Source organism: Eschrichtius robustus, chromosome 18 (assembly GCF_028021215.1).
Source record: "Eschrichtius robustus isolate mEscRob2 chromosome 18, mEscRob2.pri, whole genome shotgun sequence".
NCBI classification, from domain to species: Eukaryota; Metazoa; Chordata; class Mammalia; order Artiodactyla; family Eschrichtiidae; genus Eschrichtius; species Eschrichtius robustus.
The window spans coordinates 17,367,130-17,422,905 of NC_090841.1; the positions used below are offsets into that span (position 1 = coordinate 17,367,130).

At 44.3% G+C, this 55,776-nt stretch overlaps 1 protein-coding gene across 1 annotated transcript; it reads left to right on the top strand.

Moving 5' to 3' along the window:
• The first annotated feature begins 21,284 nt into the window (after positions 1–21,284).
• LOC137751831 (guanylate cyclase soluble subunit beta-2-like) lies at positions 21,285–47,468 on the top strand. Its single transcript, XM_068526510.1, is given in 15 exon segments — positions 21,285–21,386; positions 24,929–25,028; positions 27,720–27,913; positions 28,920–28,965; positions 28,968–29,027; positions 30,226–30,329; positions 32,141–32,279; positions 32,282–32,316; positions 34,836–34,926; positions 35,865–36,013; positions 36,563–36,709; positions 42,311–42,465; positions 45,020–45,193; positions 45,326–45,382; positions 46,874–47,468. Coding segments are annotated over 15 exon segments (2,148 nt in total).
• The last annotated feature ends 8,308 nt before the right edge of the window (positions 47,469–55,776 follow it).

The window sequence follows — 55,776 nt, forward strand, 5'->3', positions numbered from 1 at the left end:
CCCATCAATTCCTACAGAAATTTTAAGAAGAAACGATTAGGTAAAATAAAGTATGTCTCCAGACTTTACAACATAACTTTTATTTTATATGAAATAATCAGAAACAGATGTTTCTCCTCCTTTATCTGCATTGTTTATTTCCCTCTCATATGCCCTAGATTTATAGATTTCTAATTATGAACCACTCTTTTATAACCTCCTGGCTAAAACCTTTATCAAGACTTACCGGTGAGAAGCAACTAATAGATTAAGTATAGTAAGACCCCTGGAATCAGATAAACATTTACTTTTTGCCTGGGTCATTTACTAGCTGTTTGACTTGGGCAAGTTTATTTACTCAAGTATTTATTTAGCTCCTAGTATATGCCAACCAGAATTCCTGGCCCTGGGAATAGTGATGGAGGAAACAGATGAGGGCTCTGTTCTCTGAGAATGTGTATTCCGTGGTGGGATGGCAGACTATAAACAAGTAAATAAAGAATAAATAAAAGAAAATCTTTCAGATTGGGCTAAGTGCTATAAAATGTATAAGGTACTTGATAGTGACCAGGGAAAGAAGATGCCAGTTTCCCTGAAGTGATCAGAAAAGACCTCTCTGCAAAGGTAATATCTGAGCTGAAACGCAGGAAGGAGCCAGCTTTGAGACAGGGAGGTCCATGTGTTCCAGGTGAAGAGAACAGCAAGTGCAAAGGTCCTGAGGTCGGACTGAGTTTGGTGAATTTGAGACCCAGTAGAAAATTCAATGTGACTGAAGTGAGAGTCTGGTAGAGGATGAAAGTGGAGAAGTCGCTAAGGATCAGAATATAGGTGAGTCGGAGACAGAAAGCAGTTGAAATTTTATTCTAATTGCAGTGGGTTACTGAGGTCCCTGAGCCTCCGTGTCCTCACTTGTGAATGGGGATAAGAATGGGACTCATGCGCTTGTGAGGATTGGGATGGCTAACATAGGTGAAGTGTCTGGCACTTTGGTTGCAGAAGTTAGTCCAGGATTTTGCTTTCAAGGATCAGTGATTCACTATGTGAACTGAAGTTTAAAGGAGTTAGTTGAAGGATTCAGGAGACTCACACAGTTCCATTGCAGGAAGTACAGAGAGACCTCAGAGGAAATGGAAGATCAGAAGGACTTACTCCATTTCTGTGTCTCTCTTCATATTTACTCTCTTCTCCTGGCTCTCTCTGCAAGTCTCTTAATTTCTGTTTCTTTCAAACTTTTCTATATGTCCTTTTGATTCAAGAGATTACCATCATCTGATTGACTCAGTTTCTCAGTGTCTCAACTCCAGATGCTCCGAGGCAGGATTTGATGGGCCAGCTTTGGTCAGGTGCCCACACCAAGCCCAATCAGGTGTACTTTGGAAGGGAGGGTCCCTAAGAAGAGTTATGTGTAGAGCCACCGTGATTGGCGTATCTTCTCCACTGCGTAAACAATGCGTGGAGAAGGGATGATTTATGTATGTGTGAAGGGGAGGTAAATTAATGAATGGTAGGTGGGTGGTGACTACCAAGCCCAAACCAATCCATTTAGGGAGAGGTGGGTGGAATTACATGGCTTCTCTCAGGGTCAGGACTTCTTAACTGGAGGTTTTTGAATGGGCTTGGGAGGGTCTGAGAACCTCTGAAATCATCTATGAAAATGTGTACATGTGTCTACATGTATTTTCTGGGGAGAAGGTCCATAGTATCCTTCAGAATCTCCAAGAGCTCTCTGACCTAAAGTCAAGGATCCCTGCCTATACATTCTTGGATTTTTGTTCTTACTGAATGAGAAATGCTCCTAACCTTTTGACATCTTGAAAAGCATCCCTTCAAATCTACTGAAAAACTATTTGAGTAAGAAACAATCAGGATGGTTCCCATTTGTGCTCCTTCTCCTTTACCTCCTCTGTTCCCATTGACTCACCAAGCCTCTCATGCCTTCCTTAGAGGCCGAGAGCACTCACTCCCTCCAAGTTCCCTACTTTTTCAGTAAATAAAGTCTAGTTTAAAAGTAGTTGAAAGCCAAGAGTTTCTATTTTTTAACTTCTATCAAGGAATGCTGCCTGTCGTATAACTCATCCTCCATTTCTGGCCATGAATGTGTTTGCTGCTTTGTCTGGCTGCCTGAAATCATAGGTCATCAGAACTAGAAGGGCCCTGAGAAATCGGTTTGGTTAGCATATCGCAAATGGGGGACTTATTCCCCAAAGAGCATATCAGAATATTCAAGGGCTTCGAAAATGTTTAAATACGTATTTAATATTATATTATTATATATATAATAGAAATTGTTTTTCTAGTAAAGACCACTGAAAGTAAAACTTGAAAAATATTTTTGTTCAGTGGGAAGATATAGAAGATAAATTTAGCAGGGGTAAAAACAGATATTATAAGTCTTGAAGCTTCTATAATCTGGAGAGCCTCCTTTAAAAAAGAATATAAAATTACAAATAAAAATTTAGTTACAAAAGTGAGCACTTATTTAGAATGAGAAAAAAATTAAAAGCTGACAGATAACAAAATATCAAAGGCCCCAAAGGTAAAGTTTATTTATTATTACCATCATTAATTAACTATTGATCCACTTTTATAACATTTTTACTCACATCTTTGGCTGCTTTTGGTTTGCCCATTCATATGACAATGATTTAATAAGATCATTTTCCATAAAGAGAATAGAATGAATATTCCTCTGACATGGCTGGCTGAAAATTATTTTTATTGTGTTTTATTTTTATTGATAGCTTAGACAAATTTCTCTCTGTACATCTATAACTTTCTCAGCAGTTTCTTACAAAGGCATGCTTCTTTCCTGGTAGCAAGTCCCAGGAGAAGGCCAGCCCTTCATCTCTACCTGTCTCCCCCCTTCTTCCCCTGCCTTCTATCAAGTTCTCTGGGATGAGGTGGTCCCCAGTTAAGGGACTGTGGCCTTTCCTTTGGATGCCTTTTTTGGGGGTCACATTAAGGTCTGGATGCTTGTTGAGTCTTCCAGGGGAAGGTGGCCCTTGGGGGCTGGGTGGCCAGAAGTCCCTCCCACAGGCACCCAGGACCACCATCAGGGCACACAGGGATCCCCCCTCCATGCTGGGGATGGCTCCAAGGTAGAGGGGGCTGGGCAGGGTTGATTCCTCCCCAGCAACTTCAGCCTTGTTGGCTTCAAAAGTAAATCTGATTCACTCTGGGTGTAAACGAGAAATTCTCAAACATTTTTGCCTCAGGTAGCCTTTTTACGCTTAAAAATTATTAAAAACCCCAAGGACTTTTGTTCATTTATTGGCATTTACTATATTAGAAATTTAAACTGAGAAACTTTAAAAAATAGTCATTATTAATTGATCTAAAAATAACAATAATAAACCTATTACATGTCAGCATAAATATTATGTTTATGAAAAATAACTGCATTATCCAAATAAAAAAATTAGGGAGAAAAGTGAAATGTCACTCTTTTCAGATTTTCACAAATCACTTTAACATTTGAATTGCTAAAAGATAGTTGGATATTCTCTTCCATACCCTGTTTGCTGTGATCTGTGGTTTTGGTTGAACTATATGAAGAAAATATAGGACGAAGTGTTTTAATGCTCTTTTTAGATAATTGTGGTGATTCGTTTAAACCCCACCAAAGCTCCACAAGTGGTTGTTTCTCAAAGATCTGTTACAATATTGAGTGTGAAACCACACCAATGGCCTTTTTTGTACTCTGTTATGTGCAAGCCCCATGGCCTGTGTTACCCTTTGAAATAAATCTTTTATCATCGTTTTGAGCTGTCATGCATTTGTCATTTGGAAAATACTAGCTCCTTGAGTTATGCAGATCTTATGAATGTTGACATGATACAGTACATTATACAATACCAAAATCACATTTGTCAATATCACCACAATCTCACCAAAGCCTCTTAGAATTGGGGAGCTAATGAGCTCACAGTAGCAGATGCAAGTTTTCCAAAATTCCAATTTTCACTTGAAAGCTTGAGTTTGATCATTGGCAACAAATTCTGTCAGTTACTTTCCTTGAAATGACAAGCTAACTTTGTTCTTTTTTTAAGAAAATGTCTGCCAAATATCCTAGTCTGAGTAACCGTTATTTGTCTATCAGTGGTTCTTTCAAGTAGAAATGATGTTTCATGAAAAAAGTGGCTAATTCAGCTCACAAAAACAATTGCAGAAGTGCTTTTCCTTGAGGTGACCCTCTACACTTCTGTATACAGCAAAGTGCTTTCTGTGTACACATGCTTCCCACTTTGTCATGCAGAATGGTCAGAAGATGTGTACTCAAGGCCAAGATTTAATAAAACTGATATTTTTTACCGTGTCGTAAAGGATGATCTGAAGTGAAGCTGACCTTTCCTCTTTTTTCTTTTTTAAACCATGAATTGTGGCAGTGAAGAAAATACAATGACTACTTAGTACAGATTAATGCCACTGTTATTCATGCTAAGGCACCAATAGTTTACCCACCAATGCTTTTGTACCATTAGCACAAATATCAACCAGTGAAAAGGGCAAATAATGTCTTGATTTTATTATGAAAGTGGTTTTGACCTCATGGACCCCTAAAAGCATCTTAGGGACCCACAGGGGTTCCATGGAACACAGTTTGAGAACTGCTGGTTGAAGCATCAGAGTCTTTCTCAGTGAATCATGTCATGTGTTGGCTGGGGAGAGTGAAGGGCACGAGAGGGGAGGGATGGACATCAAAATCTCCATGGAAACATTGACCTAACCCAATACTATCATTATAAAGATGAAGAAATGGAGGCACAGCGAGATTTGTTCCGAGTTATCCAGCTGCATTATGGCAGAACCAGGATTAGCTCCCAGGTCTCCTGACTCACATGCAGTGAATGTGTGAGCCTCTGTCAAGGTAGGTGTCTCTCATCTGCTAAATTCTCTTATAAATATCCATCAGGCCCTATTGTGTGCCAGGTACAATGGTAGGTGTTGAAGATATGAAGTCAAATGACATTTCCCTGCCCTTTGGGACTCTGTAGTCTAGGGAGCGTTTGGACAGGTAAATCCAAGCCTCCACTTGCAGCCAGTGTTAAAGCAGGTAAACACGGGGAGGCTCTGGGCTCTGAGGAGGGACGCCTGCATCTGACTGTTGCTCAGAACAACCAGGGGCAGTGATTCTTAGGCTGAGCTGGGAAGGAGGAACAAGAGTTAGCCAGATAAGAGGGAGTGAGGGCCCTCCCCGTGGAGGGAGAGTCTGTGGGAAGGGAGGGAGGAAGAATTGGCATGGCTGGAATTCTGAGTAGCTGGAGGAACGGCTAGAGGAGAGTCTGGAGGAGAGAAGGGGGGGTGGTCCAGGTGTTAGGTCACAGAGGACTGTCTGCATCAACCCAAGAAGTCTGGATTTGTCATGAAAGCCTGGGGAGCTGTGGATACCAGCCAGACGACTGGCTGGGTGACAGGCTGGTGCGTCTTCCAAATAGCAGATGGCCACGGCACTAGGACAACACCCCTCCTCCCCAACCAATTCTCAGCGCCTCCCCTTCCCCAGCTATACCTTGGGTCACGCGGTGACACTCAGATTTGTTATATGAATTCCCCACCTGCCATAAGGGAACTCATGAAGGAACAATTTCCCATGCTTTAGAATCAATCCCATTGTCTTGGCCTGAAACTGGCTACAGAGTGCTATTTATTTTTCCTGTGGGCTTTACGGCTCACTCCGGACTCTTAGAAACCATTACATCAGTTTAGTCATGTCGAACAATGTAAGATCTATAATTTGTAATCCTTTGCCTTGCCAGATTGAATCCTAGAAAGTGTTTCTGAGCAGTGGTGTCCAAGCCTGGGGAGTCATCAGAGACAAGTGGTTAAAAAAATATGAATTTCCAGACACCACCTCTAGGGCCCAGGAATCAGTACGTTTATTTTGCTCCCCAAGTTATCCTGGAACAGGCAGCCTGGCCGTGGTTTCCTGCCCAGATATTTTGGGTATCATTAGCTGGAACCAACTAAAGAAGAACATACATTTAATGGCTGACTGTTTTAGTTAAATACTGACTCGCAGCATCTCCTGAATATGTGTCTATGTGACCACCTGCGTGGTTGGCACTTTTCATGTTACATGAAATACTCTGCTCTTTTTTGAGCTGGAAACATTGACCTCTTACTTCGTTTCCCGCATTCACTGATTTTCCAATCCCCAGTCTCTTTTAACATGTTTTCTGATGGCCATTTTTCTCTCCTTCTCTTCTTACCCGAGGCTTTGCCATCTTATTAGAAAGATATCAATTGGCTTATTTATTTTTTTAATTCTTGGTAAACATACTGTTTCACTAAAGCGATTCAAGTGACTCTATATGTAAGCATGCACTGACTCTGTGAGAAGTGTTAGATGCAAGATCCTGGGATCAGTAAACAAGGCTGACAATCTCTGTGTAATCATAACAGTCTGGGCATGTCTGGCATTCCAGAAATGTGCAACATATACACACTTTGACACTAAAGTGCTATGAGCTCAGCCTACAGGAAAGAAGAGGCTGCCAGACCCAGACAGGTATGAATGGGTGGTCCCACCAAAGGCCTGGGGGTGCCACAGAGTTTGTTCCATTTCCAAGGGTCCTGGAGATGACATAATCTTTCTGGGGCCTTCAGAACAAACCATGGCACCATGTCAAGTTTAAATATGGGTCTTGCCCATTATGTTTTTCTTTTGCTCATAGACACAGAAGCAGGGCACGTGTTTTCACAAAGGCCCACGGGCCCTGGGGAGCAGGAGGGGGGTGATGGCCACACGGCAGAGAACACCCCACTTAAGGGAGAGGTGGTGGTTTAGATCCTCCCTCTGCCCCGGGCCCCACCAGTTTCTCTGAAGAGCTGCATCTGCTGATGCTTAGGGACCACTGTACAGACATGCACACGAGCAGGAAGCCTTACACACAGAGGGAAGCTCAGGGAGCTTCTAGTTCAATCGTGCGACCGCAGGGTCAGGGCCCCTGGGGCTGTCTGAGAATCCCCAGTGAGTATGTGTATGAAGAGGAGGAACATGGATTGAAAAAATGGTTGAGGAACACTGAATTCACCAACCATCTCCTTTATTTTACAGATAAGGAAATTGAGGCCTAAAGAGAGGGAGGGATTTTTCCCTCAGAGCTCATCTGTGTCAGGATGGGCCTGGGACAGTCTCCTGCCTCCCAGCCCGAGTCACTCCCCAGTTTTCCAGGCCACCTCCGTGTCCTCAGTACTGTTGAAGCTCCTCCTGGCACATGAGATGGTGCTTCTCATTTTCCCCAAGCTCTCTCCCTTTGGTCATCCTATTTTATCCTCATCCATACTCCTGTCAGAAATGTGGGACAGTTATCATTACCGTATTTTGCGGTGAAGAAGATGAATTCCAGAAAGATAAAGGAGAAAAATGTAAAGATTTAGGAGTGAGTAAGGATCTTCAAATACAGAGGGCTAGGTATCTGGAGGTGGGACCAGCCCAGTTTGCCTTTCCCCTAAGGGCAGAACTAAGGCCAGTAGCAGCAGCAAAATGCAGGATGTATGTGGTCTTCAGAGACCCTTCATTTGTCCACTGGCTGATGCTGACGAGACACTAACCTCTCTGAGCGTCAGTTTCCTCAACAGTAAAAGGTGTGATTAGAAATCATCTGTCATCTGTGGCCAAAAGCAGATGCTGAACAAATAGAAGGTATTAATAGGGCTCAGAAGTAGGTTTCTTAGCTCAACTTAAGAAAGAAACTTCTTTCAGAGAGAGTAGTCTGTGAATAGAATGTACTGCCTTGCAGGGAAGTGAGATTCTTGCTAGGAAGAAACTGAGTTATAAGGTGGGAAATTGGACAATTAGGAAATTTCTCGCCTCTCCCAATTCCAAGATTCTATGGTGTGTTCTGGGATAAATTCAAATGTTCTGTACTCTTCGCTGTTCTGCAAATGTGCTCTCTGCTGCCTCGAAGCATATTCTCTGTGTCCAGAATGCTCCTCTTGGCCTACCCATTCCTCAGTTCCAATGAAACCTCCCTTTCTCAGGGAAGCATCCCCTGACCTGCCTCCTTCCCCCTAAGTTGACTGAATTGCTAACTACACTTTAGTGATTCACACAAGAGCCAAGCCAAGAGTGCAAATTTTCTGACTCCCTGGTTAAGCCTCTCTTCACCAGGTCTGGTTAGCTGTTGCAAGACCAAAGTCCAGCAGCAACTCCTACAACCCAGCCAAGCACAGTGTAAAACCGTGAGCTACTCTACCTGCTTCAGTGAAGGAGGCTCCGTGACCACAGAGCTCCAAGTTCACTACCATGTATTAGGTTCTTAACACATGCCAAGCACAGTGCCATCTGCAGGGGCTTCAAAGATGTCACAATAAAAGTCACAATCAAGGAACCCAGTCTAGAGGGTAAGACCAATAATCTGGATAGAAGTTGGGGAAACTCATAGCCTGCTGTGGGTACTCAAGAAGGGAGTTCTTGATCCAAACTGGGCTCCAGGGAAGGCTTCTTTGAAGAGCTGACACCCAAACACTCTAATGCTTCCCATCCCTTATGCTCGGGAGTGTTCTTGCTATATCTTGCTGGGTCGGTGGGTATATTCCTGGGGCAAAGCTCCAGTTGCTGGATTTCCATTGCACCTCTATTTATCTTTCAGAGCTTCTGCAGAAGTGCAAGATGCCTTCATGACTTACACAGTGTATGACTTACACAGTGTATGATGATGTCATCACCATTAAGCTCATCCAAGAGGCCTGCAAGGTTCTTGGTAAGTCTGAATAGGGCTTTTTTTGGCTTCCTGGGGCTGCTGTAGCAAAGTACGATCAATTCTCATTATTTGCGGTAGTTCTGGTCTATAAAGTTTGCAAACACTGAATTAGCAAATTATTGAGCCATTGTTCCTATAGGAAAGATAGGGTTAGGTTCCTGAGAGCCTCTGGCCACAACCATTTTCATTTGCATAACTCATAAATACATAATCTTATTTTGTGTGTGTGTCTGTTTAAAGACACCTTTTTCCATATGTATTGTTGATTCATTAACATTGAACTCACGGCCAACAGCACTGCAACCCGTGCCTGAATGAAGCTTATCTAAGGCATGTATTTTCTCTGTAAGGCACATCACAGCCTTCCTGTGCTTAGGACGCTGGACAGCACTTCAGCACCATGCTTTGGAGCATTTTGAACAGCAGAACCAACAAAAAGAACAAAAATGCAAAAACGTAGTTCTACATAGGTTGCCGAGAGGACACTTGTTTATAGTCTGAGAACCGAGTCCAGAACGCAGAGCATTGCCTCCTGTGACCTTAGCCAGAAACATGCATGTTGGGTGGCTCACCTTTTTCCCTGCTCTGTACACATCCACGAATGACCACAAAAGCTCTGATGAGTATTGAGTTGGGGGTTTCAAGTACACTTTGGGGAGTAGGTAAATTTGCAGATACGGATCTACAAATAATGAGGATCAACTGTACTACTAACCGGGTGGCTTAAACAACAGAAATTTATTCTGTCACAGCTCAAGGCCCAGAAGTGAGAAATCAAGTTGCCAGCAGGGCCACGCTCCCTCTGAAGGTTCTAGGGAAGAATCCTTCCTCTTCCAGGTCCTGGTGAGCCCAAGTGTTCCTTGTGACAGCATACTTCCGGTCTCTGCTTCCGTCTTCATATGGCCACCCTTCCCCTGTGTGTCTATGTCTCTATGTCCAAATTTCCCTCTTCCCATAAGGACTGCAGTCGTATTGGATTTCAGACCCACCCTAACCTGGTAACTCATCCTTTCCATTTGAGTAACTTTATGCGTCTTATGGACAAAAATTGTGAGCAACACTGAGTTTCATCATCTGCAACACCACTATCATATTTAGCCTCGATGTTGTCTCTGACAGATGTTGTTATATCTTTGAAATAGATCGTCACAATGACTTCTGGCTGTCAGGAGGAACAGCACTGAGAATCCCGTTGTGTTTCTCTGGAAATGGACATGGTGTGCTTTGTGGGGTGCTGAGGGCCATTCTCCCTCATCTGCTCTGCCATGGGACATCTTCCCATCTGCCCAGACATTAAAATGCCATTGACAGGGTCATAATTGGGGGGACAATGTGTGGATGGTCCCATTTACAATGCACATGTACTGCCAGAATGGATATATCAGCAAGGGATGGTTTATTATATTGACTTGCTCACTCCCCAGGCACTAAGGGGCAGAGCTACAGGACAAAGAGAGAAGTTAGCTCTATCGCTTTCTAGTTTAAGGACTGAGGACAACTAACTTATTCGGCCATAGTTTTCTCACTGTTCAAATGAGAATTATTATAAGATCTACCCTTCAGAGTTGTTTTGAGGATTGAATGAGATAATGTACGTGGAATATACCAAATGTGGTACCTGGTGTATAATAAGTTCTCAAAAAAAATTTCCTCCCTTCCTTCCCTCTGTATTAATTTCCTAGGGCTGCCGTAACAAAGTACCACAAATTGGGTGGCTTCAAACAACAGAAATTTATTCTCCCATAGTTGTGGAGGCCAGAAGTCCAAAATCAAGGTGTCAGCAGGGTTAATTCCTTCTGGAGGCTCTGAGGGAGATCCAGTCCCATGCCTCTCTCCTAGCTTCTGTTGGTTGCTAGCAGTTCTTGGCTTGTAGCTGCATCACTCCAATCTCTGCCTCAATCTTCACGTGGCCTTCTTCCCTGTGTGTCTTCACACAGCCTTCTTATAAGGATATGTCACTGGATTTGGGGCCCACCCAGCAGTATGGCCTCATCTTCATTTAACTAGTTCTAGCTGCAAAGACCCCACTTCCAAAGAAGGTGACATTCGGAGGTTCCAGGTGGACAGAGATTTTAGGGGGACACTATTCAACCCAGTCCTCCCTCCTTTGCTTGTCCTTCCTTCTCACCAGCACTGAGCACACAGTGAACTGGGCCCTGGTCTGGAAGGAGGGGCAGGTGGCCTCCCCTGCCGCAGGTTCTAGGGGCTGCATGCAGGAAGCAGAGGAAGGCTCCCGGCACTTCCAGGTTCTTTGATAACATCCCTCTTTCAGTCCCAGTTAAATTTCCCCTGCCCATTCCTCAACAGGCAGTGTGGCTTTGGGTCATGCTAAGAGGGCATTTAGGAATTATCGCAGGTGGTCACTGGATCAGCCTCCTCACCTGGCATCAGAGACCCTGGGGCAGAATTGTTGGAAATGTGGGTGAGTCCTGGAAGCTCAGGGCCTTCCAGCTGGTTCCTGTGCAGCCCCAGAGGATCAGGAGGCAGGGGGGCGGTTTCTAGCTGCTTTCACGGTGCCTCTGAGGGCCCAGACAACTGGCCTGCTGTCCTCGGGACCTCTTGCTGAGGCGGTTACAGGTTAAAGCCAGCCCGACCAGGCACCGCAGAACCAGCCCAGCAAGTGTGCTGGAGAACACACCTGGGCAGCCAGCCAAGCTTCAGCCCACAGGGACGGGGGCTCCTCCAGAATGTGGTAGTGATGTGTAACGTGCCTGTGTCAGGTGAGGCATTGTGTTTATTTCCTCTTCCTTTGAATCTCAGAAGAATTCTCTGATTAAAAAATAAATATGCCAGCCTTAACCTCATGCACCTGGATCCAATAGAAAAGAGAGCTTTTCCCTGGATTTTCACATGGCGATTTGACCGACATCTGTGTCTTCTCCTGTCCCCGGTCATCTCCTGGATGCAGAAGACCTTCTGGGCATCTGCATCTGGGAGAAGCTGGGAGTGTCTGCAAAGCCTTGAGGGGGGTCGTTGAGGCTTAAGGGGTAGACGTGTGTGATGAGCAGACCCTTCCCAGCCAGGGGCGGTCACCTGCTGTCCCCAGCATTCTGGGCTACCTGCTGCCCCTGGCTCATCAAGCTGTCTGAGCCAAGCAGGGGCCAGCGGTGCCAACGAGGGCTGGCAGGATGATGGAGATTGGAGCGAGGAGGAATCTGGAGCATCAATGGGTCCAGTCAGAGGTTTGTCAGCTCCTAGTGACTTGTCACCTGCACCTCCTAACAGAACTCGATAAGGTTGTCTCTGAGATTGGAAATGAGGTGCAGGGAGTGAAATGTTCATTCGATCGTTCAGCTCCTTGAATCTGGGATCCAAGAGCAACAACATCTCCGGACACTTTCCAAAGCCAGTGCCCAACCTCCCTTGGCAGTGACCCTTTGAAAGAGGACACAGGCGGTTGGCAGGCAGGGCTCATGTGGCCGCCCAGCAGTCATAGCTGGGCATCCCCCCGTCGACCCCCCTCTCCAAAGGGGCTCACAGGGAGAGCTTCTGGAGAAAAAGTAGGCCAGTGCCACCTGCGAACCCCACTCCTACTCTGTCCTGCCTGTTTGGGGGGCTCCCAGACCCCTTTGTCATCCCTGTAGCTGATGCTGGGGGAGGTTTGTGTGGGGCTTGGGCTGTCCAAAGGCAGGTGGCGTGAGATTTCCTGCAGGAGTCTGACCCCAGAGCGTGTGCTCTGTATAGCACTGCGCCACCCCTGGGCTGGGAGCGCAGAGCCCCGGCTTCCAGACTCAGCTCCGCTCCTAAGTAGCAGCCTTCCTGGCCAAGGTGCATCAGCACGCCTGCCCCGGGGGCTACCTCTCCATCTTCTGGTTTAACACACATGCCGAAGAGATTTGGGGGTTCATTTTCTTAAACATTGCTTTTTAGTATTTTTAAATATGCGGTTATGGTGTTACATATGTTTTCTCAAAGCACGCACTCTTTATTCTAACATGCACTACTCCACAGTCCACATGACCTTCAAAGCTGGAAACGTTTACTATTTGCCCTTTACAGGAAAAGTATACTCATCTCATGATCTGGAGAACGGATCTGTAAGAAACAGACATTTTTCAAGATTTTTAAAATCTCTTTTTATTGAAGAACTATTGTGGACTGAATTGTGCCCCCTCCCAAATTGATACGTTGAAGCCCTAACCCCTAGTGTGATGGTATTTGCAGGTGGGGCCTTTGGGGAGATAATTAGGTTTACATGAGGTTATGAGGATGGGACTCATGATGGCATTAGTGCCCTTATAGGAAGAGACACTAGAGAGAGCTCGTTCTCTGTGTCTCTGTCTGTCTCTCCCTCCACACCCACCCCCCCACCCCACCCCGCACCACACACACACAATGTGAGGACAGAGGGAGAAGACAGAAGGAGAGCTCTCACCAGAATCCGGCCATACTGGCACCTTAGTCTTGAACTTCTAGCCTCCAGAATTGTGAAAAAATAAATCTCTGTTATTTAGGCCGCCCTCCAGTCTACAGCATGTAGTAAGGCAGCCCTGGCAGACCAGTACAGGAATCTAATAAGTTTTTATATATCCAGAAAGAAATGCTACGTATGTCTAATATCACGCCCAGGCTGTTTCTGTAACTATGTATGATTGTGGACACCATGTGGTGTAGCAGTACCTTTAGCAGAGAGATCCCGTCACACACCTGCCCCAGAGCATTCACAGTTCCAAACCAACTAATACGTTCAGGGGCAGCAACAAGTTTATAGACCAATGTGTGGTCTGACTCACATTGCCTTTCTACCAAAGGCCAAAGTCTACCGCTGTGATTTCTATCTGCCCAGCTTTGAAAATCAGAAGGGTGTTTTCTTCTTGTTTATCTCAACGACATCTGTTGGCCTATCCCTGAAAGGGTATATAAGTACGGTGAATGCATTTTTCAAATCAAAAGTTGAGATTCAAATCTGAGTAAACACATGCTTGAGACTTGGAATCAGGATGGCCCTGGGAAGCGTAGGCTGTGTGGTTTCTCTCCACATCTATCTATTGATAGAAATAGATACAGATATAGATACAGATATAGATATATAGACTGCCTACGTCTCTAGCAAAGGCTTTGGAATCAGATAGACCTGGGTGAGTGCCCTGGCTATACATCTACCTGCCTATCTAACTATCTATCTATCTTTCTATCTATCTATCATGTCTAACATCTATCTCCCATGAATCAGAGAGAGCAAGTCCCTGCCGAAGGAAAGAATTCTGCAGGAAGGGCATTTCACTGTTTAATAAAAGACACTTGTCAATTGAGACAAACTCTTCCCTTAGACAAAGAAAAAAGTATGCTCCATTACCACTCGCTAGTGCTTTGCCTTCCAAGTGGGCTCCAGAATGCCGTTTCTCTACCTTTAAGCAATTGTTGGGACTTTTCCAGACCACTCTGCCACTGCATAGCTCTGTGCTTTCTAATTAGCATAATTCAGGATGGAACCAGATGGCAGGTTGAGCCTTGCATAAGAATTGTTCTGTATATGAATAAGTGCCTACTTAGTCTGTAAGTGGGTTATTAGTGATCTGAAGTGACAAAATTCAGAACAACACACAATAGCCATTGGACACAGTTGTGCCCGTCTAGACTTTGCTCACTAAGAAACCAGTAGTGAAACGCATTTCAACAGTTAACCATCGGCAAATGCCAGCAAGCCTTCTCTGCACCTACCTCTGTAAAAAGAAGAGTAACAACATAAAATTTTACAAAGTCCTAAAATCAGGCCTATCATATTTGATCTTTACTGTGACCCTCTGAGGTAGGATAAGCAACCCAAACCCTGCAACCAACCAGAAATGGAGCTGGAACTCAGGTGTCCTGACTCCAAGGCCATCGCTGCAGCCTGCGGGCGGGAGGAGCGTTTGGCTGGGTGGGCATGAGATCTCTGGGGAGGGCTTTGGAATCAGCGAGCCCTGGGTGAGTGCCCTGGCTGTATCGTCTCCTAATAGGGTAACCTGGGGCAAATTCCCCATCGGTAAACGTCGCTGGTACCTACAGCACCTACCTTGGATGGTTATCCTAAAGATGAAGTCCAGTAATGTAAGCAAAGTGTCTACCACAGAGTGGGTACTCGGCAAAGCAGGCCCCTCTCTCTCAGTGGACCAGCAAAGCAGGTCCACTGAGACCACCCAGTGGACCCCTAGTTGGGCCAACGTCTCTGTTTCAAAGCTCACCAGGAAGCTGGCAGCTTATAACAGGCATGAGTGAGACTGCGCCCTGGCTGCAAAGGGTCTCCCACCTGAGCTGCCTGCATCCATTTCCCAGCTCCCTTTTCTCTATTGCCTCATCAACTTATTGCTGCACCTGGAACCCAGCCCTCCCAATTTAGAGTCTGTTTCCTTCTTGCAACCTATGGTACCAACATGGGCAGCTGTTCCTCTCCTTTTCTTCTTCTTCTTTTTTCTTTTGGCCACGCCGTGTGGCATGCAGGATCTTAGTTCCCCGACCAGGAATCGAACCCGTGCCCCCCGCAATGGAAGCGTGGAGTCTTAACCACTGGACCACCAGGGAAGTCCCCTTCTCCGTTTCTTAAAGGCCTCTATCTCCTCACAGAAGATTTCCCCGCTGGTTATCTCGTGCCTGGCTGAAGCCATATATTATTTGAGAAGGAGGGTACTCTAGATGAATAGTTCTTTCCCGATACCTAAAACTTATTCTTTTGGAAACCAAAGCTTTGGGGAAAAATATACACATTTTCAATAGAAAACTCTCAAAAATGTGTGGCGATCACTTCCCTGTCTTGTGGAAGAGCACATGCTTTTCTGGGTGCCTCAGGTGGGTCACCATGAGGATGGTCACAATGAGGGTCTTGTTGCCTGTTTCTGGGTGACGGGAAGCAGGCAAGGGTCGTGGGCAGTCCAGCCCCGAGCAGCCCTTTGCCCAGAAGGCCCAGCGTGGGCGGCGGTGGCTCTGGGGCCCCCACTGAGCCTTAGCAGGTGTCCCCTCCCGCTGCCCTGTACAGCCTACCTCTGCTCTTTCCGGTCCCTTGAGCTGTCGCCCAGCAATTAGTAAACATTTCTTGGTGACGCCAAAGAGCCAAGCTTGTTAAGTCAGAAAGTTTGAGTTTATACATCATTCCAATTGAAAAACTCCCCAGAAGGCTCTACAGCTCTCCTGGGAAGCCAAGCACAGACACTTTGTGACACTTATTTCCCTGCCATTGAAGAAGTCTTCTATTTAAAAAAAAAAAAAAACACCAACTTTTTAATAGAATTTTCACACATACACTAAATTCGAGAGAATTATACACTGAAGACCACATACCCGTCACCCAGCTTCAATCATTATTCCTATTTCACCAATATCTCGTTTCATCTCTCTGGTTCCTCTACCCTTTTTTCTGGTTTTGCTCTTGCTGGAAAGTCTTAAAGCGAATCTCAGGTTTCCCATAATTGTACCTGTAAATATTTCAGTATGAGTCTCTAACAACATAAAGACATTTTAAAGCATAATCATAATGCCCTGATTATACCTAGCAAAATTCAAAATTCAGAATATTACAGAGGCCCAGGACCCAGCCGTATCTCAGCTGGCCGTGGATAGCTGTGGTCTTCTTATATTAATTTCCTAAGGTCTTTTCAGGACAATCGGAAAAACCTTTTTACTTTGACATAATTTCAAACTCACAGAAGGTTTGTAAGAATAGTACAAAGGATTGCCATTTACTCTTCATCTATATTCCCCAAATGTTAACATTTTACCATGTTGGCTCTATCCTTCTCTCTATATCTATATCTATATCTATATATTTTTCCTGAATCGTTGGTATGTTAAGAAAATGATGTCTCTTTATGCCTAAAAGTTCTCTTAAGTAACTACAGTACAACTATCAAACTCAGGAAGTGAACATTGATATGGTGCTGTTATCTCATCTACAGATTTCACTGAGATTTTTCCAGCTTTCCCAGTAATGACCTGTAGGACAAAAGAAAACCCTTGATCATGTCAGTTGTCACATTTCTTTGGCTTTCTGCAGTCTGGAACAGTCCCCAAATCTTTCTTTGGGTCTTATAACATTGACATCTTTGGAAAGTTCTGGTCAGCTATTTTGTAGCATGCCCCTCAACTCAGGATTATCTGATATCTTCTCATGATTCAATTCAGGCTATGCTTTCTTGGTGGAAAGACCACAGAGTGATGTTTTTTCCTTCCCAGTTCATCATATCAGGAGGCATCTTATGTCGATTTGTCCCATTATTGGTGTTAACTTTGATTGCTTAGTTAATGTGGAATCTGCCAGGTTTCTCCACTGTAAAGTTATTATTTTTTCCCTTTGAAATTAGTATCTTGTGAGAAGATACTTTCAGACTATGTATATTATCTTGTTGTTTCTCAAACTTCTCCTTCCCTAATTTTAGTATTCATTGGTGATTCTTATCTGAATTAATAATTATGAGTGGCCAAATGGTGATTTTCTAAGTATATCATTTCTTTTACATTTATTAGTTGAATTTCTACGATAAGGAAGAATTTTCCCTATCTATCTGTCTATCTATCCATCTATCTATCCATCCATCCCAGTGTGAACTCTTGACTCATTTTTTAGTAGGTTGTAATCCTTTATTTTGATGCTCAAATTCTCCAAGATTTAGCCAGTTAGAGCCCCTCCAAGCTGGTCCTTGTGTCCTTGACATGTCCCCATCATTCTTATTTTTTTTTTTAGCATCTTTATTGGAGTATAATTGCTTTACAATGTTGTGTTAGTTTCTGCTGTATAACAAAGTGAATCAGCTATATGTATACACATATCCCCATATCCCTTCCCTCTTGTGTCTCCCTCCCCCATCATTCTTTGACCACTTCTTTACTTTCTGGTGTGACAAGATGTTATAAGCTCATCATTTTCCTGCCAGCCCTGAAATCTGCCATTTCTCCAAGGAACCCTGAACACACACACACACACACACACACACACACATACACACACACACACACACACACACCATCCATCTATCTGTCATCTTCCTCCCTCTCTTTCTTCCTTTCTATCCATCTATCTGAAACTGTGATGGGTTTTGTGGTCTTCTTAGGGTAGATTTCCTAATCTACACCACAGGCTTCATTCTAGTCTTCTTCTTTCTCACATAATGAGAAAGCTGGTTCCCATCATTTACCACGTATTTACTTACAGGTTTCATCCTTGAGTGTTTAGAAAGTCGTTTCAGAATTGCTGACCCATACCGCTGTGAGAAGGAAGCCTACTCGCTACAGTCAAATACTTGTTTAAATTTTGTTTTGTCTTTAGCCTAAGGAGAAAGTCTAAATACTATGTTCAAATTTTACTGGGTTATTTTTTTCTTGGGCAATTAGGTTATTCAGAACTGTTCTGTTGAAATACTGTTTTGTTAATTATGTTTCTGTTTGTATTCCATCTTAGAGTTTTCCCTACCCTTATTGATCTTATTTTCTTTAATTTAAGCATATGAATCATTAACATGATTCTGCAAACCAGAACTCTGCAAAAAATTACACTCAGAGAAGTTCCCCACCACCTGCATACACACACACTCCACAACCATTCTAACATTTCTACCCATTCCCAGTGCCCCGTAGATAACCAGTCTCAATAGTCTCTTGTGTTTATTTTTGTACAAGTAAGTAGATAGATGAATATTTCCTTATTTCCCCTTATTTGCTACACAAAAGAGAGAATACTAAGCATGCTATAGACTCTCCTTTGCACTATCAAAAAATATGCTGAGGCATCTACGACTTGTGTTTCGTTCTCTCTTGCATTTTCTTGGCATTTCCTATATATTTCTGACCCCCTGTGACTTAGAAAACTCGTGGAATCCTAAGTTCACTGAGGGGAAACTGTATAACTACACTATTCAGGTGTTGGTTTTGAAAAGTGACCTTTGTCCTCTGCTGGACAAGCATTCTCAACTCCAAATCCTACAGGAAGCCCCAAACCCAGCACGGATGGAAAAGACCACACCCAAACCCAAGATGCTTGTTCAAGGAAGAGTAGGCCACTCAGCTAGATGTCCTTCCTATGAACAGAGCTGGGTGCCCAGAGACAAAATAACCAGTGTCTGGAACAAGAAACTTCATGGATTTTTGTACATTTATAGACCTAAAATTCAAGCAGACAGTCTTTCTACACAAGGCTGCCACTGCCACTTTAATACAACTTTGCTGGTGTTGCAGACAGCCCAATCCACCTGAGAGAGGTCCCTGGGACGGGGAGGCCTCTGGGATTGTGCTTTCCCAGCAGGTTACAGGATGCACCTGCTCAGAGCTCCAGCCTAGGGGATGCGCAGCACAGCTGTTTTTTTTTTTTTTTCCCTCAGCTTGAACAAGCTAGATTTAGCAGGAAAGGAGGGGTGGAAGGAGGATAGGGGAAGGAACAATTCCACACGTGTCCATGTACTTTTCAGGAGTTCTCCTCCCAGGGGCTCATCAGCACTGGAAAAGACAGGAGTGGAATTTATTATTCCAGTTCCCTTGGGGGTTAGCAGGTGGCTCTTGATTGCTGTTATAGACAAACCTGCCTGCATCCAGCTAGGGGTGGACCCACAAGCAGAGAACCCGGAAGAGGCAATTAACACAAGCCATATACCACATCCACCCTACGGTCCCAAGCTTTGTGCGGATTCTGAAGACCTGGCTAATACATTTTTGGGACATATAAACAATTCATCTCTGATGAGACCTGACCAACTCAGTGGGGACTCTCTGCTCAGATTGCAGAACAATGATCTGTCCGATAGTCTGGCTATGGACAATGAGATGTAGGGAAGCTGTGGCTCAGACCATCTTAGGAAGCAAGTAGAGGCTGGAAAGTGCCCAGACCTCCTCGGATCCTTTGCCACTCCCGTAGGAATTGGTCCTGGATAGCATAGGAATTGGAGACCTGAAAGCCACTTGTGAATTCTAGACCCAGCCAGAGCCTCATAGAACCTGCAAGGGTCCAGCCATGGATACTGGTGATTGTGAATCTGGCAGGTCTCCCATCAGCCTGGGTATTCCAGAATTTCTCCCAGCCCTCAGGACCTATCGTGATTCACCACACCACTTATCGTGATTCACCACACCAACGTAAATAAGAGAGTGTTCTCTCTCAGAGGATGGATGTACTGTCTCCTGTATCAATAATGAAAACCTATAAGCAGCCCCTACCTTGGGGGAGACCCCTTTTCTCTCTAACTGGTGTTCCAGAGGCTGTGGGATATGGCACAAAAAGCACCACATTTAGAGTTAGAGCTTCTGCCATGCGGGGTAATTTAGGTCAATTCACATAGGTGACTCTCAGCCTCCATGGTCTCATCTGTGAAAAAGGGGACATGTTAATAAGGTGATCTCTCTTACAAGATTTTGGCAAGCACTGAGTAAAATAACATTGATTAATGACTGTTTCAGGAACTATAAAAAACATTCTTTAAAAACACTCCATGCCCCTCCATAAAGCAAATGATGGCACACAATTAAGTCCAGCAGAGCAGATGGGGCAATAGCCCCGCTCACACCGAAAACCTACCCCCAGGGATTTATCAAGCACCCACTTTGTGTCCAGCTCAGAAAACATGTAGTGTAAGGTCACTGCCCTTCAGAATTACCATACAGTTAGGAAGAAAAGAAAAATGCAGCACTTAGGAAGAGAGAAGTCAGTGTGATGTAGGATAGTCAGAGAAATTTCTGTGGAGGATGTAATGTAAAAACTGCCATGAAAAGAAGACTAGAGACGTGGTCGACCTAGAGATTGTCATACAGAGTGAAGTAAGTCAGAAAGAAAAAAACAAATATCATGTATTAACGCATATATGTGGAATCTAGAAAAATGGTACAGATGAATCAGTTTGTAAGGCAGAAATAAAGACACAGATGTAGAGAACAAACATATGGACACCAAGAAGGGAAAGCGGGGGTGGTGGTGGTGGTGGGATGAATCGGGAGATTGGGATTGACATGTATACACTGATATGTATAAAATAGATAATAAGAACCTGCTGTATAAAAAAAAAGAGTAAATAGCATATAAAGATCCTAAAAATAAATATTTGCATAACTGGTCTTATCATTAAAAAAAAGAAGACTAGGATGCTGACGAGATGAGAAAGAAAGGGGAAACCACTGCAAATATTTGGTATCCTCTTTTGGCTCAATTGATATAGTATGAATTTGTTGGTATTGTTTTTCAGTTGCAGTATTAATTATTTCTCAGAGGTAGCTTTTTAGTTCACTTAATGCCCATTGTGTTCAAAGATGTCTAAAGATGGCAGGAGAGATTGTCACAGGAATCTGACAGCTTTGAACCCCCTTCTGGATTCTAGAGAAATTTCTGCCATGGGAGCCATGGAAAAGACCAGGGTAGGATTGGGGGGACTCACCAATTTAACGAGCACCTACTAGATGCCAGGCTGCACGGGGCTTCTCATGGTGGCCCCGTGCCCTCGATGGTATCATTGGCATTTACTGATGAGGAGAGTGAAGCCTTAGAGAGAATTCAGAAACGTATCACAGAGCTGGGATTGGAACCCTTTGGAAGCGAATGAAGACTGTGAAAATGAGAATGAATACCTGGCCGGTGCTTTTATTTTGGATTCCACAGGTGTCTCCATGGAAGCCATTCTGAAACTCTTTGGGGAATACTTCTTTAAATCCTGCAAGATGTCTGGCGATGACAGGATGTTATGGACACTGGGAGGAAATCTCACGGAGTTTACTGAAAACCTAGATGCCCTCCAGAGTTACCTTGCGCTCTCTTATCAGGTAAGCCTATCTAGGTCTGATCTTGCTGGCCCTGCGAAGAAGCAGGTGACTCTAGCAGCTCTGGGCCATCTCACCGCCTCCCCCAAGAGGGTGCAGTTGCCAGGGGCCTGTGGAATGCTTGGTACGTGGCGTCGGTGGGCTGAGTTCTCTGGTGGAAGGAATGGAAAATGAAAACCTGTTGCCCATTTTTATAAACTGGCCGGCAAGAATCAAAGAAGGGCAAGCTGGAGGGGTCGCCTTTGTGATGGGGGAGGGCCTATTCTGATGGCGGCTGGTGGGGGGTTTGACATTAAATCCAGAAGATTGATCACAATGGGAACAAAGGCTGGGAGCCAGTCAGGTTTCAGTGGATTTGCAAAATCTCTCCTCAGGTTTCCTGGCCTGGAAGGAGCTGATAAATAACTTGTGCAGCCAGATTCATTTATTCATGTATTAGAAGGAAAGACTTGACAGGGCCAAGAGCCGGAATCGGAAACCATCCAACTCTGATTAACCCACGAAGTGACTGCCTGAGGTGCTAAACTAATTTCCCTACTGGGATATGTCCTTCTGGAGTTCAGTCCTTGGTTTTCTTGTTTGTAGAGATCATTGGAAATTTAAATGGCCAGACTCCCTTTTCTTTTTTAAAAAAGAAAATGCTTCATTGAAAAGGCAAAGTGGCATTTGCACATATCATAATAATAGTTTATTATTTTATATAAAAGTTAATATTTGTTTCTAGGGCCCTTCAGAGTTTGCTAAGCTCTTTCTTCACCGTTTCTATATTGAATGCTCATAACTACCCTTGACGGGTAGTCATGAGGAGAAAGTGGGATTGTGAATGTGAAAGTGCCTCATGAACCACAATGTATCCTCATAGTTGTTAAATGGGAAAACAGTTATTTCCTCCAATTTTCAAGTAAGGAATAAGAGGCTTGGAGACTTAATTGACTTCAAGTAGGATGAGTAGTCGGATCTGTCCTGTTGTTATCATGTGAACTACTCAGGAAGAGGGAGTGAAGAGAGCCCTGGCTGTGGGGTCACATGAGCCTATGATGCTGTCTGACCAGCTCTGCAACTTCCTAGCTGTGTGATCTTGGGCAAGTTACTTGCCCTCTCTGGTCTTCAATTTTTTTCACTTATTTGTTTAATAAATATGTATTGAGTGCCTACTATGTGCCAAGTACTTTTTAGGCATTGGACACACAGAGAGACAAAAAGGAATGAATAGGAAAAAAAAAATTTACTCCATAGTGATGTGTGGATTATAGGAGATAACATGTAGAAATCTCTAGCATTGTAATCAGTCCAGATAAGGCATTCCATGTTTAATAACTTCCTTCCTTTATGTTTTCTTCCTCTCTTTTCTGTATGGCCAGTTTTAAAATTACAATAATTCATATGGCAACTTCCTTTTAAATTTCTTTGCTAAATCACTACAATTACTATGGAAAGAAATACAATTAAGGCCCTTAAGTAATCTTCCATAGTATTTTAAATATCACATCTTTCATTTGAAAATTGGGCTAATATTTTAAGTCACAGTTCTGGAGAAGATATTAATATTTTTTAATTCATTAAAATAAAAATATTATGGAATCTCTTTTATGTTCCAGATATTGTTCTCACGATATTATTGTCATTCTTAGGAATAAGATGAAAGGAATCGAGGTTCTGAAGTCCCAAGTCCATTGTTTTTATGCCTACTCCTGCTACCCTTCCTCTGTTAGTCATTCCTTCATATGCTAAAACCAGTGTTAGAGAAGCAATAGACTAGAACTTCTCTGGGGTCAGTAAGGACATTTTGCACATAATGAGATAAATAAAATACATAAATATACTATATATATACACACACACACACACACACACACACACGCACACACACACACACACAAGCTGAAATAAAATACGTGCAATGATATCTGGTTGTTGTATAGTACTTTCTACTGGACAAAAGGTTATAGATTATCTCTTTAGGCAAAAATACAGTAAGATAAACCTGACTTTTTCTTTATGTCTGTCTCTAGTAATTTGGCAGTACCTTAAGGCTTACATTTCTGGTTTTAACTGTGCCTTTAATCTTGTTATTTTTTAGCTACCTTTCATTTGAGGGTCAATTATGAGACAGATATTGGGCTAACTCATGTATAAACATTGAATTATCCTCTTACCCCTAAGATTAGGTACTCTTATTCTTCCCATTATACAGATGAAAAAACTGAGGTCCAGAAAGGTTAAGTAACTGTCCCAAATTGCCCAGGTTGTGGTGGCTGAGCCAGGACCCAACCCCAAGTGCATCCGTCTCCAAAGACCGTGCTCTGGTCGACTTATCATTATGTTCCCATTGTCCTAGTTCTCCACTTTTATAAAACCCTATTTCAATTTTTAAAAATAAAAGTATAATATTATTTAGAGAGTTGGAGACATTGACCAGAAGGATTAAAAGCACAAACTTTGAGAAGTATGTCTAGGAAGTGGCCTAGGCTAGGGTGAGAAGTGAGGGTGGAAATGGTAGCAAAAGCTTGTGGATTTTAATTTCAGCCCCTTTGTACTCTGTTATTATTATTTTTTTGCTATGTGGGGTTTGGATATAATTTTTTGAAATAACTTAATTTTCTGTTTCATCATATGCTTTTTATATGTGCTGCCTCAAATATTCTTTAGATTCAGTCAAAATGTAAACACACAAATACATACTTTCTCTTTGTATATGCTTTTGGAAAGATAAATACTTGGCAAAAATCCCTTCATTTTAACTAGCACCCCCTCCCCGCCTCCTCCCTACTCCCCCTCCAGCCCCCACTACCACCACCACTTTGGAAGAGAACAAAAATCTCAGAAGGAACACACTTCCTTAATCTCTTCTGTCACTCAGACCAAAAGCTGTGAGCCGGGGTACTGAGCTGCTTACTAATCAAATGGGAGAGAAAATTGTTTCTCTCAGGGATTCCCCCAGGCAAAGTCTTTATCCTTATGTCCTGACATAATCTACCATGAGATGGTACACACTTGATGTCAACATTTATTCCTGGAGAAAGATGATCTCTTCTGATGTATCCTTGATTTTCCAGACATGCAACTTTGCACCACAGATGGCATTATCCTTCCAGAACAAGAGATGAACTTTTCTCCACTTGCCAATTCTTCTGAGCCCCTGATCTTTCAGAGTAAAGATGCTCATGGTCACTTGGTCACAGGCCAAGAATGGCAGCCATCCACTCCTGGGAGTGTAGGTAGAAGCAGCATGGCATGGCAGAAAGGTTCATTTGGGTGTCAGGATGTTCTATCATGAATTTGGCCTTAACTTCCCTGAGGTTCAGTTTCCTCCTCTTTACAATGGAGCTAATGCTTGCCATATAGAGTTGGTTATGTGCTTAGGTATAATATAAAATTCCTGACTTTTAGGGGCTGAAACCATGGCAGATTTTATTTTTATGTGATTGGAGGGGGTTTGGGGATACAGTTCTGCATGATGTAATGAGTGAGTTTCACAAAGCCTCAGAAGCATAATTTAGAGAAATTGTATCCACTGGGAAAAATGTGCTGTGTCTTTTAATTAGGAGATGAATGCACCATCATTTTGTGTGGAGAGAGGAGCAGATGGGAAGATGCTTCTCCATTACTACTCTGATAGAAGTGGTCTGTGCCACATTGTACCAGGTAGGTGGGTGGCTTAACCAGACCCAGAGCTCTGAGGTCTCCAGAGTAAGGAAGTCTTTCCCCATAAATTCCCTAGGATGAGTAATAGCTGGCTGTGGGTAGGAGGTTAAAGTTCCATCTCTTGTGCAGTCTGACTCTTTGCTATCTTGACCATAACTCCCAAAGTTGAGCCTTAAAATAAGTTTCCAAGTACCAAAAGAAGGAATGATTTCCATTTTTATTTCAGCATTTTCAATATGTGAGTTTTTACATAGTTGTGATAATTCTGCATATTATTTTGTATCTTTTTTTTGTATTCAGCATTATAGAAAAGGGATCCTTTTATGTTTTCACATGGTCTTTAAAACCACCGTCTTCAATGGCTGAATCATATTTCATGTAGTAATTAACTAGTCCCGTATGGTTGAACTTTTAGTTGATACTACTACTCTTTTGCTATTGCAAACAGTGCTGTGATGAACATCTTCATGCATGCTTTCCCCATGTTTTATATTAGAACCCTGGGATAGATCCCTAGAGGAACACTTTTAAAAACATGATCCTTAATGCTTTTACAATTGAATTTTGCTTACATTTTCTCCAGAGTTTGTTTAATGAGTTGACTGCCTTTCTGGAAAAAAACAAATGAATAGATGTCAAACTAGAAATACAAACAGATGGAGAGATATACCATGTTCTTGGATTGGAAGAATCAACATTGTGAAAATGACTATACTACCCAAAGCAGTCTACAGATTCAATGCAATCCCTATCAAACTACCAATGGCATTTTTCACAGAACTAGAACAAAAAATTTCACAATTTGTATGGAAACACAAAAGACCCCGAATAGCCAAAGCAATCTTGAGAAAGAAAAACAGAGCTGGAGGAATCAGGCTCCCTGACTTCAGACTATACTACAAAGCTACAATAATCAAAACAGTATGGTACTGGCACAAAAACAGAAATATAGATCAATGGAACAGGATAGATAGCCCAGAGATAAACCCACACACATATGGTCACCTTATCTTTGATAAAGGAGGCAAGAATATACAATGGAGAAAAGACAGCCTCTTCAATAAGTGGTGCTGGGAAAACTGGACAGCTACATGTAAAAGAATGAAATTAGAACACTCCCTAACACCATACACGAAAATAAACTCAAAATGGATTAAAGACCTAAATGGAAGGCCAGACACTATAAAACTCTTAGAGGAAAACATAGGCAGAACACTCTATGACATAAATCACAGCAAGATCCTTTTTGACCCATGTCCTAGAGAAATGGAAATAAAACCAAAAATAAACAAATGGAACCTAATGAAACTTAAAAGCTTTTGCACAGCAAAGGAAACCATAAACAAGACAAAAAGACAACCCTCAGAATGGGAGAAAATATTTGCAAACGAAGCAACTGACAAAGGATTAATCTCCAAAATATACAAGCAGCTCATGCAGCTCAATGTCAAAAAAACAAACAACCCAATCCAAAAATGGGCAGAAGACCTAAACAGACATTTCTCCAAAGAAGATATACAGATTGCCAACAAAAACATGGAAGGATGCTCAACATCACTAATCATTAGAGAAATGCAAATCAAAACTACAATGAGGTATCACCTCACACCGTTCACAATGGCCATCATCAAAAAATCTAAAACAATAAATGCTGGAGAGGGTGTGGAGGAAAGAGAACCCTCTTGCACTGTTGGTGGGAACGTAAATTGATACAGCCACTATGGAGAACAGTATGGAGGGTCCTTAAAAAACTAAAAATAGAACTACCATATGACCCAGCAATCCCGCTACTGGGCATATACCCTGAGAAAACATAATTAAAAAGAGGCATGTACTGCAATGTTCATTGCAGCTCTATTTACAATAGCCAGGACATGGAGGCAACCTAAGTGTCCATTGACAGATGAATGGATAAAGAAGATGTGGCACATATATACAATGGAATATTACTCAGCCATAAAAGGAAACGAAATTGAGTTATCTGTAGTGAGGTGGATGGACCTAGAGTCTGTCATACAGAGTGAAGTAAGTCAGAAAGAGAGAAACAAATACCGTATGCTAACACGTATATATGGAATCTAAAAAAAAAAAAAAAAAAAAGATTCTAAAGAACCTAGGGGCAGGACAGGAATAAAGACACAGATGTAGAGAATGGACTTGAGGACACAGGGAGGGAGAAGGGTAAGCTGGGACAAAGTGAGAGAGTGGTATTGACGTATATACACTACCAAATGTAAAATAGATAGCTAGTGGGAAGCAGCCGCATAGCACAGGGAGATAAGCTCCGTGCTTTGTGACCACCTAGAGGGTTGGGATAGGCAGGGTGGGAGGGAGACACAAGAGGGAGGGGATATGGGGATATATGTATACGTATAGCTGGTTCACTTTGTTATACAGTAGAAACTAACACAGCATTGTAAAGCAATTAATTATACTCCAATAAAGATGTTAAAAAAAAAAAAGAAATCAGAGTAGCAGGGATATATTTAGTATCCAGTGTGTAAATCTCTGCTTTTAAGTTATTGTTTTTTAATTTATTAATCTGTCATATGCTGCCTGCCTTGATGCAGGGCCTGGGCTTGGTGAACTCTGGAATATTTATCAAAAGTTGTATAACCTGATTATTTTATGATTTTTGCTGACACAACTGCCTTCTGCCATCCCTCACCAATAGGTATCCTTCTGCTGCAGGTATCATTGAGGCTGTGGCCAAAGACTTCTTTGACATTGACGTGACCATGGATATCCTTGACGTGAATCAAGAGGAGATGACAGGGAAGAAGGAGCATGCTGTGTTTCTGATCGTGCAGAAGTCGCACAGACAGATGAGAAGGGCAAAGCCAAAGGGATCACAAGACACTCAGGACAGCCAGAGAGACCAAGAGGTACCAGTGTGCTGTGTCTTCAGAAAGCACAGTTCCTCCTGGTGGAGTGACTAGTCTTGGAACAATCTACGCAAAGAACTGGACCTTCTAATTGTGGATTTAGGGCAGGGTTTCTCAGTCTCAGCACTGTTGACATTTTGGACCAGATAATCTTTGTTGTGAGGGACTGTCCCGTGCATGTTTAGCAGCACCCCTAGCCCACTCACTAGATGCTAGCAGCACTCAGCTCTCCCCCTCCATCCCAGGTTGTGGCAATCAAAAATGTCTCCAGACACTGCCAAGTATCCCCAGGGTAGGGGTAGGGGACAAAGTCACTATTGGTTGAGAACCACTGGAATAAGTTCATTTGGATAAAAAATTGGGAGGCTTTCTGGGATGGACCTTAGCCTGAAACATTTTTACCTGTAAACAAAAAAATAGCAATGTAAAGTCCTTGAGATTTGGATCTGGTGGCTTATTTTGCAGTTCTCATGGTGTAAATTGACTTTTCAAGTCCTGAATGCCCACTTGTGCAGCTGGGGCCAGTTTGGGGTCTGGAGTCAACTCATGAGCCTGTGGTTGGCTGCCTCGATTGCAGCTTGCGGTGTGACTGTTATCTGTTGAGGTACCACATCTATTAGGTACATGACTCTCTGTGTCCACAGAGCTCATACGAATATGCAGAGAAGTCTGTGATTCCTGGAGCACACAATGTTTATATCTTAGAGTATTCAAAGCTCACCTCAGAGTCTTTTCACTACAGAATCTTCAACCACAGGAAGAGAAGTTTCTGTGTGATTTTCCTGCCAGCCTCACCTTGAGATTTTGTAAAAAGTTCTTGCTGCCTTTGGTGGAGAAACAGCATGAGGATTAATTGGATAACAATTTTGGGGCTTATGAAGTCTTGCTAAAGTTGACCTTGTGTGGCCTCACTGTTCCTCTGGCCCCATCACAGAGGAACAGTGTATCCTCGTGCATCTCCTGTCACATGACCAGACCTGTATGCTTCTCTCCCTGCCATTTGCAGGCCCTGGAGGCAGCTTTCTTTAGGATGAAAGAGAAATATTTGAGTGTCTCTGTCCCGTGAAAAAGTCCAGCTGGGAAGTTGTGAGAAGCATAGTCATGTTTGGAAAAGGTAAGTGGGCTCTTCTCCCAACCTTGGCTCTCAGAGCAGAATGATTGCTTTGTGCACACAAATGGGCAGAGTCCTCTATAATGAGGATGTCACTGATTTCTTCAGAGCTTGGACTTGGCAGACATGGTTTTTAACTTTAAAACATCAGACTCTGACTTGTCTTCCTTTGCCCCTTTTATTTGTGTTGGGGGTCACTTGGAGGCGCAGTTTCTCCTAGTAATCAGGGGAAGCCGCTGGAGAGGGGATTGGAATCAACCCCTTTTGGTGACTGTGTTGAAGAGAAGCAGGATGAGTGCTGACATATTATCAAGAGCACTGAGTTTTCCACAGCTACTCAGGCCTTCGGAACTGGGATGTATTTCTGGCCCGGAAGTCTGTAGATAAGAATCATGGTGTCCAAGAGTGCGAAGGACCCTGGATCGAGAACCAGGAGAGTAGATTTCTGGCTCTGTCCCTGGGGAACCTAAGTCCTTCATCTTCCACCTGCAAAATGAAGGTATTAGGTTCTCAAAAGTGCCCCTGTTGGCGCTGAGATGGTCTCATGATCAGCGCCTAAGATCCGAGTCAGAACAGGGGCTCCGGCCCACTGGGAGAAGGGAGTTGGAGACTCCTGGTCATGCCCCATGGGTCGTGATGACATGCGTCTGGGAGAAGGTCTGCAGGGCTCAAAGGACTGAGTTTTGAGTCCCTCAAGCCATGGCAAGCGAGTCAAACATGCAATTGACATGCTTTGTCTAGGAGATTTTCATATCAAAAAGGCTCCATTTCGAATCTCTACCCCCTGCCAAATAGGGCTGTTGGTTAAATTTTCATGTGCCACCCAAAACTGTCAGTCTCCAAAGCTCCATGGCAAATGTCCCTGACACCGGCCGGGCGTGCACGCTGTGCTCCGCGAGCTCATTGTCTGGCTGTCAGCTTTTCAATGCCGGCCCTGTTTTCATGGCGAGACACACTCAATTGGCCCAGGAACTCTTCAGCGGCGGGCAGAAACTTGGCAGGGGGCAGGAGGGCTTCTCAACCTGGTAGCAAGTTTTCTGTTTGTTTTAATTTGGAAGCAGAATTGCCGTGGCCATCTGGAAACGCGGAGGGAGCTTGTGCTGAGCAGCGGGGACTGCGCTTTGCCCGGGAAACATTTGAGATACTCTCTTGGGTTGGTGGCCTGAGTTGCCTGTGAACGGGATTCTGTTTCTCCATCCAGGGCATCTCAGGGACACCTTTGAACCAATTTATCCCGAGTGGCTCTGGATCGAAGAGAAGACATTCTGCAATGCTTTTCCCTTCCATGTGGTATTTGATGAATCAGTAAGAGGCCCTTTCCCTCCTGAACTGGGGATAGGCTGGGGAGAGGAGTAAGTCACATAGTCTTTTTTTTTTTTTTAATTAATTAATTAATTAATTAATTAATTTATGTCTGCGTTGGGTCTTCGTTGCTGTGTGTGGGCTTCTCGTTGCGGTGGCTTCTCTTGTTGTGGAGCATGGGCTCTAGGCGCACGGGCTTCAGTAACTGTGGCTCGAAGGCCTTAGAGCGCAGGCTCAGTAGTTGTGGCGCACGGGTTTAGTTGCTCCGCAGCATGTGGGATCTTCCCGGACCAGGGCACGAATCTGTGTCTCCTGCATTGGCAGGTGGATTCTTAACCACTACGCCACCAGTCATATAGTCTTTTACGGCTGGGGCGGACTTTAAGTCCCTGAGGAGTACCTAGGGTTTGGGAGGCTAGGATTTAGCTTGGCAGGACCACTGCCTTCCTTTTCATTGTAGCATCTTCCAGAAACCAGAATGCAGCATCTTCTTGATAGGCACGGAAGGGAGCAGTGCCCAGGGGTTTGAACTAGTGAGTGCAAGAGCAAGTTTGCCATTAAAGAAAAAGGAAATGACACTGAAATCACTATACCAGGAGACAAAAGAACACAGTAGCAAAGGCAGGGTGGGATTCTAAATGTGACCACTCCCCATTCTTGTGGCTACCATGGATGGCTCAATTCCACCAAGCTTCTCTTTCTGCATCTTGAAGGTAGAGGATTGGCCTGTGCCCACTCACGCCACTGTTCTGTGGGAGGTGTGACGGATGGTGACCATTTAAGTGTGGTCATTATCAATTTCCTTGGATAAAATTGATTGATAAAGTTGAATTGATTATGAACTCATTCAAAGGGCAATTAGGCAAAATAAATTGGTCCAAAAATTATCAGTTAAAATGCCTTCAGCCATTTTGATTTCCTCTGATATTTATGTGAATGCACAGACATGTCAAATCATCACCTACCAGTGGATGCTGGATACAGATTCTCTAATGTTTGCTCACTTGAGGGTCATCTCTGATTGCAGAGAATTTATGATCTAACTAAGGAAATCAAACACCCCTTTATGAAACAACCAGGGAATTATAAAGCTATGTACTGTGGCTTTTCCCCAATGCCATGAGGATATTATTATTATTACTACTATTAACATTTAAAATTCTGATCTACTTAAACACTCCCTTTCTTTTTAAGTTTTGGGCATAGAAACCAAAAATTTAATGACACTTATTCCAGAAGACTAGGTTGATTTCTGCAACCTGACAGAGTGAAGTTAATTTAAATATTTCTGGATAACCTGGGCTGGCATTGGACTTTTTATGTAAAGGATGCTCATTTTGTTTTTTCCTTCTGTGTGTTCCCTGGAGATGGCAGTGAAAGTTGTCTCCCCACCTCCATGATGGGTTCCTTCACCCAGACCTGGGCATCAGATCCAAGCTACAGTTTTTTCTAGTTTCTTTATTAGTTAATTCCAAAGAAAGAAAGAGACAGAGACAGACACAGAGACAAAGACAGAGAGGACTGAAGCAAGGGAAGAAATATTATCCCCATTGAGAGCTTTAACCTCTGTTTCTTGTTAGTCAGAGAAATGCTGTGCTTTCAGGCACTCTCATGCGATTATTCTTTGCTCTTTCAGAGATTAGCTGCAGATTTGCTTTTTAAAATAATATTTATTGCTTCCATGGTATTTATTCCATTACTGGCCCTTTTCCCCCTAGCAAGTCACAAATCGTGGGCGGATGCTATTTCTAGGGGAAAGTTTACGTGCAGGTTGCTGTCTCTTCCGTAGTCTCATGTGTGTCCTCTGTGGATAGCTGCGGGTCAAACAAGCTGGAGTGAACATTCAGAAGTATGTCCCAGGACTCCAAACCCAGATGATTCGATTAGATGAGTACTTCTCCATCGTCCATCCCCAGGTTACCTTCAACCTTTTCAGCATCTGCAAATTTATCAACAATTTGTCCTGAAGACGCAAAGGGAGATGATGCCTGCAAAGCCTGATGCCTGAGAAGTCAGCCCGCCCTCAAACTCCGAGGTAGTAACTCCTTCCTCCCCGTTGCTTTCTGCTCTGGGAGACTGGACGACAAAAAGGGAAGAAGCAGTTTTCTAATTGCCTCAAAAAAGTTGGATAAAAATTGGGGGACTACATTGAGAGCAGTATATTTTTTCCCCATTTGGCTTAATCTATAGTTAACAATATATTTTATTTCTTCAACCATGTCTAGTTTAGACATGAACTCTAATTATATTTATATGTAATTATAAAATTCTGATCTCTGTTACCAAAAGTTTTAGAATGCACTCAGTATTATTTGTACTCTTGAAATGGTCTGTCCTTTATACAGCAAGGTGATCATCTGACCTACTGTTAATAGGGCACATGTTTTGTTTTTGCTTTTGTTTCAATTGTGGTAAACTTTACATAACATAAAGTTTACCATTTTAACCATTTTTGAGTGTACAGTTCAGTAGTGGTAAGTACCTTCACAGTGTTGTGTAATCATCACCACCATCCATCTCCAGAACTTTATCATCTTGCAAAATTGAAACTCCATTAAATACCAACTCCTTGTTTTCCCCTCCCCCTGCCCCTGGCAACTACCACTCTACTTTCTGTCTCTATGAATTTGACTAATTTATGTACCTCATATAAGTGGAATCATGCAGTATTTGTCCTTTTGTGACTGTCTTTTGGTCACTTAGCATGATGTCTTCAAGGTTCATCCTTGTTGTAGCATATGTCAGAATTTTCTTCCTTTTTAAGGCTGAATTATTATTATATTATTCCCGCATGTATAGACTACATTTCACTTAACAATTCATCTGTCAGTGGATAGTTGGGTTGCTTCCACTTTCTGAATAATGAATAATGCTGCTATGGACATGGGTGTATAAATGTTTTGAGTCTCTACTTTCAGTTCCTTTTAGTGTATATCCAAAAGTGGAATTGCTGGTTCATTAGGTAATTCTATTTTTAATTTATTGAGGAACTGCCATACTGTTTTCCATAGCTGCTGCACCATTTTATATTCCCATTAATAGTTCACAAAAGTTCCAATTTCTCCACATCCTCATGGACACTTGTTATCCTCTGTTATTGTTTTTTGGTTTTTTTTGATAATAGGTATTCTAATGGGTATGAAGTGGTTTCTCACTGTGGTTTTTTTTTTTTTTTAAACTTTGTTCTCATAGAAATTTTTTTTTAAATTAATTAATTAATTAATTTATTTTTGGCTGCGTTGGGTCTTCGTTTCTGTGCGAGGGCTTTCTCCAGTTGCGGAGAGCGGGGGCCACTCTTCATCGTGGTGCGCGGGCCTCTCACTGTCGCGGCCTCTCCCGTTGCGGAGCACAGGCTCCAGGCGCGCAGGCTCAGTAGTTGTGGCTCGCGGGCCCAGTTGCTCCGCGGCGTGTGGGATCTTCCCAGACCAGGGCTCGAACCCGTGTCCCCTGCATTGGCAGGCAGACTCTCAACCACTGCGCCACCAGGGAAGCCCCTCACTGTGGTTTTAATTTGCATTTCCCTAATGATGTGACGCTGAGCATTTTTCATGTGCTTATTGGCCATTTGTATATCTTCTTTGGAGAAATGTCTATTCAAATTATTTGCCCATTTTTAAATCAGGTTGTTTGGTGTTTTATTGTTGTGTTATAGGAATTCTTCCGATATTCTGGATATTAACACCTTATGATTTGCAAATATTTTCTCCCACCCCGTGGGTTGCCTTTTCACTCTGTTGATTGTGTCGTTTGATGCACAGAAGCTTTTAATTTTGATGTTGTCCAATTTACCTATTTTTCCTTTTGTTGCCTGTGGTTTTGGTGTCACACCCCAGAAATCACTGCCAAATCCAACGTCATGAAGCTTTTCTCCTACGTTTTCTTCTAAGAGCTTTATAGTTTTGGCTCTTACGTTTGGTCTTTAACCCATTTTGAGTTAATTTTTTATATGATATAAGGGGGCACATATTTTGAGCTTTCTATTGGACTGACTATTAGATATTCTAGGCATAAACACAGGCAGAGCCATGGAGACATTGGAGAGGAAGATGAAATGTTCTGGGAACCCTGAGTGATGGGAGAGGAGGCTGGTGAGATGAGGACTTGAGCTCTATCATGTCACTGGAAATACTTTTAAGTGTCTACTGTGATCAGATTTGAGATTTAGAATGATCATGCTGGAGCCCTGTGAAGGATGGACCAGAGCGTTGAGAAGATGGAGTCTGGGAGGCCAGGGGAGACTGTTCCTGGAGAACAGGTGAGAAGCTTTGAGTGCTGAACGCAGTCAGGCAGTGGCTCTGGGGTGGTGATGCGGGAACAGATTTAAGGCAGAAATTGGTGACTGGATGTAGAGGATGAAAAAGAGAGACTATTTGGATAATTATTAATTTTCTTGCTTAGGTAACTGGGTCATAAAGGTGTGATTAACTAAGAGAAGACATGATGTAAATACCTTGAGGGCAGCTTTGTCAGTTTGAGTTGCTGCTGTACCCCCTTCCATGCCTAAAACAGTGTGACTGGCTCATGGTAGAAACTACAAATGTCTGTAATAAAAGAATTAAGTTGCGAGGCAGAAATAGAGACACTGATGTAGAGAACAAACGTATGGACACTAAGGGGGGAAAGTGGTGGGGTGGTGGTGGTGGGATGAATTGGGAGATTGGGATTGACGTATATGTATGCTTTCTCATTTAATTTTCTGAACATTTCTGTGAGGGAGGTGTTATTAGCCATGACAGCTAAGAAAATTCACTCCAGTTTATGAGTAAAAGAGCTGGAAACCAGTCAGAAGTCCATTTAACTCCAAAATTCGTACGTTTTCCACCACATAAGTTACTGTGGAAACATAGATAATATGGAAATTAATAATATATAAATGTCAGAAGAGAAAGAGACAGGGATGGGTGTGCGTGTGAAGGCTGATATAAAAAGTGTGGCACTTGAGTTGGGCCTTGAGGCTGAATTTCAGCAAGAAAATGAGGGAAAGGCATTTCAGGAGAATGGCACAGCAAGAGCCAAGGTAAGGCACCGTGAAGGTCAATACTGCAGGGTGTTATCCCTAGAACATGGGGGTACATGGCGAAGTGGTGTCTTTTGAGGCTGGGCAGGTATACCTCTGGTAGTAATCTCCCCTTCGAGTAATTTTCCCTTCCCTTCGGGTCTCCCATAGTTCAGGCTCTGCCTTGGCGCACCTGCCAAGGGCTTCTCTGTAAGCCAGTGCCCACCCAATCCATCCTGTCATCCCCCAGCACTCTGCACGTCTTATTGAGTATTTGTTTGCATTCTGTCTCCTCACTAGACTAGGAGCTCCTTATGGGCAGGGACCCCGTCTGCTTCACAGTATATGATTCTCCAGCATGATGACCAGCACATAAGAGACAATAAATGTCTGGTGGGTGGATGGTGAATGGTGATGGGCATTCTGGCTCCTTTACTCCAAGGCACAGTCAGACTTGGCTCCCAAATGGCACTTGAATACAGAATTAGTAGAACTGTTATTCTCCATCCTTAGCTATCACTGACACCCGGTTTATGTTGCAGGAGAATTTAAAACCTGCACAATCCTCTTCAGCGACGTGGTGACATTTACGAACATCTGTGCTGCCTGCGAACCTATCCAGATAGTGAATATGCTGAATTTAATGTACTCCAAGTTCGATAGGTTAACCAGTGTCCACGATGTCTACAAAGTAAGCGTGTGGTGCTCTGGGGTGCGTGTCCCTGTGTGCCTAGGCAGGTCACGTACCTGGTGGTGGGTCCTCCTTTTCCTCTCCCCTCACTGGTCTGGGGTTTGGTGTGGATGAGAGTGGGGATGGGAGGAAGAACTAACAAGGAATTAGAGGTATTTTAGGATTTTAATTTTTAAAAAATCCTCTTATACTACCCAATGCTAAGATTGCCTTTGAGGGGCACACTGCTTTCCCAGAGAATACTACTCCTTCATTTCAGCAGCAAGTCTAACCTAAATAATGTGGATCTAATACACAGCATCATACAACGACCCCAGGAGCTTTGTCTTCTCTGGAACTTGTCTCCACCAAAAGCAGAAAGCCCTTTTGGCTCCCTCATGGCTGTTTCCTGAGTCATTTTTCTTCTCACCTTTCCCCTCATGCTCCTCATGCCCCTAGAAAATAACCACCAGCTTTAATATGGTCCTTCTATCAATACATGGAAAATGACAAAAATATTTAGTGTTATATTTAGTGCATTAAGAAAACCCTCTGAATCCTGCCTTACAGGTGGAAACAATAGGAGATGCTTATATGGTGGTAGGGGGTGTACCAGTGCCTATTGGAAGCCATGCTCAAAGAATAGCTAACTTTGCCTTGGGGATGAGAATTTCTGCAAAAGAAGTAATGAACCCTGTTACTGGAGAACCCATCCAGGCAGAGAGCAACTGAGTTCTTTGCTTAATACCAACCACCTCACACAAAAAAGTGGAATTCTGTTTATTAGTCTGCTCGGATGGTTACTGGGTATGTGACAGTAATTAAAATGGGTCGTTTCTCCCAACTCGTCTCTTCTCTTGCATATGTTACTAAGTAATAGAGATATTAGTCAGGATGTTATTCTCTCAAATTTGAGAAGGCGCTGTGGAGCTCGGGATTGTGATGCGATTCATGCTGGCTTCCTTTGTCCATGACCGAGGACAGCGCTGTGCACGTCTCCTCACTGACTTTGTAGGGCTCGATCCATAGGGAGCCAGCTCACTTCTAATTCCTGCCTTTTTGTTCGAGACTTTCAACAAGTGGTTCAGGTTTACTAAACAGCCCACTTTTCTTCGCTTAGGGAAATTGTATATCCAGCATGCCGTCTGACAGGCTTGGAACTCAGGCTGAGGTGTCCAACTGTCTCCAGCCAGCCGTCCAGACACCAGGGTGCCATAAGATATTCAGAATAGCTTTCCCTTCAGCACGTGGCCACGAGCGAGACATCTGCTCGCCTTTCTCACAGGAATACAGGAAGCTACTCTTCCATGTACGGAAGTTTGTTCTCACTGTAAAAGTTGGACACGTTTGGTGATGAAAAGTAAATGTCTTCTTCTGTCTGCTCAGCTGATCCTAACTGCCCCGAGGTGGCGTAGAGCAGTGTCTCAGTCTTTTAAAATCTAGATCCCTTTCCCACTCCTGTCAGTCAGATCTGCAAAATAAACAGCCAACTAAAAATAAATAAAGCCAATTATAAGATGGAATAGGATTTTCCCAAATGATAATCCCTAGGTAGGGGATTCTGAAAATGCACCATATTCGCCATCACCTCAATGATTTAGAAGCTGAGAAATGCTGCAGGTCCTGGTTATGGTGTCCATGGCAGTCTTCAGAGTAAAAGCTGGCCATATATCATGTCCATGATACTGGCCTATTGCAAACACACAGATACAGCTGTTGTATAAAACCCCCAATGTAATAAATTAAAAAATCAAGATGGGGGGTAATGAGGGAGAAGAGATAAGAAGGTCAGATATGAGATAAGTGTTTTGGTTAAAGAATTCTAATGTAAGCTGCTGAAGAATAATTGAAAATATACTGTTGTGTAAATAGACAGTACGTGTGTCTGTTTGTGAAGGAGGCGTGGCAACAGAGATAATAATAGTGCTACACCAAAAAGAATGAAATTAAACAATGAATTCCTGGAAACTTGCATAGTGGATTTACCAAGAAAAAAAACAGGATAAGATGTTATCAGTTCTAAGATAAGAATAGGGACATAGTTAAGAGCATCATTAAATATCCACCAGAAAATGTATATCTTGTGGGTTTATTTAAGGAAGTAGGGGAGAGGGCTGGAAACATTCTCTCTCTTAAGAGAATTGTGCTGCTACTTCTACAGTTTTAAAATTAATACTCACTGAGATCTTTTATTCTTTCTTTCATAAAGCCTGTAATACACATTTGCTGAGGTCACACTATGCATGAGTGCTAGGTGCTTTGAAGGATTCAGAGAAATGTATGGCAGATTCTTTTTCCTAGAGAAATTTATAATCTTATTTTAGGGAAAAGAAAATCCAGCATGAAAAGATGAAAAGACAAGTAAGTCTGACTAGGATATTGAAAGCTGCAAGAGAATTCTGTTTCCATGCTAGTAGTTAAAAAAATTTAACAATCACATAGCAAAGAAATATAAATGAACCAAATTCCAGAAAGTGGCAAACCCTTTTGAGGAGGACACCCATGATTGATTACATTCATCCCTCATAGAGCCCTAGGAGAAGTAATCTACCAGAGGTGAGGGTAAGAAGAAACCAGTCTAAAGTTTAGTGAACTTTTAATGGCCACCTTGGAGCTGGAATGACAGGTCAGAATCCCAAAGCGGCTGTCTTTGATAAGTTCTAGCCACAGAGTCGGTACCCATTTACCAACTTTTTCCCCACAGGTCTTCACGAAATGCATAGGTTCATTCAGTCAAAGGCTAGGGATAGGGGAGGAGACCTGAGAGAGACCCCCCAGTTCCAGAGGAGTGTGGGCCTTTCCCAAATGCAAGGCCGTGGTCCATGGAAGGGTAATGTTAGAGTCAGAGAACTAAGACAAGTTGCTCTGAGGTGCTCTTGGCCTTCACCTAGTGCACTACAATGACCCTTTGAAGTCTCGGGGCAGAGAAGAATGGTAGAGAAAAATCTCCCAAGGTGCAGAGAGTCCAGGTGGGAGTGAAGAACAAGGAGACACCCCAAAATCTCACTGTTGGGCTGTAAAGCAGAAAGAGATCTCCCACAATTCACAAAGCTGGAAGCTTGGCTGGGGTTAGCATAAGGAGGTCCTCAGAACCTTGGTGGTGCTTAGATCCTATGTCCTGCTGGAGAGAAAGTCCTGATCCAGCCTTCATAATATTTAAAACCAGTGCTGCATAGCCAGGACATGGAAGCAACCTACGTGTCCATCGACAGATGAATGGATAAAGAAGATGTGGCACATATATACAACGGAATATTACTCAGCCATAAAAAGAAACAAAATTGAGTTATTTGTAATGAGGTGGATGGACCTAGAGTCTGTCATACACAGTGAAGTAAGTCAGAAAGAGAAAAACATATATCATATGCTAACACATATATATGGAATCTAAGAAAAGATGGTTCTGATGAGCCTAGGGGCAGGACAGGAATAAAGACACAGACATAGAGAATGGACTTGAGGACATGGGGAGGGGGAAGGGTAAGCTGGGACGAAGTGAGAGAGTAGCATTGACATATATACACTACCAAATGTAAAATAGATAGCTAGTGGGAAGCAGCTGCATAGCACAGGGAGATCAGCTTGGTGCTTTGTGACCATCTAGAGGGGTGGGATAGGGAGGGTGGGAGGGAGGCGCAAGAGGGAGGGGATATGAGGATATATGTATACATAGAGCTGATTCACTTTGTTATACAGCAAAAACTAACACAACATTGTAAAGCAGTTATACTCCAATAAAGATGTTAAAAAGAAAAAAGTGCTGAACGGAATCTAACAGTATCTCTGGAAAAAGCCCAGACTTAACTAAAATACAGCTTCAATTCACTCAGTTTCCAGTTTAGCAGTCTGCCAGAAGAAGGGGTATAAACTTTTCTGAGGGGTAAATATTACCTACTTCAGTCTCCACTGTACTTTCATACAATTAAATTGTTAAAAATATGAGCTGTAAGAAGAAATGAGAAAATCGTGGTGTGGTGTATAGCCAAGAGAAAAATAGTCAATAGAAGCGAATCCAGAGATGGCCAGATGTTGGAATTATCAGACAGTCTTTAAAATAACTTTGATAAATATTTTAAAGCATCTGCTGGAAAAGGGGAACAACACATTTAAACTGATGAGATATACATATACACTACTTATCTATCCATCCCATGGAAATGAAAACCAAGATGTCAGAAATCAGAAGAATTCAATTTATGGGCTTAAAAGAGACTAGACACAGTAGAGGAAAGGATTAGGGATTTTGAAGTCAGAGCAATAGAAATTATTCAAACTGAAACATAAAGAAGAAAACAGGATGAAAAAAGTGGAATAGAGCATCCTAGAGCTGTAGGATATCAATTGGGCTACCATATGTGCACTGGAGTACTAGGAAGGAGAATAGAATGAGAATGGGTCAGAAGAAATATTTGAAGAGACAATGGTTGAGAATTTCCCAACACTGATGAAGGAAATCAACCCACAGATTCAAGAGCTAAAGAAACCCAAACTGGATAAATTCAAAGAAAGGCACTTCTAGTCAAATATACCAAAATCCCCACCCCAGTGCAATAAGGCAAGAAAAAGAAAAATAAGACATAAGTATTGGAAAGGAAGAAGTAAAATTATTGTTATTCATAAACCAAACAATGGTGCACCTAGAAAATCCTATAGAAACTGCAGTAAACTACCAGATCTTGTAAGTTTACCAAGATCACAGGATATAAGAGCAGTATCTAAAAATTAGTTGCATTTCTATATACTAAGGATAAACAAATCGGAAAATAAAAATAGACTGTTTCAAATCTTGAAAAATAACAAAATTGGAGGACTTACACTACCTAATTTCAAGACTTATTTTAAAGCTGCAGTAATAAAGACAGTGGAATTGGCAGAAGTATAGACAAATAGATCACTGGTGCAGTATATAGTGCCCAGCAATTGACTACTTATTTAAGGACAATTGATTTTTGACCAAGGTACCAAATCAGTTGAGTGGAGAAGGAATCTCTTCTTATGAAGTGGGTTCTGTTACAATTGAATATACATATGGGAAGAAAAATGAACCTCAATCCTACTTAACTCCATTTATAAAAATTAATTTGATGTATATTGCAGACCTAAATGATAGAACCATAAAGTTTCTTGAAGGAAATATCAATAATAGCTTCATGACTTTGAAGTAAGCAATGATTTCTTAGTGCTTCAAAACGCACAAACTATGAAAGAAAAACAGTGGTTAACTTCATTGCTCTAAGCCAAATTGTGGTCCCTTTGAAATTCATATGCTGATGCTTTAACTGCCAGTACCTCAGAATGTGACTGTATTGGGAGACAGGACCTTTAAAGAGGTAACAAGTCAAAATCAGGTTGTTAGGGTGGGTTCTAATCCAATCTGACTGGTGTCCTTATAATAAGAGAAATTTGGATACATGAAGAGATGTACACCAAGAATGTGTGTGCACAGAGAAAAACCATGTGAGGACACAGCAGGAAGGCCGCCATCTGCAAGCAAAGCAGGGAGACCTCAGGAGAAACCAAACCTGTTGACACCTTGATCTTGGACTTCCAGACTCCAGAACTGTGAGAAAGTAAATTTCTGTTGTTTAAACCACTCAGTTTGTGGTATTTTGTTAACCCTAGCAAACTAATACATTCATTGAAATTAAAAAATTTCTGCTTATTAAGGAAAATGCATATATAAAAATCACAGAATGGGAAAAATATTTGTAATACATGTATACATCTGCCTTGTGATCCAGGAAGTCTATTTCTAGGTATTTTCCTGAGAAAAATGAAAAATGTTATGTCCATGAAAAGATCTGTAAAAGAATGTTCACAACAGCTCCAAATGGGAAATAACATAAATGTTTGTGAAGAGAAGACTGGACACAATGAATTGTGATATATTCTTACAATAGACTAGTATTTAGAAATAAAAGAATGAACTACTGATACATATAACAATATCGGTGAATCTTAAAAACATTGATTTGGATAAATGAAGTCTGACACAAAACAGAATATACTATATGACTCCATTTATGTGAAGTTGCAGAACAGGCAAATTCATCTCTGGGAGAAGAAATAAGAAAGTGGTGACCTCTGCAGGGAGGGATGGACCTTAACTGGAAAGGGGCACAAGATAATTTTGCAAAGGTGATGGACCTAGTCTGTATTTTATTTTGGATGGTGGCTACAGGGATATTTGCCAGACTCGTGGAGCTAAATACTTTAAGGTCTGCCTTTTATGTATGCCTTTTATGTAAATTATACCTTAATTTAAAAATAAAAACAAGAGTATCTGATGGTCCCTTTTCAGTGAGGTTCTCTCTGCAGGTCAGAGTGGGCATCCCTACGGCACCAGTCTTGGCAGGTGTCATGGGGGACAAGATGCCGCGGTACTGCTTCTTTGGTGACACTGTGAATAGAGTCTGTAGGATGGAAAGTCACGGGCTTCCCAACAAAGTGCATCTTAGCCCCACGGCCTACAGGTAACCATTCACTTATTCATGCCTCTCTTTGTCCCTTTTTCTTCCAGAAGGTACAGAGTGCCTAGTAGCCACTGGATGAGGGTAGTGGAGGAAGCCTGTGTTTTTCCTTCCATGCCACACTTACAGAGGACATTGTGGCAGACAATTAATACTGTTGAGCCTCTACTATAAGGTAGTTTTTGCTCTCAAGGAGCATATGGTCCAGTTCAGGGATTGGCAAATTATAGTCACAGGCTGTATCTCGGCTGTTGCTTGTTTTTGTAAATAAAGTTTTATTGAAACACAGCCAGGATCTTTATTTACTTATTATCTACAGCTGCTTTCATGCTACAACAGCAGAGCTGAGTAGTTGTGACAGAGACTATGTGGCCCCCAAAGCTGAAAATATTTCCTATCTGGTTTTTTACAAAAAAAAGTTTGCTGACCCTTGGTCTAATGGAAGAAGAAAGAAATATTCACAGATAATTATTTTTAAAGTGTGATAAGTACAGTGGTCAAGATATGCATGAAACAATACTTACGGTTTGCTGAGAACTTGTAAGAGGCCACATTCTCTTCCAAGTTCGTCAACATATGATAGTCCATTTACTCTTTTGCAACAACCCTATGAAGATATACTATTATTATTCTCATCTGCAGATGAGAAGAAAAAAAAACATCAGGTGCAAAAAGGTTAATCACTAGTTTCAGGTCACAAGTAGGCTAGGAAGCAAAACAGCCTGGATACAACCCAGGGGATCAGGCTTTAACCACCCATTCTCATGCCTGAGGGAATTATAGTGTGTGTCGTGGGGCAAGGGTGCCAAACCCAGTCAGGAGATTCTGTGTGGAGGAGGGAGATTCCTGAGCTGGATCTTGAACAAGGAGTCCCAGAGCACAATTTATCCCAAACTGGTGTATTGGGAGTGAAAAGCAAGCAGTACAAACACAGATGTAGAATAAGTGCAGAGAACTACAAATGATTTAGCTTTGCTGGGGTGGAAAATATGAGGCAGAAAGTGGGGAGAGCTGTGTGTGCCTCACTGAAGGGCAGGGCTCTCATTGTAGGTGAGGAGGGGCCCCTAAGGAGTGTGAGATCAGACACAATGCCAAGGTCAGGGTCCTGTTTGACACTGACCACTCAAGGCTGCATAAGGGCAGATGTTTGAGCATCAGGACATAGGAAAGAGAAGACCCGTTAAGAGTTTAATTTGAACCAAAACAATTCGTCAGTGGGAATCTGAGGAGTAAAATCAGCTAAATTTGGTAATTGCTAGGAATGGGGGATGAGAATGAGGGAGGAGCCTTGACTGTCTCCCAGGTCCCCATCCTGGGTGACTGGGGCCTGAATCTCATCATCTGAGATGGAACAACGGAGAGGGATCCCAGTTCAGAGGGGCAGATGATGAATTCAAGTTCGGAAGTGTTGAATTCAAAGGAACTGGGGAGCATCTAGGGAGAGGTGCCATTAAATGGATGGGTGAGATTTGGAGCCAAGTTGTTGGTTGGGGAACCAGACTTGGAGTAATAACATAGAGGTGGTAATTAAACAATGAGAGTTGGTGCGATCACTTGGGGAGGGATGCGGTGTGAGAAGAACAGTGGAAAGAACTAACATTTAAGTGGCAGGTGGAGGAAGAGGGACCCATGGAAGAGGCAGGAGAAATAAGAGAATTCAGGATGAGAAGAACCCTTGTGGATATTTTTATGGAGGAAGAATTGAACAAAAAGTGTCAAATATAGTGACCAGGAGTGAAAAATATTCACCAGAGGTGTTGGGATATTATCAGAAGTGGATGTGATAGAATGGGGGGCAGGGGAGGATAGACACCAGATTGTGGGTTGAAGGATAAAAGGAAGAGAGTGTTTGTATGGGATTAAAGCAGAAGATAATCAAGTGAGAAGGTTTTTACTTCTATTTAGGATGGAAGAGACCTTGGCGTGCTGGCAGGCTGAGGGGAGGCGGCAAGTGGAGAGGGAGCTGAAGATAAGGGAAGAGGTGGTCCAGGGCGCCAAGAGTTGAGGAGGTAGGAAGGGAGCGTGGGTGGGATGCCCTTGAACAAGACATCCTCTCAGGTTGTGGGAAAGGATGGGTGTGGTCAATGGGATGAGAAGGTGCAGGGTCTCCGCTCTAAGGGTTGTAGTTTTGTGGATGGATCACGTCACGAAGTAGGAGGCGTGGTCAGCAGCGTGAGAGTGAGGAGGGCAGGTGCCAAATGCGGGAATGTGACGAGCATGGTGAAGGTCTGCAATCTCCACAAAACTGGCCAAGGACAAGGGAAGGCTGATGAGTGCTGAGCCCTGGCTGAGGCAGCTGACCATGAATCTGAAATGTTGCTGGTCTGCACCGTTCTGTGGTTTGTCTCCAACATCTCTCAGCGGCCAGTAAATACATAAGCAAGTCCACGTTTCGTGGTCATCCCGCAGCCCTGTCCCTTTGCACGGTCCCCTCCCTGTACTCCTCTTCTTGGGTCCCAGAATCCTCCTCTCGCATCACCCTTCCCATTGCAGCCGACTCTCAAGTTGCAGACCGCGATCTTTGGATATCAGGGGCATTTTTCTTTTCTCTGTGCAGAGCCCTGGATAATCAAGGTTTTGAAATAATTGAGAGGGGTGAAATTGAAGTGAAAGGGAAAGGGAAAATGACCACATACTTTCTGATCCGGAACTTGAATGCCTCAGAGGATGAGATCATGGGGAGACCTCAAACTCGGCTTGATCCTGAGGGTAAGCAAAAAAGATAAGCCTTGTCATTTGTGCTGAATGTTTTTTTTCCCCCACTGACAACTTCAGCTGTGTTTAGTGAGCTCCTTGGGTTTGAGGGCCAGCGTGGGTACCATCCCTGCCCACGCCCACGCTGCAACCTTCCATTTGGTAACAGCCCCTGAGGACCCGTGCGACCAGTTTGCCCTGAACACTCTTCTCTTGCATCCTGGATGTTAGGATGTTTCTTGAGTTGGCCTGATGGACCCAGCCTAAAGGGTCCCTCATGCGTTTGTTTTCAAGGTTCTTCCCTGTCCAAGAAAGGGCTTTTCCCTCAGCCTCTCCTGCAGCCGGGGGAGGATTTCGCAGCCTCCATTTTCTCCTCAGCCTCCAGGGAGGCTCCAGACAGGCTTTCTTCACACACTGGAAACTTCCACTTTCTTCATTGTCTGTTGGCTTTGAAAACAGGGAAGAAAGACAAAATCTGTGACTCACCTGGCTCCGGTAATGGCAAGAGAGTGAGTTTAGGTTAAAACCCCATTTGGCTGGAGTCCACCAAACAGGCCTCCTTCAGCTGTACGGAGGAGCACATCCCCCCACACGGTCAGGGTTTCTTAACAACCGCCCTAGTTAATGCTGGGAAATGCTGACCTCAAGGGGAGACCCAGTAGCCGAAGGCAAACCTTCCTGAACCTCTGAAGCAAACTGGTGAAGGAAATGGATTCATTCTGACAGAAGCTAATCTTTAGCTGCTCCTGGGGCCTGCAGAGGAAAATCTCTAAATCCAGAGGTTCCTCGTTTACGTAGCTAATTTAGGAAGGATGTCTCTTTGGGACAAATGAATTATAGTTACTGTTTTTAAAAGTGGGGCTATACCAACGAAGAGATAGAAATTTGAAAGCTTTTTAAATGGTTTTGGTGGTGCTGTCATTCTAATAGCAGCTCACCTTAGTATGCCTGTGAGCTGTGACTGGTTTTGGCCACACTTTATTGCTGGAGACACTTGAGATAGAAAGATCTAAATTAAAAAGTAGAAACAGCTTGGCTAATAAGAACCAGGAGCCACCCTCCTTAGAGCTTCTGAATTTCTAGGCTCTGGGCGCCTCACCCACCGACATCGCCTGCCCTTCTCACCAGCTGGTCCTCCCCACAGGACAGAGGTCTGTACAGGATTAACAAACTAGGTGTGCCGAGCTCAAACCCGAGACCTCTTCCTCCCAGATCCCCCCTGCGGGTAGCTCTCAAGCTGGATATCTGAGAAACAAGATTCTAGAACATGGTCTGGGTCAGTAGAATCTAACCCACCTTCAGTTCTGAGCTGGAAACAAAACAAAACAGAAATGAGTAAGGATGTCTTGGTTGAAGATTTCAAGATGGACCCTGAGAAAGAGGAGAGGGAGAGGATGTGAAAAGGGCGGAGGGGACAGCCCCTCCCGGACCCCAAACAGTGTCTGGTGCAAAATGGGAAAAGTCACCCAGGTAGGTAGGGGGTAGGGAGCCCCCGGTTATGGCTTATAATAGAGGAAAGTCACCCCTTCCTCTGGGCGGATGCCAGCCCCCAGCCGAGCCCCTGGCCAGGTATCTCTGTGCAGGGAAACACAACCCTGTGTGTGTGGAACCCAGAAGGGATTGGGGGTGGGGAATCTCCATCTCTCTCCCCCTCTCTCTGTATTTATTTATTTATTTTTCATGCTTCTCTATATTTCCCTCACCTTTTCCCTATCAGCCTAGGATTTCCCACGTTGAGCCTTGGCTGTCAAGCTCTGGGGACGGGGGTCTCTGCCCCTCCCCTCCCCACATCCGCACCTCAGGGGAGACCCCGTGCTGGCACTGCTCCCTCAGGCTCCAAGGGGTCCGAGAATGTGACCCATGAGCCTCCAGGGGCCACGGGACATTCCCCCTCGCGGCCGGGTCTGCCTCTCAGAGCCCGGGATGGAGGCGGGGAAAGTCAGCGCTCTTCCCAAGCTGCGTCCTCCCTCAGGTCATCCCTGGGGGACGCCCGCAGGCTCCGGGTGACTCGAGGAGGCCTGGGAGGCCGAGGGGTTGAACTGGAGGGAGGGGAGCCGGGCGTGCCCTGGGGGCGGGGCTTGCGCAGTGCTCTTCCCGGCCCTCCGTGCCCTGCGCGGGGAGCGCCTGGGGCTGCCGCCTTCAGAGGCATTTCGGAAGGCCCCGCCTCGGCGCCCGCTGAGAGGCCTTCCCCGCGTGCTTTTCTTGCAGAAGCGAGTGCTCAGGGACGTCGAGACAGCAGAACTCTGGCCGTCATGAGGTCCGCAGACAGCCGGCGGCTGCTCCCCAAGAGTGAAACAGCCCGTGGTGAGTAGCCCAGATGGTTACAGAGCCTCCCAGCGCTGCCGCGGCCTCGGAGGCCCGGCTCCCGGGGAGTGGAAAGGGCCGGAGAGGGGCAGCTCAGGTGGAGTTTGGGGCCCCGGGGCAGGATGCTTCTGTGTTTCGAGGAAGCTTTTTTTTAAATGGTCCCCCAACCCGCCCACCTTCCCACCCCGTGTCCCAAGTGGGAGTCCCTCATTATGAAAAGGGCCCTCTCTGCCCCCCTCCAAAAGAACCTCTGATCCTCAGAAAAACTTACTAGCCCCCGTGAACCCACAAAATGAAGTTTCTCCGGACGCGGTGCCCTCGGTGGCGCGCTGCCTGTTAGGGAGGGGTGCTGGAGACCTCCCGGAACCCACCACGTGGCGCTCCCTGTCCACCTCAGAGCATGGACCCCACCCCAAAGCCCGGCGCAGGGACCCTCTTTTCCTCTTTGTCCCTGAAGGCGGTGGAAATGAGGGTTTCTCTCAATTCATGCTTACTCTCGACTGCCCTGGCGAGCCCTCAGCTTCCTCAGGAGCCCTTCTCAGGACTGACACAGTGGGGTCCCAGCGGAGTGCTGGAGGACCAGGGACAGGCTTGCAGAACGAGCCACTGTAGCAGCAGGCCCGCCCCCCTCTCCTTTCTGGCTTCGTGCTGCCACTGCCTCCCTCTCCCTTTCTGGAAACCCCATTTAGGGTTCGGCGATCCCGGTGGAGTTAAGCTTTTGAGGCAAAGCAGCAGTGTGTGTCTGTTACAGAGGATCACGTCCCCGGGATCTTTCAAAAACCATCCCTGGTCACTGAGACAATTTCATAAGACAAATGAGACAATCCACGGAAAGAGTTAGAACAGCTTAATAATCCTTGCAAAGAGTTAGCTATCGTTTTTTTAATAGACATCTCTTAGGTTGAGTGTTGCTTGAGCCCTTGGCGTTGGGCACCGCCCCAATGCCTGTACACTTCCCTCTAGTTTGATCCCAGAATATGAGGTTGAGGGAATGGCCAGCACCCTTCTGTTCAATTCCAGTGAGAGGAGACAGAGCAAAACTTCCCTTGCTCTGATCTGGGGGCAGGTAGAATCTTGGATTCTGGAGCATGAGAAGCTCAAAGCAGACTTCCTGCCATCACCCAGAGGCATTTTCCTCCCCTCCCCGCTCCCCACCTGATTACAGTTACATGTTTCTGACAGTGTTCAAGGCCTGAACAGTTGTCCAATGCTATTACAGTTTGGAATGTAACATTCATAGATTCGTTCGCTCCATAACGTTTCTTGATGCTCCAGGAATGCAGAGAGTGGAGGCCAGGCATTATGTGGGATCTGTGATGTTCCTTGAACTAAACACATGAGGTCCCTGCCTTCACACAGCTTGGGTTTTAGTAGAGGGAGACAGCCAACATGTAACAAAATAAATGAGATCATCTTAGGTAGTGATAAGCGTTTAGAAGAAAATAAAACTGAGTAATGGAGAAGAGGGCCAAGAAGGTTTCTTGCAGGGAGCAGCATTTAAGCTGAAACGAGCGTAAAGGGAGAGAGCCACTCGGCTCTCCGGGTGCGGGCTTCCGGGCAGCACCACGCTCTAAGGCAGACACAAGCTTGGCAAGTTCAAAGGATATGAAGTACGGGCAAGCTAGGAGCTGCTGGGTCTCCATGGGGACACCCAAGGGGAGAAGACCTCTGCCATTGGTATTCCTCAGTGGCTGCTCCATCAACAGCTCAGAGCAGGAGCCCTAAGAACGCCTGCTCCAGGAAGGTGAAGAGATTCATTTTTCAAACTTCTGCTGCGTAAGGGGGTCCCTCCATGGGAGAAACCAATGGGGCTGGGCAGGGCTGGCCTCTTGCTTCGAGGTGAGAGACAAATTTCTCATCTGGGACCCTGATGTAGTACCTCTTTTAACTGTTGCTTCCCTGGACAAAAAGTAAACCCAACAGCAAGAGAAGGGGAAACTGAGGCCACCTCAGTTTGGCGGGTGGGGGGAACTGGCAGGCTAGAGAACGGATATTTGTTGTCCTGGGCATTTTACCCGCATGATCGTATTTGATACAAGTCCTGTGCTACACCAGTCACATGACTAGTCCCATAAGAGAGGCAGGAAGCTTGAAGTGCAGAAAGGTTGTATAATTTGTACACGGTCCCACCACCAGCGAGTGGGAGAAGCAGGACTTGCTCCGCAGGCTGTCTGTCTGTCTGCGGCAGCCCATGCCCATGGGAGCCCTCCTTCGGGAAAAGACCGGATCCATTTCATAGTTTCCCCAAGCATGGGCAGCTGCACTTGGACTTCTTGGCTTCAGGATGGCCCAGCCATGTTTCCATCCGATCCTCTGAGCCCCACCTGAACAGATTTCTGATTGTTGGGTGTGATTAGCGGAGATGTGAACAAGGAACAGCTCACGCGCAGTGGGTGAATGGGAAACCGTGTCTGGTGAGCCGGGGGCTTGGGGAAACGAGGACAAAGCCAGCTGGGCCGTGGGCCTCAGGCGAGCCCCCCAGACCCAGACCTACTGAATCAGGAAGTGCTTTTAACGGCTGCTGCAGGTGCACTGAGTTCCAGTTTGCCAGGCTTCTTCCTTATCACTGATGGTTGGCAGGAGACAGAGAATTCTGCCTTGAGGGATTCGTGTCACCTGCCCCCGGGGCCTGCCTTTTCCTTTTCATCCTGGTGACATCCCAGTTCTCCTGGGTTTCTAGCTACATCTGATAATGTCCTGCTTAGCTCTGAGGTAGGTGAGGGCTGCCCCAGCTCTCACCTACAGTCCTGGGCCCCTCTGTGGGCGTCATCCTGGGAAAGGGTTCCCATCAGGAACCACCGGTCTGTCAGGCCTCCCTCCGAAGGCCAGGCTGTTGGGTCTCGATACCTCAGAGACCAGCCTGTCTCCCAACGTCAGGACGCCAATCAAGGCTCTCCTCACCGATCAACCCCACCAGGCTGTCACCTGCTTACGAAGCCTGCGACTGCTCCCCAGGGGCACGCATTTCCCTCTGACTGGGCTCCAGCGCCGTGCCTCCCTCTCCCCGGGAGAACTCTGGCTCCTGAAGGCTCTCCCAGGGCCTGGGCAGTCTGCGGGGCTGCAGGGGCGAGGAGCGACCCACAGAGCCCTCTCTGAGGGCAGCTGAGACGTGCCGCCCTCCTCGGCCCTCTCTCCTGGGGGTCGGCCGGGAAGCCCAGCCAGCGCCTGCGGGGCGGCAGGAACCTCTCCAGCAGGACCCAGGCCTGCAGGCTCCACCCAGGACCTCATTTGCACTTCAATAACACGCTTTTCTTTCACTCCGCTCTGCATTTGGGTGTTAGATGTGTCAGTGGAGAGACTCCCCAGCGCAATTAAACGGGAGTATTGAGCCGGAGAGAAATCATGTGTTTGACTCGGATATTTAAGCAACCACCTTTCAGTATTGACTAAAAAATTGGCCTTCCAGCTGTCCCTGCTGGCAGGCTCTTCTGGCATCTCTTCAGACCCCTGTTAATGTGTTTTTCAAATTTCAACTTGCTTCAACTTGTCTCCAAGCTGATTCTCCCGACGATTATCATAATGGGTTCCAGGCTGACCCGCGTACGGTGCTTAGGCAAGCAGCCCGGGCTCCTCTCTGGAGGCGACTCCTCCCCGTAAATCACAGGCCGCGGGTGTCCACTTGCTGGGTTCACGGCAGGTTAAATCAGCTCGGAGGACTTCTCACAACAATTCCTAATCGTTCTGGAGAACTTGAGTGCTGAGGGTCTCTCTCCTGACTGAGTTTAAGCAGCATGCCTGCTGGGGAACTTGCCGATTCCCTTCATATTTTACTCACTCTTCCCAACAGGAAGAACTTTCCCACCCCCCTGGGTAATTCTTGGATGGGTTTGTGGTCACTTAATTGCCAGGGTCCTTGCCCCTGGCTTTAAAGAGTCTTGACAATACAAGTGCCTTTCCCAGACGTGTCCAACGAGCTGAGGCACAGCTGGTTTGGAGCCAGGCTGAGGAACCTGGGCCCTCATTCTCAGCTCCAAAGCTTTTCAACAGCTTTTCTGAGGCCTTCATAAGCATGGCTGTCAAACTTTCCCAGTCTCTTCTACTTGGGGCTAATGAATGGCGTAGCCATTTTTAACCTCAGGCTTTCTAGAAGTTGACCTGTTAACCCAGCAACGTTCCATAGAAGGAAGATCCTGGGAGGTGTAAATGAACTCTTTACAAATAAGCAGGTCAATACTGGAGGAACATGTGACTTTTGGGTAAAGTCACTGGTTGTCAGCTTTGGTATCATTGGCCGGGATGTGGCATCAGAGCTGTGGGTGGGAGGCAGCCGTGGGTGGGAGGGCATCAGAATCACCTGTGGTTGACGGTACAGGTGGCAGGGCCTCGCGCAGAGAGCGACTCAGCAGGTCCAGAGCAGGGTTTGTTCCGCTCTGGTTTGTCAGGCATCTCCACGGGGCAGTCGGATGAGCTGCTGGGCTCAGGAACCGTTGTCATAGTGGAAAGAGCATTCATTGGCCCTTAATCAGAATTCCTGGGCCTGGATCCAGGTCCTGATATCCAGTCACCAGCTGTGTCACTTCGGGCGAGCCTCAGCCTCTTCGCTTCATTTTTCTCATCCTGAAAGCACAGGTGACAGAGTGCCTGCTTTACCAGGGAGGTGGCTTTGAGGAACATAGGAGATACTGTGTATCATCCGAAAGCTGTAAAGTGCTGAAGACAGGTCAGGTATGCCAACTGCTTAATCACTTAGGGACCCTATTGTTGAGAATTCATTCACTTAACAAATATGTGAGTCTTGGCACAAAACTGTAAGTGGTACTACAGGGGTTAAAAAAATAATACTGGTTTGCTGCACACAGGGAGCTTTAGATCAGCGGGCAGCAGGAGAGCCCGAGGCAAGGTGAGCGCAGGGTGTTACAGGGCTGACAGCGAGCACAGGTGAGGCTGGAGACACACCGAGGACTTGAAAGAGTCTTAGAGGACGTGCAGGTGACGGCAGGAATGGGCATGGCAAGGGTGTGGGCTCTGCTCTAATCCCTGGAGAATGCAGGGGCTTCTGGAAGCTGGAGATGTAGTTCCTCCAGGGCATGGCCTCTTTTGCCCATGGACAGAAAGAGGAAGCAAGGGGGTGGGCGATCCTAGAATGGCAACCCCTCCCCCAAGTGTGGAGACTCCATTGAACCCTTTTCATCACTAGGATAAAATTCTCTCACTGATGGTGTCTCCCTCCACAAATATTTCTAGAATCCATGGCTCCTTTCTCTGTTCACACCCATGAACACTATGGTGTGGTCAGCCTGCCCTCCCCCCAGAGCAGGTCGATTTATTGGAAAATTAACCCCGATGGAACCAAGCAGGAGGAGATAAGGTGCTCCACACACATGGAGACCCTGCAGAGTAAAGGCTGGAGCAGGGCAGGGTGGGAGTTACGAGTGGGGTGGGACGGAAAGGCCAGCGACCGTCCCTGTGCTGGGAAGGACCGGGATGGGGTACTGGGGAGACCCGACAGAGTCTGACTTCAGGCTCCAGCCAAACCCCCTCCCCAGTGGGGGAGAATCAGTACTGAAACCAAGTTGTGGTTTCCCATATCTGATTCTATCTAGGAGGTTAGAAACAGACGCAGAAATGCAGACAAGGAATTATTTTAATTGCAAATGTAAGAATCCCTTCTTGTTACCCCAAATCATATCCTTTATGACCACAGAGCCCTGCCTGTAACGTCCAGGCGATGACCCAAATCCCATGTATATTCCCCAAGACAACAGCGTTCTCCCAGACTCCACCTTGCTACCACTTCTGCACCGCTCCCCTCCCCTCCCCCCGGCCAAGTTCACATTTGACAACATAGCATGTGTGATGGCTGTTTTCCAAACAGGGGAAGATTTCTTCTGCTACCACTCTTTTCATTTAATCCATTCTTAATCTACTTTGAAATGGGTTTCTGTGCTGCTTTTAATTATTTATTGGGCTGTGTTAGTTTGCTCAACTAAGGATTGTTTATTCATTTACGTTATAGAAGGAATTATTATTTTTTATAACCAGAAAGTGCAGATAAACCGAAAGAAGAAAACAAAAGCACCTGTTAATTCCATCACCCAGAGAGACTGTTGTTAAAATTTTGGTGCCCATCCTCCCACACTTGAGTGTGTGAGGGTATAGGGTATATGTGTGTATACGTGTACTTTTTGTTACAGAATTGGGATTATCACATATACTGTTTGGTAAATTAGCAGGTGATGAATTTCTTTCCTTTAAACATTTAAAACATTTCAAAACACATTTCGAGTTTTATAAAAAAAAAAATAATGTGCTTGAAATGGTACACTTATTTCCCATGGTGCTACACACCAAAAGCCACATTTACTTTGTATCAAATGGAAACCCCAATTATCTTGTACTTCTGCACATTTGCAACCATTTGTGATGACCCTGATATTCTGAAGTTGCCTCTGAATTCTCCAAGAAGGACTAATCGAGTTCAATTTAGCTTTGGTATTTAGATTATTCCTGGTGTCTAGATATTAGTAATCCATGGAAGATGTACATCGTAATTCTCAATTAGTCAGAAAACATCATTAGCCAGAATGCTGCATTTCCTAACTCTGCACGATAATGAGCATTAAACTGTAGCAAAATGATGCTCCTAATAGGCAGTCCTCAGGGGCTGTGAGCAATGGTCTCATGGGAGCAAAAGATGATGAATGAGAATTTATCTCCAGTAAACAAGGAAATTCTTCCACCATTTGGATTGTGGAATTGCACTGGGGTAAAATGTCAAATATATATGTGTAGAAATTCCAAGAGAGTCTTGCAATTCCGTGTTGACCAAGTCTCGTTTGAATTGTCAGGCAGCCTGAACTCAAAATTTGGCCTGTCCAGCTTTCAGTAGGCCATCTCAGTTCTTTCCCCAACACAATCCTAGCTGGTCATCTTTTTCTCACTGTTAATCAGGGGATTTTTTCTCAAGGAGAGAAAGGGGGGGAGTTTCATAGGAGTGAAATGGGAGTAGATATGGAGGAGGACCACAGTTAAGACACAAGTGAGAAAATGAGACACAGCCAGGTTAGAAGAGAGAAAATTGTGCCGTGGGTGCAAGAGAACGGAATCAGCAGTGAAAAGCTAAGTTGAAAAATTTTTGAGAAGAGAAATTGGAAGAAAAACATGAAAAGGTGTTGCATAAAGGGGAGACTAAGAGATTTGTGAAATATTATTTCCTAGTGTTGAGTTTACGTCCAGAATTTTTTGTGAGAGGTTAAGCCAGAAAATAGATTATTCATCCTGGTTACAAAGAAATCTTGGTGCCGTCTGGAAGCAGGAGCACGTCAGAAACAGAGCCTGACTGTCGATAGGTAAAGAGACAGTTTTCTTTGCTATATTCCCTCTTTTTATTTTCATTTTTATTTTTGAAGCAACTCCAACTCCTTCTTGTTCAGTTTTTTATTTTTGTTAGGGTAACCCCTACTTGGGGTGCAATTAAAGACAAAACAAGTTCTGTGATCACGGTACTACTTTGTGGAGATTTTCGCTCATAGGTTCTTATAACATTTCTGTGAGTTGAGTAGGAGACGGATGTATGGTCTAGTATCCTGTTACATCTGGAGAAGCTGAGGCACAGGGAGACGCTAGATGGGGAGGCTGAACCCTTTTCTGATGCTGATGGGCAAACTGGAGGCAGTACTACTCTTTCTCAGTAGAAAAAAAAACTACATTCCCATCTGTAATCAGTTCCTTTTTCCTTTGTTTGCGATGGTGCCAAAACAAAACTGAACTCAGACTTTTCAAACATACTGTCCTTATCATTTATCCTGAATGTTTCCATTTTTGAAAAATTCAATTCCTTTTTAAATTATAATAGGGCTTACATCTCAAAGAAAAACAATACTGCAATGAACTCTGTAATTCAAAGTGAAAGGGATAAAGGGTATTTGGAATAAGACTAGTAGTGAATTAGCAAAAAAACAAAACCAAAATCCCACCCCATATGGGAATAATCTATTTCCAAAGAGCATAAAATACTGCTGAGCAGGAGTCAGTCTTTTGCGTGTGTGTGGAGTGGGGTGGGATGTGCCTTGATGCGCAAATGAACCTGTAGTCAATGACAACTGCACTTAGCCAGCTCCCGTCTAAACCCATACCTTATACAAATGCCACATCTGAGGGGTTTAGGAACCTTGTCAGTTTAGCCCCAACTTCTGCATGAGCAAAATACTCCGTGTGAATCATCACCCAGAGTTGCCCCAGTGACATGGTTCTAGATCTGCCAAATTCTCACCTCATCCTGGGCCTGAGCCTGGGAGAGACTGGGGACAGGTCCAGTAGCCCACGTTTTTCCACATGTGTCAACACTTACGTTCATTAATGACCAGTCCATTAGCA